Source organism: Mustela erminea, chromosome 8 (assembly GCF_009829155.1).
Source record: "Mustela erminea isolate mMusErm1 chromosome 8, mMusErm1.Pri, whole genome shotgun sequence".
In the NCBI taxonomy this organism is placed as follows: domain Eukaryota; kingdom Metazoa; phylum Chordata; class Mammalia; order Carnivora; family Mustelidae; genus Mustela; species Mustela erminea.
Window position 1 is genome coordinate 91,779,171 of NC_045621.1, and position 72,089 is coordinate 91,851,259.

The following is a 72,089-nucleotide window of genomic DNA, read 5'->3' on the forward strand; positions in this document are numbered from 1 at the left end:
AGAGGACATCCAAGTGGCCAAAAGATAGATGAAAAAAATGCTCCATATCTCTTGGCATTATGGAAATACAAATCACCACAATGAAATACCACTTCATACCAGTCAAAATGGCTAAAATTAACAAGTCAGTAAACAACAAATGTTGGCAAGAATGCAGGGAAAGGGGAACCCTCTTAGACTTTTGTTGGGATTGCCAGCTGGTACAGCCACTCATTAAACAGTCATTAGAGAGAGAACAGTCATTATAGAGAGAGAAAAAAAAAAAAAACACGAGAGACTCTTAGCTATAGGAAACAAACTGAGAGTGGCTCAAGGGGAAATGGGTGAGGGGATGTGGTAATTGGGTGATGGGCATTAAAGAGGGCATTTGATGGGGCATCTGAGTGGCTTAGTCAATTAAGTGTCTGCCTTTAGCTAAGGTCGTGATTCTAGGATCCCGGAATCAAGCCCCATGTCAGGCTCCCTGTTCAGTTGAGAGTCTGCTTTTCCCTCTCCCTACCCCCTCTGCATGTTTGCTCTCTTTCTCTCTCTCTCTCTTTCTCAAATAACTAAATTAACTAAGTAATTAGTTTAAAAAGGAGAGGTCTCATGATGTATTGAGCACTGGATGTTATATGCCCCTGATGAGTTACTGAACTCTACACCTGAAACTAATGATGTACTATACACTGTGTAATTGCATTTAAGTTAAAAAAAAGTAAATGTGTAAAAAATTACCAGAAAGCAGACATTTAAGAAATATCAAAAAATAGATAAGTGATTTTATTTCATGGTTGAATGATACTAAATTTATAATTTGTATACTTGGTAAATTAAAACAATATATCAACATCTGAGTAATCCAAATTAAATGTCATTAAATTTTTAAAGTTCAAGATATTATGTCCCAAATTGCATTTGAAGAACATTTGTTCTATATAGAACAAGATATTCTGCTTTAAGTAGTACAGTTAATTTATTTGGGGGAAATTATAAGCCTAAAAAAGAGGATGGTACTGGGCCTCTAGTAAGTGCAAGCCTATCAACGATGTACTGATGAAAACTGTTGATACATTATTTAGCATGGAATCCACCATATGATTGCATTAATTGAATATAAGTCTAATAAATACAAGGTGGGGATAAGTGCATGAGCAGAAAAGTGGATGATGAGTGAAAGAAAGCAGGATACTTATCCCAAATTAAAATACAAACATGGATTTTTTTTTTTAAAGATTTTATTTATTTATTTGACAGAGAGAAATCACAAGTAGATGGAGAGGCAGGCAGAGAGAGAGAGAGGGAAGCAGGCTCCCTGCCGAGCAGAGAGCCCGATGCGGGACCCGATCCCAGGACCCTGAGATCATGACCTGAGCCGAAGGCAGCGGCTTAAACCATTGAGCCACCCAGGCGCCCCACGAACATGGATTTTTAATGTTTAATTACTGCTTGAGGGAACTAAAATATTTCATCTCCAAGTATGAGTGTCCTGGAAATACCAATCATTTATTTTGATATATGTTGTTACTTTTTTTCAAAGATGTAATATTGATCTAGTGTAGGTAAGCAAGCTTTTCATCTGTTCTCCTTAAATGATGCCAAATGAAGTCACACTGATACATGAAAGAAAGTATTCACCAAGCCATTCTCATTAGAGGCTCCTGGCTTTCTTGGTTGGCGGAGCATGTGGTTCTTGATCTTGGCCTTGTAAGTTTGAGCCCCATGTTGGGTAAAGAGATTATTTAAAAATTAAATCTTAAGGGGCACCTGAGGGCTCAGTGAGTTAAGCCTCTGCCTTTGGCTCAGGTCATGATCTCGGGGTCCTAGGATTGAGACACACATTGGGCTCTCTGCTCTATAGGGAGCCTGCTTCCCTCTCTGCCTGCTGCTCTGCCTGCTTGTGATCTCTCTCTGTCAAATGAACAAATAAAATCTTTAAAAAAAGTATATCTTTAAAAAAGTGCTAAAAATGTAAAAACAATTCATTTCTCATTTCATAGCAGATTGATATTTTATATTGTGCTATTTACAAAACTTGAATATTCTAATTTTAAAGATAGGTAAATAGATAGATAGATGGATGAGTTGTATTGTCTTGTCTGGATGAAATAAGGTGCTGCTGTCCTAAGTACTTTTTCTTAAGGTCCCAGTGCTTTGTTCTCCCAAGATCCCATCTTTGGGTATGGGGCATTATTTGACAATAATTAGTAAAGGAAAAGGTTAATTGTTAAAAGCATCATTGTTTCCCAAACCCTCCCCCTTCTTCCACTACATACCGAGATCTAAAAAATACCAACGCGGGATGATATTTCTAATGCTTTGTTGCCTCTGAATGAAATATTTAAATTAAGGAGGGATTGGAGATGGGACACCTTCTTCTGGTTTATGGTGCCACAGAGAAGGGTTTGCTGACACTGGTATTTTATATCAAAACTTTAGTGCCTCTGTAAATTTTCTACTTTCAGGGTGATGCAGCATACTACTACTCAGGATTGGTGAAAACTTATGTTTTTTTTTTTTTTTTCCTTTCCAAACTGGTTCAAAAGCAATGTGAAAGGGGTGACGGAAAGAGAAACTGCATGGTGTCTTGACAGCAGACACCTTTTCAGATCCATCTACATTGAAACGGATCAGAGGTGCTTTATTTAAAACCGTCCAACACCCACATGACTCGTGGGAAGTTTTCATGTAGCCCAGTACACAAAGATTACTATTCTAGACAGAGAGATTGAGAGCAGAAATATTAAGTGACATATCCAAGTTTCTATAGTTGCTATTTGTAAAGGACAATTAAAGCTAAAATGTTTAAATTAAGAAGATCTTTCAATTTCTAAATTACATGTTCTCTGTTCAATCTCTTTTCCCATATGAAAGACTCAAATTGATGAGAAATCAAGATGACCCCCATGGGTTCATTTAAGAAAAGCTTGAAGCTGGTGATTATTATAAAGTGGTTATGCATTATATCTAATTTTTTATTATAAAGTTAGACAATATTTGTGATTTATTATGTAGTCTGAAGTGAACACATAACCAATTCTTCTGTCATAGAACTCGAAGGTATTGTTTACATTTTGCTATTGCTCAGAAATTTTATGTTGACATTGTCTAGAATAAATGCATTAGGGATATGAGATTTTAAAAATTTTTCCTAGAGAGATTTCTATGATAGAGACTTCAATTTGATCTATAAAGTGTACTATGTCTAATAGGGAAGCAGAAATTCTGCATATATAGACTCAAGCTGACAAAATATGGAACTATGGAATTAATTGGGTTGACAGTGTGAAAAGAATTTGAATTGATACTTACTCCTAAAAATTATATGAAATGTTTCTTCTTAAAGTTAGCAAGCTGTGTCCAGGACAAGCACATGAAAAATTAAGCTGTAACTTGCTTTGATGACAGTTTTGAAAACATGTGAAGAAAAATTGGGATACATAAAATATTATATATCCTTCCATAAATTAACAATGAAATTGTTACAGAGAGAGGGGGAAAAGTAAGTCTACATTGAGGTTAACAGAAATAACTTCTATTTCACTCACATCAATAATAATGAACATTAGAATAAATACATGAAATAAAAGCTAAATGAAAAAAAGAAATCCAATTCAGAGACAATCAGTAGAATTTGGGAAGTATTATGTTTTGAAAAGTCTGGAATCTTGACTTGGTGTATAATGGCAATTCAAAAAATCCAAAACAAGCAGGAAATTATATTAAATAAGAAACTATATTCTGTAGTTCTAGATGAGGGATATTGCTAAACTCACTGTGTAGTTTAACATTTGACAATCTACACTGTCTATGGGTTCCTTGAATAATAAAGTTTTTTTTTTTTAAGATTTTATTTATTTATCAGAGAGAGAGGTGAGGAGAGAGTGAGCACAGGCAGACAGAGTGGCAGGCAGAGGCAGAGGGAGAAGCAGGCTCCCCGCTGAGCAAGGAGCCCGACGCGGGACTCGATCCCAGGACGCTGGGATCATGACCCGAGCCGAAGGCAGCTGCCCAACCAACTGAGCCACCCAGGCGTTTTAAAGATTTTATTTATTCATTTGACACAGAGAGATCACAAGTAGGCAGAGAGGCAGGCAGAGAGAGAGAGAGGAGGAAGCAGGCTCCCTGCTGAGCAGAGAGCCCGATGCGGGACTCGATCCCAAGACCCTGAGATCATGACCTGAGCCGAAGGCAGCGGCTTAACCCACTGAGCCACCCAGGCACCCTAATAAAGTTGTTTTGTATAGATACTTCAATAATCAGATTGCTGGTACAAATTCTGGGAGATGAATATGAAAGATTTTTTTCTTATGAGAAAACAAAAATGATGACTGAAGATCAAATTATTATTATGTGCTTTGAGTATGTGTGTGTATTGGGGGATAGATGAAAAATATGGTGAATTAGAATTCAAGCTGATATCTTAGATTGCACAGTAAGGTTGTCAAGTAAAAGTTATCAATAAAATGAGAGATTAAAGTAGTGATTAGAAAGTATCCACAGAGTTATATACAATTTTACATTTTCATTTCCAACACATAACCAAGTGGAACATAGTTAGTTTGGCATGTGATCATACAGTCAGATAACACCTCCAGGAAGATTGTATCAACCTAAGATTATTCATCACTTCATTACCTCCCAAAGTAACCTGGTGTTTCTGACTCTCTACAGAAGCATCTAGGTGAATATAAAATAGGAAAGCTCTAAATTCCTCCACTAGTCTCCATGTTTTGGAGCAGAGAGAATGCAAATTACTTGACCTCTAAAAGTCTTTGACCAGGTCCAATAGTTGTTCTTAAAAATTAAATCAGGTTTGAAAAAAAAAAATGTCATCATGTATCCCTATGGGCTGAGTTTCTATCGGTGAAACAAAAAATAAGAATACACAGATCTAGATACAGGGAATACAAACTGAGAAATCCTTTAAGGATTGGTCTCAGAGAACATTTTTAGATGTGATCTGGAAGATGGAGTGCACAGTGACATCTCCAAATTTGCTGATGACACTAGCTCTTCCCGATAGTGAAATGCCAGGGTGACATGAATAAATTGCAGGGACATCTTGAGAGACTGTGGGAGTAAGCCAAAAAATAGTAACTGAGCTTCAGTTTCAGAAAGTGTAAGGAAGTGTGTTAAATTCAGGAAAAGTAATCTAAACTTTATTGCATGAGTCATTCATTCTTCATATAAGTATTTGTAATGTTACGGATTGAATGTTTATATACTCCCCAAATTCATATGTTGAAACCCCAACCCCCAATGTGGATGGTATTTGGAAATGGGGCCTGTGAGAAGTAATTAGCTATGGATGAACTCATGAGGGTGACTTCCTCGAGAGAGGCTTAGTGTCCTTCCAAGAAGAGAAGAAGAGACCAGAGCACATTCACTGTCTCTTTATCCCTCCTTTCTGTACCCTGTGGGGATATAGCAAGAAAGCAGCTAGCTGAACTTTTTTTTTTTTTTTTTCATGAAAAATGTTCATTGTCATTAACCGTCAGGGAGATACAAATCCCAAAACCACATTGAGATACCACCTTACACCAGTTAGAATGGCCAAAATCAACAAGGCAGTAAACAATATGTGTTGGAGAGGGTGTGGAGAAAGGTGAACCCTCTTACACTGTTGGTGGAAATGAAAGTTGGTGCTGCCACTTTGGAAAACAGTGTGGAGATTCCTTAAGAAATTAAAAATAGAGGTTCCCTATGACCCTGCAATTGCACTACTGGGTATTTACCCCAAAGATACAGATGCAGTGAAAAGAAGAGCCATCTGTACCCCAATGTTCATAGCAGCAATGGCCACAATTCCCAAACTGTAGAAAGAGCCAATATGCCTTTCAACAGACAAATGGATAAAGAAGATATGGCCCATATATACAATGGAGTATTATGCCTCCATCAGAAAGGATGAATACCCAACTTTTGTATCAATATGGATGGGACTGGAGGAGATTATGCTGAGTGAAATATGTCAAGCAGAGAGAGTCAATTATCATATGGTTTTACTTCATTGTGGAGCCTAAGGAGTTGGAGAGAAGTGAATTGGGGGAAATTGGAGAGGGAGACAAACCATGAGAGACTGTGGACTCTGAGAAACAAACAGGGTTTTGGAGGGGAGGGGATAAGGGTTTGGGTGAGCCTGGTGGTGGGTATTAAGGAAGGAATATATTGCATGGAGCACTCGGTGTGATGCATAAACAATGAATTTTGGAACACTAAAAAAAATAGAATTTTAAAGAAGGAACTAAAAGAAAAAAAGGATGTAAAGTACTTTGAAGAAAAAAAAGAAAGAAAGAAAGCAGTTAGCTGCCTGCAAGATAGGAAAAGGGCCATCTTGGGAAATAGAGAAGGTTCCCTGGACTTTCCAGCCTCCAGATTATGAGAAATAAATGACTGTTGTTTAAGCCACCCAGTCTATGGTATTTGTTATAGCAGCCTGAATATACTAAGACAGGGAATAAGCTGAAAAATATTAACAGTTTCCACTTCAGAAAGTGTAGGCCATGTGTTAGATTTAGGGGAGATAATCTAAACTTCATTTATTGAATGAACCATTCCTTCTTTGTGAAATATTTGTTGAACACCTACTATGCCTTCAGCATAGTGTGAGCCTCTAGGAATACCGAGATAAAGAGGGCATGGTTGTTGGCAGACTGGGGGGGACACAGTGTCATATAACTTATAGTATTGCATGACATACACTATTTCAGGAACAATAATAAAGAGCTCTGGGAATGCAGAACATGGAGCCTGAGGGAATCAGGAAGGCATTTCAATGTAAGTGACATTTGAACTATTTCTTAAAGGTCAGGAAGGGAAAGGAGAAGTTTTCCATGACCGGAGGAAGGCAGGGGAACACAGGGCTTGGTCTAGCCTGCTCCAACTTATTTTTTTGAAACTTTCCTTTATTTATAATTAAAATGTTACCAAAACCCAACTTATAAGAGCCCAAAGCAGCCTTTTAGCCTGGGCTTGCTCCATAATCTTCACCTCTCCCCTGCTCCAATGTTCCCCTCAAGACATGCCACAGATCACAAGGATTCTTGGAACATCCCATAAAAACTTATATGGTCTTGCTTTAATTTTACAGATAGATGAGGAAAAATGGGACCATATTTTTTAATTTACCAGTCCACGCTCTCAAAAACAGGGAGAAAGATAATTTTGTACCTTGATTTATGACTTGGTAAGCAAACATTCAAAAAAATTATTAGAATATTTTCCTTGACAAAATTAGCTGAATCTACTGTGGTAGTAACCCAGTGGCAACAAAAGCTGTGATGAAATTACCAGGGATCATGTTAAAATGAAAAGAATATTTTCTACCTCAGACTGCTTTAGAGCCATGGTTTTCCTGCAGTGGGTAGTGCAAGTGCCGTAAGTTTCCATCATTCAATAAGCATCGTGTCGTTAGAGAATACTGGAAGAAGAACCTGTAAAATAGGCAAGGGCATTTGGATGGCCTTCTAAGGACCAAGGTTAATTCACTTGGGGCACACAGAGTTGGACCCTCCAGTGCTGGGAGCCCGGTACTGGCAGCAATAATCAGCTGGAGCTGGAACATCCCTGTATGCTGAGGAGGGGAAGTGGCTGAGACAGGTGACAGAGCTGGGTCTGGGATCAAAAGGAAAACCATGGAAAAAATTTAACGAAATCAGAGATAAAACTGGAGGGACATATACCTGGAGAAAGAAAAGCAAATGCCAAAGGACAGACTGAATAAAAAGATCATCAAATCAGAAATGAGACTGGAAAGGAAGATTCCAGAACATGAAATTAAATCTCAGAGCCAAATCAACAAAGGACTGAATACGCTAGACTAGGTCTTAGCAGTGAAACCAGAAAAGAATCTATTGTCCAGAAAACAGAAGTGCAAAGCAATTTCTTTTAATGCTTTGGGAGTGAGGAGGGCCTTTGATCTGCTGTCTTAGACTCTTCTGTTGTAGGAACTGTAGGCTTCCTTGATTTCATTTGAAGACACGCTAAGATCTTTAAGCTGCATGCAAGGACACAATGGTATAGTTAGTGGCTTCTAGACTTTGATGTCAGAGGGACTCTTGAGTATAATCTTCTCTTTGCCACTGACTACCTATCAGGTTTTGGGAAAGTTATGTAATCTTTAGCTGAGGTTTTTCATCTAAAAATGTAAATTACACTATACAGTTGCCACAGTGGTTGTACTAAGTATGAAATACAATACAAAACCTTTAGCACATTCCCTCACATATAGTGAGTTATTAATAAGTGGTAGTGGTGAGAATGTTGATGATAATTACAAGTGTGAGCTTGCCGAAGACTGTATTTCCAAAGCCAAAAAAAAAAAAAAAAAAGGAAGGAAGAAGAAAGAGAAAAGTGTACAAAATAAACAACTGTTGGTGAAATCCTAGAATAGAGGTAAAGAATATTTTGCAAAGAGGTAAATTTAGATGAAACAAAAATAGAAATATTTAATAAAATAGTAAACTAATAGAATTCAGTTAAATTTAAATTGCTTCTAAGAAGCGGTATGTATGGCTATTAGGCTACAGTTTAAAAAGATGGACATGTTTGGAAAATAGACTTTATAAATAATAGAGACCTTACAATCAATCAACCAAATTAATCTTTACAAAATAAATGTATCACAATGTCTATGATGTTTTGGAAACAATGCAGATCAGTCAGGTGTCTTTATTACAGATCTTCTCAGTGCCTTTAATACACTACTAGGAATCATGACTCTCCGAGTTGGGGGTTATAGTATATATCATTTCCCAAACACCAATGTCTACAGACCTTTTATTTTCCTTAGGAAACCTCAAGAAGGCTAGTTTCTATGTAATACACTTTAGGAAAAGTGGCAATGGCCAAATAAGACACATCTCACAGATAAGTAGATTGCACTTAGAATCTACGTATCCTGACACTTAGCTCAGTTGCTTTTTCTACCAAAATATTACTATTTCCTCTGATTGTATGGATATATCACTATGGAGAGCAACCATTTTCTCCCATAAAACACTATCTGCTGCTTTTCTAACACAGTCGACTGGGGGTGGTAATTACTGTGTTCATACAGCACTAAATGAATTTGTTCGCTGTTTTTTAACTCTCATCTAGTTTTATTATTTCCATGTGTACCAAGCTCATGTTTCCTTTCCAAAGCCCTCAGAGGCTATGACTCAAGTGCTATGTTAATTTTAAAATGTGAAGGCATGAAACATCTGTTATCATGACAGGCCCTCAGGACTTTCATTTTTGAATGAGAAGGGTGAGAAATAGATTTAGAAGTGAGGGAAGATAAAAAGACCCAGGTGATATTCATTTAACACAATCCCCAGATACTGGGAAAAAACATCTCAGATATGAGTCAAGCTCACAGAAATATCGGGTCCCTCTCTGTGTGTTACAAAGTAACCTCTGGCTGGCTGATCTGTGTCTCGCCTTGACTCTTCAATGCTATGTCACCTGAACTAACTGTAATATTAACTTCTGAGGATGCATCTCTTTGCCAAGTGGAAGATGACACGTTCAGATGGGAAATTAAGTTTTATTGTTTTTTGTTTGTTTGTTTGTTTGTTTGTTTGTTTTTAATGTGAGATATGGGTTACCATTGTCTGGTCACCTCCCCAGACTTAGGAGTACAGGGAAACAGAATTTTGGGTTCAGCAGAGAGCAGAGAAGACAGTCCCTGGGCACCAGTGCAAGAAAATAGAGTTGGTGAGCAGCTTCCTGGTTAGAAACCCACACCAAGACAAGTCAGAAGTCAAAAGAAGGACCCCCAAAAGGTGCTAATGGTGGAATAAACATTTAAGTGCAAGAAAATTGGAAAAAAACCAAGAATGAATGAGATGGTTCAAAATGGAAGATAGCGTATACATTCTGGGAAACATGCATCAAAATCAAACACAGCAATCACATATTTTTTAGAGGAAGTGTTGGCCTCTGACAAGCATAGAGAGGCATCCATTGAGGGCTATTACCTAGCTGGGAAAGTGATCACCCTTTACATTGTCAACACTGTAATCAACAGAAATTTTCACTTAATCTGATTGAGTAGACCATTCTGGGAAGAGAGCAAAAGTCACAATCTAATTTTGAAAAGAGTTGGCCATCATTGTTATCTTTAGTTTCCCTCCATTTATTGAACACCTATTATGTGTTCTATGAAAAACATACTATTCAAAGTATCTAATTCCTTCTTAAGAACAAGCCTGTAGAGTGTTTTATTCTCATTTTATTGATGAGAAAACCATGTCTCACAGAATTAAGTAACTTGCCCTTGGTTGTACTTGTCCTAGTTCTAAATACAGATTAATACCTGTTGTCTCTGATGTCATTATAAAAGGGAAACCACACCTAATCTCTCTCCGTGTGCTTATTTCTGACGTTACTAATCGGTAATGAATCTCCTTCCCACTGAACATGGTTTCAGAATCCTTCCCAGCATATTATAGGTATCCACTACAAATTAAGCAGTGAATACCCCTACTCTACATCATTCTGCATCATTCGGTTATACAGGCAACCAGCTGTAGACAGAGGAGGCTAACAAAATAGAACCAAGATCAGAGCCCAGATAACCAAGGGAGTATCTGATTAAGAAGAAGAAGAAGAAAAAACAATTAGGCGAAAAATTGAGTCCAGGAAAATCAAATAATACAGGGGAGGACTGAAAGGTCTCTTAGTCCTGGCAGAGCTTAGAGGGTCAAAGAGTGGTGCTTGTGAGTGCAGAAAAGGTGAGCTGAGATTTTAGGGATGAAATTGTTTAATCTTAAACTTGATCTATGCTACTTCTTGAGTGTGGGCAACATTGGGACTGGAAGTTTTTTCTGTAAGTCATAGGAAAACAAAATAAAATAAAATAAGATATTCCAGACTGGGCTTGCAAAGATTTAGTTGGCTCGTAGAAATCTGTAAGTACAAATATCTGGCATGGACTGATGAGTCATTCATTGGAAACAACAAATTCATTGGATTTTTCACTTCCTTGAATTAACTAAGTCAACCAATTCAAATTAACATCTCTAGTCAACAAATATTTGATTCAGTGGTGAAAAATCTGTAAAAAAAAAAAAAAAGAAACTCTTTGGAAATAGGAAAAAAACCCAGTTATACTTAAGAGTTCATATTTTAACTAGATGGTGTAGGGTATGTCCATGTCTCCTTTGCTGGAATTATTTTTAAGGTCTACAAAATCACATATATTGATACATATAATGATACATATAATGTATCAATAGCTTTTCACTGAGTGCCAGAGCTTTCAACAACTTTACAAACTGGGGCTGTAATGGTGGATACTGAGTCCTGGAAGCTTCTATCTCATTAGAGGAAAAAGGCATGTAAATGAACAGATAAACTTTTGCTATATGCAGAGATAAACACATAGATTAAGAAGTATTGGGGCGCCTGGGTGGCTCAGTGGGTTAAGCCTCTGCCTTCGGCTCAGATCATGATCTCAGGGTCCTGGGATCAAGCTTCGCATTGGACTCTCTGCTCAGCAGGGAACCTGCTTCCCTTCCTCTCTCTCTGCCTGCCTCTCTGCCTACTTCGTATTTCTGTCTTTCAAATAAATAAATAAAATCTTTAAAAAAAAAGAAGTATTATGGGGGAAAACTCACTTAATTGTCGTTGAGAACAGCATCACACAGGGGCTGATAACAAGTACAGAACTTGGTGAGGCAGATGAGAGGCAGATGAGGGAAATGGGGACACAGAGGCCATTGGGAACAGGGAACTAAACTTGCAAAGGGATAGAACAATAAAAAGCTACAGTGACAGGGAAATTATAAACAGCACAGAATGACTCTACTGCAAGGTGCAAGGCCATGGGAGATGAAGGGTGGGAGCGGAGGCCGACCAGGCAGGCAGAGACAGGGTGCCAAGGGCTATATTTCATAGTAAGAAGTTTCAGCGATGAGAAAATGATGAAGATTTTAGGCAGTTATGCATTTTGGACAGACTGGTATGCAAGTTGAGGAGAGAAGGCACTTGAGAATGGTAAGATGGGATCCAGAGACATTTGTGAACAGAAAAAAAAGGGATTAAGACATGAATTAAGGTGGTGGTGAAGGGGGTGGAGGAAAAAGCTCCTGAGACATTGAGCACCAACATAACCTATCTCCTGTGTACAAGTGGGGAGCAAAGTACAGATTCAAGGAAGACCCTGGGCGCAGGTACACAATGGGTCAAGGGCATAAAAGAAAAAGGATTATAGAAGTGACTAGCTTGGGGCACCTGGGTGGCTCAGTGGATTAAAGCCTCTGCCTTCGGCTCAGGTCATGATCCCAGGGCCTGGTGATATCTGTCTGTCAAATAAAAAAAAAAAAAAAAAAAAAAAAAAAAAAGTGACTAGCTTGAAGCTTTAAAATTAAGAGCAGAGCTATTCAAGTACATGTAGTTGAAAATATTTTAATACTCTTTTTTATTAGAGGAGTAAGAATAGCTTTGGTAGAAAAGGTGGAATGTGGAAAAGGGAACACAAATTTTTAAAAAAGTCATTCATAAGAGGGCAAGGATTGCATGGAGCACTGGGTGTGGTGCAAAAATAATGAATACTGTTATGCTGAAAATAAATAAAAGAAGAAAAAAAAAGAAGAAAAAAAATAAAAACACTGCATTAAACCTACTTTTTAAAAAATTTTTCCCACTCAATTTAGTGAAAGAAGATTTTAGATTTATTTCTCCTCTGGTAGTCCTACTACCCAGAGATGAACTACTGGCAACAGTTTAGTATACATGTAGATGATCTTCAAAATTTAATATTATTTTAGAAATTTTTGTTTTGCTTTCCCTACTTGGTATTAAGAAGATACTTCTCATATTACTAAAAATTCTTCAAAAAAATGTCATGTCTACTGAATATATCACATTCAATCTTATAATAAACGGTTGGACATTTCACCATCCCCATATTTTGGAACAAGTAGTTCAGTATGACTACATCGTTACGTATAAGGAAGTCTTCCAAATCTCTTTCATATAACTTTCTTAATTTCTGATTGTTTCCTTAGGATAGGTAATAGCATTTTTAAGTTTCACATCTGCTTTAGGAATATAGATGGTCTGGTGTAAAAAGGGCATGAACTTAAATACCTTCTCAGCATGACTCAATACTGTTCCACCCTAGTTCCAGCATTTTCTCCATTTTATGTATGTAATGCTCACCAGGTATTAATACCTATTAGCATTTATTTTAAAAATGATAATTTTTGTCTGAATCCAACTGCCGTTTTCCTAAAAGTCTTGCATGTGTAGGGAATCTACATATCTGAAAATAAACACTTGAACATATAATACTGATGGATTTTTACCTTAGTAAGTTTAAAGGGATTCATCATTATCAAACCATGACTTCAATATCCCTCATACATAATACAATCTAAAATCATTCAGAAATTTGCCATAAATTATCATTTGTAAAGTTTACTTTTTCTCTTAAAATGTATTCTACATAACACTGCTGTTTTCACACCTGACAAAAAGAACTTAATGAACTAATTTAAATTTTAGATGACATGGTGAAAGTCCCATCAATTCCTCATGTTGACCTGCGTAATCAAAAAAGCTCAATTAACATTTTTGAGATGTTATGTCATTCTGGGGTTATCCAGTATCTTGAGAAACCATTTTGTTTTTCTTTTGTTTAGCTTAAATGACTTATATGTTTTCACAATGCTAAATTAAGCAAATGAAAAATAAAAATTCATTCCAATCAACTTTTTTTCATCATAGGATAATGATCAAATAAACACTTATCTCAAAGATTATTTTACTGCATTAAACCTACTTTTTTTAAAATTTTTCCCACTAAATTTAGTGAAAGAAGATTTTAGATTTATTTCTCCTTAATCATCTTGTGTCCATTGGAATTTTTTTTTAATAGGCTACATGTCCAGCATGAAGCCAAACAGAGAGCCTGAACTCATGACCCTGACATCAAGGTCTGAGCTGAGATAAAAAATCAGTCACTGAACTGACTGAGCCACCCAGGTGTCCTGGAATTTATCCTCTTTTGAAAATGTTCTAAAGGAGTAGATTTTATGATTAACACTTCTATATGAAGAGCTCATACTTTCAAGGCTCTTCCATTATGTTTGTAGGAATTGGGTCTGCAGATGCATGGACATGTGGAGAGTGGGCCAGAAGGAATTCATTTTTGATTCACCAGAGCTTTAAGAATGTCCTTAGCTGTTACTAGTGATTTGTACCTGGTGGGCAGGCAGATGAGTGGCCAGAGTCTTCAAAAAAATTGTGAGAATCTATTAAAAAGATATAAATAAAGAGTCATATATGTGGCAAAGGGAGCTGCTCTGTTGATCCATGAACTCCTCACTCTAATTTTCATCATTATTGTCAGTAGAGCTTGAAGGCCAAGATAGCTAGCCCCCAGTGCTACCTAGTCTAGTGCTCTGTGTGGCACTCTCTGTGTGTAACTCCATTTAACAAATTAAAGGAATTTATATTTGTTGCCTGTGACATCCATTGTCCTTCTCATCCATTGTGGCATTCCCACACTGTATAATCTAATTTCTAATTCTATTAAGTTTAGAGCATCTTTTCTTCTGTCCTTCACAATGCCATCTTTGTATGAAGTTCCTCAACAAGCTCATAATGTGAGCATCTTATTTAAGTCTGGTGGCATTTAATCTACCTAACTGTGCTAAGAAATCAATATTCTCTTTAACAAATGTTTACTTAATGTTCAATGATCTTCAGTTTTGCTGTCCCATGGCCTATGAGTCAGAAGGACTAAGGATGTGAGGTCTGTGTCATCCACATGCAGGCAGAGCAAAGATTCTGGAAGGAGTTAGGAACAGCTGGGTAGCACTGCCACTTACCAGTATAAAAGTTTGTTCAAACAGGAGAGCAAGAGAGTTGAGAAGCATGTACAGTGGTTATCAATCGCTCTGTACAGTAGAAAAAAAAATCACACAGGGAAAAATTAAGAGAGCAAATTAAAACGTTTCTCCTAGAAAGTCTAAAAGAGAAGAGCTTAGTTTGCCTTTAGTCTTAGTACTTCCTGAGAAGAAGCTGGAGATGTTTTTATTTATTTATTTATTTATTTATCCAATTTTGATGTCTTACGGGTGACTTTAACTTCTATTTTCTCATAATATTTCATAATAAAGAAGCAATTTAGCTCACCTCAAATTCCACTTCTTTTATTTTCTGTCTTTGTCTGTCGCTGTTGCTTTTATTTTTGCACTTCTGAGGAAAGATTGGCCTACATGCTTGTTACTGTAAGGAACCCACAACTCCCAGGGGTCTTTCCACCGAAGAATAGAAAATTGAGAGAAACTAAGCTGTAAATTAATACATGTCCTCAAATTCTTAATCCCCAAGTCAGGACAGCTTCCTAAATTTAATCCTAAAGTAAGCTTTTTATTGATCCTTACCAAATTTACAAACCCATGTTCTAATCATGAATCAAGGATTAGGGACAGAGGGGGGATAGAATTCCCTTGGCATGAGTAGTCTGTTAAGGGAAGCACATCCCCCCATAAATCATCATCATGAAATAAGGTTGACAAAATAAGGCCCGTCCTCCAAAGCCATGAGCTTTGTCCTTGCATAACCACATGTAAATAGGAAATGATTACCTTGCCCCTAGATGTGGACTAGTCCAGCCAGCAGTTATCATCAGGCTATGTTCTCAGCGCAGAGTAAACAGGACAGTGAACACTGAAAACACAAACATAGAGAAGGAATTTGCAAATGATAGTTTTCCCGTTAAGATGTACCATGCCGATTGCACAGAGGAGAATTCTGGTCCTAATTTAGTGCAGGTTTGTATTTGGCACATGTTACCTGTAGAGTATTTGGGTAAATTACTGATGTCAGTTGTATTTCTCTTGGAGATGAGGGAAATAGGTTATTGGCACAATAAAACATCCAGAGGCATTTAAAATGTCAGTCTAATCGCAAGAACCAGTAAGGCTTTTAATTACCTTCTGTGCAATTTTTTTTAATTGCTCCGATGGCTGTAGCGCTTGGTAAGTTCCTGACAGAGCAGCTGCAACAAACTTAATTTAAACATTTTTCCCCCCCTAAAGCTCTCTGAAAAAAAGGGAATCTGAGATGCAGGGTAAAGGTTGGGGATCTCTTTTGTTCCTGGATCTCTGTAGGAATTCTTGTTGTTTGGTCACTAATAAAATCATACCGCCATGACCATCCAACTACCTACAGGGTTTTATATGCGGAGAACATTCTTCAGAAAGGGTATATGTTTGTCAGTACACCCCTCTCAGAATACTCTGAATCAGCCAGCCCATGGTGTTAGACCATCACTAACCCTCAATTTCATATACTCTTCACTGCTTGTTTCATTCCAAGTTTGAAAAAAAGAGGATGCACAGTTCATTTCCTGAGATTGAGGTGAGGGAGACTTTTGTTTCCAAAACGACTTCATCCCCTTAGCTCTACGTGCCACCTTGCTAGAGAGCTATTCTTTATTAATTCACAAACACCCTCTATCCTTAAGGCCTTAATTCTCTTCTTCTCTAAAAACTAGTCTTTTATTAGGGAGACGTGTGGTGTGGACTCATGTCTGGTACTGAATCCCAATTTGCTATGTCTGACTTCTATTTAATCTTAGTTTCACATCCAAAAAAAGCGGGAATAATAATTCCTATAGAGTTTTGTTTTGTTTTTGTTTTTTAAAGATTTTGTTTATTTATTTGAGATAGAGAGTGAGAGAGAACAGGAGCACAAGGCTGGGGTAGGAGGGAAGGCAGAGGGAGAGAGAGAAGCAGGGTCCCCTTTGTGGGGCTCCATCCCAGGACCCTGGGACCCGAACCTAAGGAAGCAGCTTAACTGACTGACCCACCCAGGTGCCCTTCTCTAGTCAAATTTTGAGGGTTCAGTGAAGGAGCATTGGATGTGATGCATAAACAATGAATCTTAGAACACTGAAAATAATAAAATTACCAAAAAAAGGTATAAAATACCTGTATTCTCAGGAAACCAATGTGCAGCTATATTAAAATGATATTTTTTCTTGGTGTTCAGACTCATCTTAAAATTAAAGAAAAATGTAACAATAATATATATCGAGGACTTAAAAAAAAAAAAGTAACATATAGAGTGACTGACAGAGATTAGGTTTTCAGTGAGAGTTAGTTCCAGGGCTAGTTCCAAAATGCTAGTTCCCTCATACATGTATGTAATCACATCCACGTTACTAACTTTGTCCTGATACCTGGCTGGTTATGCCTCAATTAGACTATGGTTAGCAGGGACTAGATCTGAGATTTGTTTTCTTCGTTAAAGGTATCAAGTACAATGCCCTTTCCAATCCATTTTTTTTTTAATTGATGTGTCAACATAGTGAACAATATTCAGGGAACTTTTAAACATGTGAAGAGATGGGTTGCTAATTAGATAGGATTTGAGGCTAAATTTTCCCAAGGTGTTTTATGCCCTATGAAGGATAAGAATTAATTAAGTAGAATCATAGAATATTGAAGCTGGGAGGAAACTGGTATCATGTCATTCAACTATCTATTTAATACAGAAGGGAAGGGAGACCAATAAAGCAAAACTAGTTAATGTCTGATTAAGCCGAGGATTGTTTTGGTCTCCTATTCTCTATTTCTGAGTTGCTTCCACCATGCATTCCTCCATCCCATTGGTGTTGCTGCTGAACTCCAGACATTTGCAAACTCTATTCTGTACACTGGTTAACTACAGGGTACTGGGATTTCTTCTCAGCTGAGCTGGTGATGTAGCCATTAATACTAAGAGCATCCTACCATGTTTTTTAGAATCTCAGGAAAAGATTAAGGTGGGCATAGAGAAAAAGCAGGGGGAAAATGACAGCAATAGTTAGGTTAATAGAATGAAAATATCTTTCAAAGAAGAGGAAGAAATGAAGAAACAAATGAGATATTTATTTAAAGCTTAGAATATGCCATGTGCTTAGTGTATGCAAAGCACTTTATGCGCATTATCTAGTAAGCCAAAATAGCCCTGGAAGGTGAATATCCTTTCTCTCATCTTTCTAACTAATTATATCACATCTTCCGCCCAATCAGCTGAACATAAATCCCCATGTCTACATCCGTGGATTCAAAATCTACCCCGTTCTAAAGCTGAGCTTTTATTCATTAAACTCCAGTGCTTCTGCAAGCAGAACCTGATAAAAATATTGGGCTAAGAGGATTTTCAAGACGTTGATGAATTATGAAAATAAAGCAAATTGTAGGCAAGCTAGAGAATTTGGTTGATGCAGAGAAAGAAATAAGATCCTAGACCACATTATGAAAAGGTAGAAATAGGGGTGCTTGGATAGTTCAGTTGTCTGAGCATCCAAATCTTGATTTTAGCTCTGGTCATCATCTCAGAGTCCTGAGACCTAGCCCAGCATCAGTGCCAGGCTCAGAGGGGAGTCTGCTGATATTTTTTGGTCTCTCTCAGGAAACCTGGGTGGCTCAGTCAAGCATCTGCCTTTGGCTCAGGTCATGACCCCAGGGTCCTGGAATTGAGCCCCACATTGGAGTTCTTGCTGAGTGGGGAACCTGCTTCTCCCTCTGCTTGTCATTCCCCCTGCTTGTGCTCTCTCTCGTTCTGACAAGTAAATAAATAAGATCTTTAAAAGATATATTTATTCTCTCTCTCCGCCCATCCCTCCACTCTCTCTAAAATAAATAAGTAAATAAATCTGGAAAAAAAAAGTAGAAATAGATGGTTAAAAGTGGAGAGCTTGAAACTCTGACATAGTTTTATTGGCCTTGGTGATTAGGATTTGTTACCATGTTACTATTGCTATTAGACTGTATAATAAATGTTGTCCCTTATCCTATCTTACCTACCTTTTCACTGAAAAGTGAAACCTACCTTTTCACTCACTACAGTCTCTTTATTTTGATGCTGCTTATATATGGGGGTGGAGGGTCCAGGCAGCTTTATCTTCAGGAGCACCAAGGTTAATCCTGTTTCTCTAGTAAGAGTCAAATGTGGTGCCACATATGGAGAGAAATATGACATCGAGTGCAGAGTTAGAGGAGGAATAAAGTGAAGCCAAAGGGTCCAAGACAGAGCAGGGACATTGGAATCTCAGAAGCAGGGACAATGTATGGGAAAGGGTGAGCTTTCTTTAGATTCACAGTGAGGCTAGATACCTATACACTGGACTGGAAAGTAGTCCAGGAAATGTCCTCTGGGTCAGATTAACCTAATTCACACCTTCTTCTGAGGCAGCCACTTCATACTATCTTTGATAGTGTATAACATGGTTCTCCTCTATTTTATATGATTATATACTTGCCACAGGCATAAAACAGTCCTTTTTGAGGCACTGGAGCCACATGTTATAATTAATAATGGCATATGGGAAGTTTTTGAGTCCAACTTCCTGGCAGAAGTCATTTTAGCAGGTTTTATTTTCTTTTTAGACTTAGTTCTGGATTATAGAACCGCCTAGGTGATTGACACTTTTTGGCATCCAGGTCTTCCCTTGCTTTCCCCGATGGCTCTCAGTAACAGGTCATAGGGTTAATACAGGAAAGACAGCATAACCCTGACAAGTTGAGGAAGAGAATACTAGGGACTGAAAGGAGCTATCTAAAGGGATCATTGGCCTGAAGAAGACAGAACATGATACTGGATCAAAAGTTCCTAATAGCAGATTTTCAATGTCCAGAAGGATGATGCTGGAATTTTCCTTTGTTTTCATTTTCCAATGCTCTCTCCAGACTTCCCCATATTCCAGACTTCTTAGAATCTTCTTCTTTTTTTTTTTAATATTTTAATTTTTTATTTTTTATAAACATGTATTTTTATCCCCAGGGGTACAGGTCAGCACTCACCAAAGCACATACCCTCCCCAATGTCCATAACCCCACTCCCCCTTCTCCCAACCCCCCTCCCCCCAGCAACCCTCAGTTTGTTTTGTAAGGTTAAGAGTCACTTATGGTTTGTCTCCCTCCCAATCCCATCTTGTTTCATTGATTCTTCTCCTACCCACTTAAGCCCCCATGTTGCATCACCACTTCCTCATATCAGGGAGATCATATGATAGTTGTCTTTCTCGGCTTGACTTATTTTGCTAAGCATGATACGCTCTAGTTCCATCCACGTTGTCGCAAATGGCAAGATTTCATTTCTTTTGATGGCTGCATAGTATTCCATTGTGTATATATACCACATCTTCTTGATCCATTCATCTGTTGATGGACATCTAGGTTCTTTCCATAGTTTGGCTATTGTGGACATTGCTGCTATAAACATTCGGGTGCACGTGCCCCTTTGGATCGCTACGTTTGTATCTTTAGGGTAAATACCCAGTAGTGCAATTGCTGGGTCATAGGGCAGTTCTATTTTCAACATTTTGAGGAACCTCCATGCTGTTTTCCAGAGTGGCTGCACCAGCTTGCATTCCCACCAACAGTGTAGGAGGGTTCCCCTTTCTCCGCATCCTCGCCAGCATCTGTCATTTCCTGACTTGTTGATTTTAGCCATTCTGACTGGTGTGAGGTGATATCTCACTGTGGTTTTGATTTGTATTTCCCTGATGCCGAGTGATATGGAGCACTTTTTCATGTGTCTGTTGGCCGTCTGGATGTCTTCTTTGCAGAAATGTCTGTTCATGTCCTCTGCCCATTTCTTGATTGGATTATTTGTTCTTTGGGTGTTGAGTTTGCTAAGTTCTTTATAGATTTTGGACACTAGTCCTTTATCTGATATGTCATTTGCAAATATCTTCTCCCATTCTGTCAGTTGTCTTTTGATTTTGTTAACTGTTTCCTTTGCTGTGCAAAAGCTTTTGGTCTTGATGAAATCCCAATAGTTCATTTTTGCCCTTGCTTGGAAAAATGTTCCATGCTCCTGGATTGGAAGAATAAATATTGTGAAAATGTCTATGCTACCTAAAGCAATCTACACATTTAATGCAATTCCTATCAAAGTACCATCCATCTTTTTCAAAGAAATGGAAAAAAATAATTCTAAAATTTATATGGAACCAGAAAAGGCCTTGAATAGCCAAAGGGATATTGAAAAAGAAAGCCAAAGTTGATGGCATCACAATTCCGGACTTCAAACTCTATTACAAAGCTGTCATCATCAAGACAGCATGGTACTGGCACAAAAACAGACACATAGATCAATGGAACAGAATAGAGAACCCAGAAATAGACCCTCAACTCTATGGTCAACTAATCTTCAACAAAGCAGGAAAGAATGTCCAATGGAAAAAAGACAGCCTCTTTAATAAATGGTGTTGGGAAAATTGGACAGCCACATGCAGAAAAATGAAATTGGACCATTTCCTTACACCACACACAAAAATAGACTCAAAATGGATGAAGGACCTCAATGTGAGAAAGGAATCCATCAAAATCCTTGAGGAGAACACAGGCAGCAACCTCTTCGACCTCAACCGCAGCAACATCTTCCTAGGAACTTCTTAGAATCTTCTTAGAGTCTTCAACTCACCTAGCCCTGCTTCTGCACATATACTGCTTCTCCTGACCCGCCAATATTAATTGCTACCTTTCATTGGTATATTGAGCATTTAAAACATCTCATTTCAAATGTGTTATATTAATACATTTATGTAAATAAATATATAAATATGCATTATGTTGCATAACAGTACATTTATGAAAATATATAAATAATATTCTTACATATATGTAAAATAAATAATATATATAACACATCTCCTTATTCTTACAAAAATGCTTTAATATTCCAATTTCACAAATGAAAAGCATTCCAAATGGTGTTAAGAAGTGGCTAATCTGAGATTCAAATTCAGATGTATGAGACCCAATAGCCCCGAACATTTCTACTATACTTAATTTTCTTTTCTTTTGTTCAGAACGAAAGGGTGCCTGGTGAAAACTTCCACTGTTTGGAAGTTTAGTTAGGAGGAAGAGCACCTCTTGAGCACTTCTTGAGTATATAACATAAAGGCCATGTCAGAATCTCCTGGAAAATTTTGAAAATCTCTCTTTAAGATCCATTAATTCTAATATACTTCTAGCTCACTAAGAATCATAGGCATAGTGAGAGAAAACTATGCATGGGAAGAGCAACTATCCCTTAGCAGCAGAAATCTTGAGACTTCCTGATCTTGGTGTCTCCTTATACAATGCTTTTTCCATCCACAGCACATGATTTGTGTGTGTGTGTGTCTATGTACATGTACATATACCTAACACAGTAAATGCTGTACCCTGAAAAATACTTGAATTTACTTATTATATTACTTATAAATTAATTGATGGAATTAATTATATTGATGTATATTCACATGCATATACATGCTCCTGCCCCCCATTTCCTCCTGATGCACATTCCTGTCACACCTGTAGGGCCTATAGGAGGAAATCTGCCCCTTTGTTAATACCTCAGTGAGGATCCTGGTGGGAAACAGGTGGCACACTCAAAACTGGGAATAACTGAGGAGGGACTATTTACAAGCTGTGGTTAGGAAAGCAATAAAGTGCAGTGCCATAGGGCATAGTAACCACAGTAAGCCTTTATCACTCACAGTCTGAAGAAACAAGGGGACCAGGAATTTATTGGAATCCAGAGTGAGGCTGTACAAAGAGATTCATCTGTCGCTATTATGACCTTTAATAGAGGGGATACAGCCTATCTGTGATGATCCAGAAAGGAGGTTATGGTGGTAATAGACTAAAGCAGGAGATGTGGGACAGCTTCCAGGAGCACAGAGAAAGGTGCAAAAAAGGTAGCATGTGAATCTATTACAGTGAACAGAAGACATCTAGCAAGGTAAATATGTCGGCATACCATAAATTGTCAGAAGGGCCTCACCAAAGCTTGGGACAACAGTAAGGGTCACAGCAATACAAATTCTAAATTACCCCTGAATCCTCTTGGGTTACTATGTAATGAATATTTACTCTTTGACAGGCACTGTGCCCAACTCTTTTAAATATATCGTGTTCTCACTCATCAGAATAACTGTTAGGAGATATGTACTATCATTTCTGTTTTACAGGCAAGAAAACTGAATTGTGTAGCTCTCAGAAACTTGTCAAAGCCCATAGATAACAAACAGGAGACCTTACATTCAAAGTTCAGGCTGACTCTCAAAGCTACTCTTCCTTAACATTACAGTTTACTATCGACTAAATGAAGCAACAATCTAAGCAATCGCTTGTGGAAAATCTAGGTATTATGCATAATGTTAACAATACTCAGAGAAAGCAATAGAATCTGAGGCAGAATTAAGTTACACCATTTAGTTTACAAGAAAGATAACATTTAAAACATCTCATTTCATCTTTTATTTTTTTTAAGATTATTTATTTATTTGAGAATGATTGATTGATTAAGAGAACTAGTGGGAGGAGGTACAGAGGGAGAAGCAAACTCCCTGTGGAGCAGGGAGCCCGACATGGGACTCAATCCCAGAACCCTGGGATCATGACCTAAGCTGAAGGCAGATGCTTAACTGATTGAGCCACCTAGGCTACCTAACATTTCATCTTTTAAAGTATGAAGGTAGCCTGGGTGGCTCAGTGGGTTAAGCCACTGCCTTCGGCTCAGGTCATGATCTCAGAGTCCTGGGATTGAGTCCCTCTCTGCTCATCAGGGAGCCTGCTTCCCTCTCTCTCTCTGCCTGCCTCTCCATCTACTTGTGATCTCTCTCTGTCAAATAAATAAATAAAATCTTTAAAAAAAAAAAAAGTATGAAGGTAACAGATGTTGTCAGTGCCCCATCCATATCCCTTAGATGGTATCATTTCAAGGTGCTGTAACTGATTTTCAAGTCCCGTAGTCTACATCTTGAAGTGAAGAAGGCCATGCTGACCATGTATGTGGTAAGCCATAAGGACCTGGAAAGAAACATCTCTGAATAACGCCCTCCATCAATGGCTCTTAGAAACCGGTATAAAAATGTGCCAGTTCCCTTGTCACTTGTGTAGGGTAACTCTTTTCCCCAGAGTTTTCCCACATGATTAAGACCCAGTTTCCCATTTCTTGTTAATAATGGGAAAGCTTAATAATGTACCACTTTCTGGCTTTCTTTTCTTCCCTATACCACTTTCCCACTTCTCTAGTGGTAGTCCCCTACAGTCAAATCTTTCTGGGACCTACTAAACTAGAAGAACTTCTGCCAGAATTTTTATACTATTTTTTCTAAGAATCTACTCAAGAAAGGATTCTGAAATGGGAGTCCCTTGGTGATTAATCTTGGGCATGCTACAGCACTGTTCTTACCAAGATTCTCATCTGTAGTGATTTGGGATGGAATAGAGGTTCCAGGGGTTGCAATGGCTTATGCAATACCTCAAGTAATGAGAAAATGGCTGCAATCATAATTAAAAGAAGCATGGATTGGTATTGGACCCAGTTGGACACAGTGATGGCTCAACATGACTGGTTCAAGTAAATGAACTACCAGTTCGGAAGCATACTGTGAAAACCAGAAGGTATCTGTGGTTAAAGAGCCCCTTATCTCCTGCAGTCACAGGGTAGAAACTTCTCGGCTTTGAGATAATTACAAGCAAACACAAAATATCATGATCTTGGAGGAAAGATGAAGATGCTAAGCGGACTGGAAGACAGAATGATGAAGTCCCAGTTTTCCCCAAATATTTGATTGACTTAGACTTGAGCAAACATTCTTCCTGTGTGCGTATTGACTAGAAAAAGATGAAATCTTCAAAGCTGTGAAGAACATGTATCTTGGTTGAGAGTTTTTGGAGCTAAGTTTCAGTGCATTTTCTTTAATGAGACATTGAATTATTCCAAGCAGCCAGCACTCTCTTCCTGAGAAGAGCATAGAAACAGAGCATGCTGTTATGCCACGTGGGATAAACAATTACTCTGAAAACTGAGACAGTCAATCAATTAAATAAGTAAGATACTCTAGGCAAATAGCCATCTGCAAATGAAGTGTACAGTTGGTGGCAAAGATGCTGAATAAATGAAATTTAATCTATAGCTACGACCTAAAACAAACCTTTTAACCGCAGGGTCAGAGTTTCCAGGCATTTCATGGAGGTGGAAGGTTGGCGCAAAGGATATGAAGGGGAAATTTTTTCCCTGAGAAAAGAAGCAGGGGTGAGTAGGGAGCTGAAGGCAATTCTTCCTCGAGCCAAGGATAAGGGTTAATTAAGTCTGTGGGGACTGTAGATGGGATTGATACTGTATACCTGTCCATGAAGGATGTTGCAGGATTATGGGCTGATGTGAGGAAAATTCCAGTGAAGAAAGCATCATTGCCCTGATGGGATTAACAGTCCCTCCTTTCCCTTTCATAAATGCCCCAGGTTTTTGGTAATATATGTTGTTACCTCAGAACTATGCCATTCATGATACTGCTCATTATCTCAGGAACTGGATATTTTTAATCCCTACCACAGTCAGTATGAGTGGTGGGAAGCAGGTGGATACAGAGTCAAATGACCTGAATTTGAGCTCTCTGTCCATCTCTCATTATGTCAAGTTTTCTTCAGCTAGAAAATTAACATGGCGATATTTCTTTCTTTTTTTTTACGGTTTTTTTAATTTGACACACAAAGAAAGAGGGAAAGAATAAGCACAGGTGGTGGGGGGTGAGGGCGGCTTCAGGAAAGGGAGAGGCAGGCTCCCCACTGAGCAAGGAGCCTGATGTGGGGCTGGATACCAGGACACTGGAATCATGACCTGAGCCAAAGGCAGCCGCTTAACTGACTGAGCCACCCAGGTACATGGGCATGACAATATTTTCTTTGCAGTGGTGTCGTGAGTATACAAAGCAGCTTCCCTGTATTAGGCATTATTATTATTATTAATCCTTTGTGTCAAAATTATTAGAATTTGGGATGAAACTAAATCTAGAATAGGGACCAAGAACTTTGGTCTAAAATAAAGGTAAAGTCTTGAGTCTCATAATATTCTCTGGGACCATCTGTCCAAACCCAACCTGAATTTTTCCCTACTAAACCACAAGCCCTTGAAGAGCAGGGACCCTACCTAATAAATGTTTAAGAAACTTAATGATTGGGCCTATGACTGGAAGCATAAAAGGGGCCAGAAGTCCATGAGAAGGTTTGCACTGCTGGATGTTTGTGGATCTCTATCCCCTAAGACTGGCTGCCAACAAAATATATAATAGACATAGGTATCTTCCAGGGCTGCCTTCCCTGTCTCTCTTCCCCCAGGATGTAATAGTGACCAGTCTGCCAAATGCTGTTCCACCGAGGACAGCCATTTGGAGGGTGGTGGGCTGGTCTTGCTTGTTTCCTCTCTCTCTCCACTTTGCCAATGAGATAGCACATGTTAATCAGTGGGAGTCACTAGTCAGGCACCCAATTTATATTTATATTTAACCAAGGACTTCCAGAGCCCAGTGGAATCATGCAGCTCACTCAAGGTCACAGCAGCAGTTAGTACTTCATATGTGGAAGCTATGCTTTCTGACATGTGGCTTGTTGCTTTTTCTATTAAGGGATGCTATTTTGTATCTGCTGTGTGTTGTAAAGGTACTCTAACATCCCCATATATTTGCACTTAGAAGACAGGAATTTTCTGTAAGTTTTATCTGCTTCACTTTTCTACAGTTCCATCCTTATTTTATTTACATGACCCAATCGACTAAGGAAAGCCACAGGGGGACAGGGTTCTTTCCCTGAGCAAAATGCATTCCTCCTTCCTTTTTCTTTAGTTAGAGTGCACCTGGCATTGCAGTCAAATGCAGGTGTTTTTGCCCCCAACAGCAACAGCATCTTTGGATCTTGAGGCAAAGGCCATGAAGTTGGAAGTAGTTTAAGCTGAGATGCATAATTCAAGGTGCCTTTCCACCCAAGCATAGCCTGAGTATTCCAGGAGCATTTGAGTCTGGTGGCAAAAAAAAAAAAAATCCAGAAGTGAATTTTCAGGCAAAGTAGCATAATTTGTGATTAAGGTTATCGGTAATATCTAACCTTTAGTAAATGCCAGCTGCATAATGATGGCTAGCGTGCTTTCTACAGAAACTGCACTGCAGTCAGTTCAGCCAGGCCGTAAGAATCTATTTAATAGAACCCTAATGGGAAATGACCAGGATCTGACTACAGAAGATTAAAAGTGACAATGCTAATTGACTGCAGAGGTATCTACATGAAGAGGGGCCAGAAAAATCATTTAAGTCTAAATGAAATTGGACTGATTTGATATTTGAGAAAAGTATTACCTTCCTGCCGTGTTTAGCAGGGGGAATTAACTGCTTCATGTTTCTTAGTGAAGAGTCTTTGTGGGACAATGGGATACAGTTGTTGGGAAAAGAACTTTGGCTCCTGCAATCTCAGTGCTGAATACTGGTGAACAGTACTGGTTGAAAGGGTCCCAGAACAGTGAAGGTGGCCCATTCCTCACCCCCACTGAGGACAGAATAACAAAGAAGCGCCCCTGCTGATGGAGAATATAATTTAACTTTTTTTTTTTTTTTTAATTTAGGAAGGACACAAACTAATGGCACTCTAAAGTCAATATCACCTCTCTCTTCTGACTTGTTTAATCATACGTAGGCTCTTACCTGATTTTTGTAGAATTAATGTATAACTTTCTCGTCCATCATGCTCCCAGTCACATCAGGGAGTTTGCACAGACTCTTCTCCCAGGTAATTCTATCCATCTCTCCGATCTCAGCTTAAATGTTCTTTTATTTTTGTTTTTGTTTTTCCCAGGGACATCTTCCTGAACATCCAGATCACGTGGGTATGCTCTGTATGCTCTGTATCACTGTGGTTAAGAACACAGACTTTAGAGACAGAAGGCCTGGAGGAAAATTCTGGCTTGGCCCCTGGCCAGCTCTGTGATCTCTGGCAAGTTACTAATCCTCTCATTGTCTCAGCTTCTCCAGCTATGAAATGGAAATGAGAATGACTGCGTTTACTTTGTAGGATTGTTGTAAAAAATAAACATACGTAGTTGCTGTTATTGTTTTAAGCTCTCTTAGCCCTATGTACTTTTCCTCCATTACTCTTTTCAATGCTAGTACTTTCATAGTAGTACATGTATTGGTGTGATTATTTGATAAACACCTGCTTTTCCCACTACAATATAGATCCCATGATGTTAGAGAGTTTACCATAAAATCTCCTGGGCCTAGGACAGTGCGTTTTTTTATTAGACAATGATTAAATATTCTAAACATTTGATTGAATGAATAAATGAAGAGTAGCTTCTGTTGGTGGAAGCTTGTAACTTCTTATACTATAGGAAAATGATAGCCGCTTCTACCTATAACTTTCCACAATTGTTATTCAGTGCTTCTCATCTCCTGTTTCTCTGCTAAGGTAACTGAGCTATTATGAGTCTCCAAACTACTTGTGAATGACTTGCTTGGCTTCTGGTTATACAAATGCTTGAGAGTAGCACTTCTCAAACCTGGTATGCAGTAAGGTGTTCCTTAAAGTTCTGTGTTGCGCTTTTCAGATTTGAAGAAGTCACTTCCTCTAGTCTTTAGTAGCTGCCTTCCACTCTACATGTCCAAAGTTAATTTTTTTGCTCCAACGGTATGCTGTAACTTCTCTGGAATGCTGAACTTCTACAAAGGCTCTCTCAACCATGGATGATTGTCTAAGATAGTGTTTTCTAGGGGTTCCTGGCCTCTGGCCAAGAGAGAAGGACTACAGCTGGTACATAGGCCACTGCAGGGTCCACAGCCTAGACCAAGGTCGGTCTGCTTATTGCCCTGAACACAGATGGGCAAGATTCCTCCAGGTCCCTCAGCATAGGCTGGATTCCACAGCTCCTTCAAAAGCACTTCTGTAGATGGTTGCTGAATATTTGTGGATGAGGGGGAACAAAAATTATCTATGAAGATGATATCACTTGTGTTCTGATTTCTATCACCATAGATTAGTTTGCTTGTTCTTTAACTTTCTAAAAGTAGAGTGATCTTTTGTATCTTTTGTTCTCAATATAACAATTTTGAGATTCCTCCATGTTGTGTGTTCCAGCAGTTTATTGTTTTTATTGCTGAGTGATATTCTATTAAATGAATGTAACACATTTCATTTACTAATTCTCCTGTAGAGGAACATTTGGGATGTTTTCAATTTGGGCCTACTTGAAATTAGGCTTCAGTGAATATTCTTTGTCAGGTCCCCCTGTGGACATAGATTCTAATTTCTCTTGAGGAAACACCAAGGAGTGAAATTTCTGTGTAATAGGACTGGTGTGTGTTTAGCTTCTTTAGCAAAACTACCAAATATTTTGGCACAGTAGTCGTACCATTTTTTATTCTCATCAACAATGTAGGAAAATCTTAGTTGCTGTACATTCTTGCCAAGAACTTTTGTCAGTCATTACTATTAGCCTTCTAGTGAGTGTCAAGTGGTATCTCATCATGTTTTGTTTTGTTGTTGTTGTTTTCCAGATGACTAAGAAGGTAAAGAACTATTTCATGCTCTTATTGGCCGTGCCTGTATTTTTTTATGAGGTGTCTCTTCAAACATTTTGCCCACTTTTTTTAACTGTGTGTTTGACTTTTAATTGTAGATTTGTATCTGGATACAAGATCTTTGTCAGGCATATGTAAAATGAGTATTTTTTTCAGTTCATATCTTGCATTTACATTTTCTTAATGTGACATTTTGGTTACAGAAGTTTTACATTTTGACAAAGTCCAATTAATTATCTTTGTTGTTGATTTATAGTTAGTGTTTTTTGTGTAATAAGTAATCTTTTCCTAATACGCTTTAGGCTACTCTTCCATGTTGTCTGTTATGTTCTTGAAAGTTTCATGTTTTAATCCTCCAACGTTACACATATATATTAGATATTATCATATATTACAGGGAAAGAGAGAGCCCGAGCAGGGGCGGAGGGAGAGGGAGAGCCCTAAGCACAGGGCTCGATCTTACAACCCTGAGATTATGACCTGAGACAAAATCAAGGGTCCCATACTCACTTCAGTGACTGAGCTACCCAGGAGCCCCAACCAACTCTGTATTTTTTAAAAGATTGTTTTGGCTATTGTAGGTCTTTGTAGTTCCATCTAAACTTTAGAATCATGTAGTTAATTTATACAAAGATGTTTGATGGGCTTTTGATTGAGATTGCATTAAACTTATAGATTAGTTTGAGGAAAACAAGATATTCTAACAATATTGAATTTTTTATAATGCATAAGCAAGGTTTATCTCTCCATTTCATTAATTTTCATTATTCATTATTAACATTAATTTCTCTCCACAATAATTTGCAGTTTTTAGTTTAGAGGTCTTACATATCTTTCATTAAATTTAAGATTTCATTAACATTTTTTCCCATTAGTTCTGTCAGTTTTTGTTTAATGACTTTTCTAAGGACATCTATCAAAATTTCAATGAATGGTGCAGTGAATCCATCATACTTTATTAGTTCATTATGAGTATTTATTGTTATGCTGTTTTATATTAGAGTACACAACAAGACCAGATGTCCATCAAGCATGCTCAGTTGTTAATGTTTCTGCTGATTTTCTAATACCTCCTTCTTTTCCAACTACAGATATATCAGTTTATAGAAGTTCCTCCCCATATTCCACCTGTAAGTAATCTGTCTGAATCTGCTTGGCAATAATATTAACTTGCTGAGGAAAAAGATAATTAAGATTATTGAGTAAGTAATTTTGATTTTATAAACACGTAAAGAAAATAGAATAGTAAGGATGTGTGAGCTTTGTGACTTTTTTGTTCATTGTAGAATACAACATTTAAAACAATTATTTCTTGGTAGAAGTGTTTGTGTTTTGATCATTTGCTATAATCCTCACCTTCACAGATCATATATATATATATATATATATATATATATATATATACATATATACACACATACACACACACAATATTACACATAGAGAGGTTTAATTATATAACCATTGTTGTTTATATCTAAGTGAAAAATAAAATCAAAATTACATTTTTCAAAAAAGCTATTTATTGTAAACTGTAACAATAATGTCAAAAAAAGTAGAACAGATGTTAATATATTCATGCCAAGATGGGCATCCTTAATATGTCATTTAAAAATAGCTATTGTGATCTATTTATCAGATTCTACAGAATAGTCACAATTTCAATAACATAAAAATAATACATTTTCTCATTTTCTGCTCACTATGAAACTGGAGATGTATTACAGTAACTGGTAGGAAACCAAACCTCAGTGCACATTATAGTTGACAACGGGTCACTTAATTTTCACATCTTAGCACGGGAACTTATTTTGGGGAACATTAAACAATGTCCCTAGCTCAACTTAAGTGTAGAGAAATTAACTTGATATTCTTCCCTAGAATCACAATAAACCTATGCAAGCAGAACCCAAATCTAGCAACTCCAGAAAGGGGATGGGGCTATTAGATAGAACCCCAAAGAACACTGTGTGTTCAGGTACCCCCCTTACTAATCAGGCCAGAAGGTGGAAAATGAGAGTTTTATTCAGTACAGTTTTTGGCATTAGGAGATACCTTAATTAATGATCTGTCTAGTTCCCCTGGATCCCTGTCATGGGTCTACACCATAGCCTCTTCATGTTACCTATTCACACTTGAAACTGCAACATTCTTCGGAGGATTGTCCTTGGACGCATAGGCTGAGTTTTTCTGGAAATGCTTTAGAATTTAATAGTCCCTGGGAATGTCTATAGCCAATGACTGAGGGAAGACTGGGTAAAAAGTCTTGAAACCTTGCCTGCAGGGGGTATATACACTTTAGTCTTCAATCTTCAGAGCTCTCTGTGGGATCAGGCTGAGGCTAGGATGACACCGAATTGCACTCTTGTTTAGTTTCTTACTTCTCTCTACTCAATGTCTCCTATTCCCTTGCTTGTTTCTCCTGGGAGCATCTCCTAAGAACTCATTTGTATACAAATGTTTGTCTAAGCATCTGCTTTTGGGAAACCTGACCCAAGATAATTGGGTCTACTTTTCTAATGCTTTCCATTCAAGGATCCAAAAATAATAATTGTTAATACTATGCAGTGTGCTAATTGTAAGCAGCTGAAAAATTCATGGTGTTGGGAAGGAGCAAGAATCTTTAGTTTTGACTGTTTTCATTGACCATAGAGGGGTGTGAGGACCATTTAAGAACTAAGAGTTAGGAAGAAAAAAGAAGGGGAGGACAAGTTAATACAATACAGAAAGAATTCGGGCCATGATTCAATAAACAACTTCTGAGCATCATCAATATGTCAGGCTTTCTTCTAGCCACAAAGACTGTGATCCTGACCATGGAGTTTATATTTAGTTGGAAAAGAGAGAACTATAGATATGTTTTTGAGGGAAGAAAGAGGCACTTGTTCCTGGTGGGAGCCTGTTTATTACAATGATGCTTGTTGCTTAGACTTCCAAGAACATATTTTATGATCTGACTCTCAATTAAATGCAGTATGAAAGCTGACTATCCTCGACTTCATGAAGGTTTGGATTCAACTCAACCACAACATAAACAATCAACCCCCATTTTTACTTCTGAATTTCTGAATGAATTTTTACTTCTTCACTCCCATTGAGATATCACTTCTATAGATACAATAGATACCAGTCTGCTTTCTCTTTTCCTCATTCATAAAGCTGACCTCAATCACTTGCCACTTTATATATTCTCTTTCCTAGTGATGTTTACAGCTTAAGTTTTCTCTAAAAATATGTGTGCTGTGTAGAAGCGATTGCAGAAATCAGTAAGGGTGGACTCTTTTTAATTAAATCTTCAGCCTTTTCTTCACTCCCAACTTCATGGCATGTGTGCTGACTTCATATGATGTTAGTTTGCCAGCCAAAAGATTTCCTCCACTGACATTTCACAGAAGCCGGTTTCTCGGAGGTGATTAAATCAGTACCTGGTCTTTAATAATATTAAAAGATTAAATTTGGCTTACAAAAATGTTACAAATATACCTTAAACAATTTCAAACACTTACCATATAAATGAAAAATCATTTGGTAATTTTTTGATGTAGCACTGATGACTTTTCTTTGACTAGGGTCCATGATTTGAGCTCAATTTCTTGCATAAACTATATGCATAATATACTTTCCATAATTTCCAATTTCACATTTTTTAAATGAAAAAAGCTAAAGAACTTTGTGAATCAGAGTTCAAAATTTTTTTTTAATTTTTATAAATTATTTTTGTCCTATCTATTCCAATTTAATTTTTTTATGACTAGCAGTTATTGAGTCTGTGGAAAACTTTCAATTTATTGTTTATAGGCACAACAAAACTTTTTTCTTTAATATCTGCATACCACTTTATTTATTTTTTAAGTTTGCATACTATTTAATTAAATTACTAGTATAGTAACAAGTCCACTGGCACACAGTGTTTGAGAACTAATGATTAAATTGATGGTGAAATAGTTTTTTAGTCATCCTAGGGATTATCCGGGGAATTAAGTGATCCTTCCTTTACAGAAGGAATTGAGAAGTTCAGTTATTTTAGACAATCACTTATATGGAGGTAAGAAAGAGTCTATGCAATATGCCTCCTGCATATTGCATAGAATCTTTGGAAAATAATGAGGTCAGTAGCACTAAAAATGGGTGGATAGAAGGAAGTGGAACAGAATTTCTAGGTATAACATCCTCTTGGAAAAAGTGAGTAACTATTGGGAGCACTCCAGCCTAACCATCCAAAAAACCAATGTTGTTCCAGTTATCCAGATCACACTCCTGTTCAAACATGGAAAATCAATGTGACACAATTGTTTCTTTGTAGGTTTATAGACATCATCTCAGAAGAAGACTTGTCTTTGGATCTTGAGATTCAAGCTCTAGAAAGTTTCTCCTCCAGTTATTTCCTAAATCCTGCAAATAGTGAGTTATGGATTATCTTCATTGTCTTTCTTGGGCTCTTTTGTTAATTTATAATTATTCTTATTATTGCACATTGAATCCCTAAGCATCTACCTGGAAAGAATATCAGATATCCTCTGTGAAAAGGGCTACAGTAGTATGAGAACATTAAGTGACTCTGTATTGGGGTGTGGTTAATAGGAAAGGAAATATAGAAAAGAGCTTAGAAAAGATGTAAAAACTGAACCATAATTTTATCTCTTTCCCCAATTTTCTTGAGCACTAAAAAGTCCCCAGCCATTTGTCCTATATGCCAGTCAATGGACTACTAAATGGAGACTGATGACTTTGAGATAGTTCTGATGTCAATCTTATATCATGGAGAATATCCAATCAAATAAAAGTGAAACAAGTCACAATGATCTTTTTAAAAAAATTATCTGTGATTTTTAATGTATTTCTCCAACAATAATCCAATTAAAAATGGGCAGAAGACATGAAGAGACATTTCTCCAAAGATGACATACAGATGGCCAACAGACACAGGAAAAGATGCTCCATATCACTCATTATCAAGAAAATGAAAATCAAAACTACAATGAGATATCACCTCACATCTGTCAGAATGGCTAAAATCAAAAACAAAAGAAACAACAAGCATTGGCAAGGATGTGGAGAAAAAGGAACAACTTGTACACTATGGGTGGGAATATAAACTGGAAAACATTATGGAGGCCCCTCAGAAAGTTAAAAATAGACCTACCCAAGGATCCACCTATTACACTAATATTTATTTACCCAAATAATACAAAAACAGTAATCTGAAGGGATACATGCAAACCCTATGTTTGTACCAGCATTAACTACAATAGCCAAGATACCGAAGCAGCCCAGGTATTCACTGATTGGTGAATGGATAAAGACGTTCCATACGTATACATGTACATATACGTAATGTGTGTGTGTGTGTGTGCACATGCACACACACTATTCAGCCATAAAGAATAATGGAATCTTGCCTTTTGCAACAACATGGATGGACAGAGTGAAGAGAGTGTAATGGAGAGAGTGTAATACCAAGCAAAGTCAGTCAGTCAAAAAAAAAAAAACAAATACCATATGATTTCACTCCTACGAGGAAATGAAGAAACAGAACAAAGGAACATGGGGGAAGAAAAGAAGAGGTAAACCAAGAAACAAACTCTTAACTGTAGCGAATAAACTGGTGGTTACCAGAGAGGAGTTTGGTGCAGGAGTGGGTAAAATAGGTGATGGGTATTAAGGAATGCATTTGCTGTGATGGGTATTGTATGAAATTGCTGAATCCCTGTATTGCACACCTGAAACTAATACTATACTGTATGTTAACTAACTGGAATTAAAGTAAAAACTTAAAGTTAAAAAATACATTTCTCCATTCAAACTTTATTCAGTTTTTTAAGTTGTCAATATGATATGTACACCATTTATAACCCAACACACCTGGATTATCTATCATTGCTAACAGATATAAAAATTGCTGTAGGTTTTTTCTTTTCATCAATGTAGTATTTTGACATGTAAAGAAGAGTCATTTTGTAAAATTCTAAACTTTTACAAAGGTAAGAAATGGTGAAATAATAACAACATTTGTCTTCTGTCAGGAAATATTGACACAGTATTACTATAGCAAAATTGGTTTGTGTTCTGAAGTGTGTCTCATAGATAAATCAGATTTTAGATTTTTTAAAATAACCTAAATTGTTCTTTTTATATTAATGCCTATAAAAATATCAGGGCATATAAGTGTGGAAAAAAGATTCTATGAAGTAGGCATAAAATTTGGATAGAAACCATGAAATTCCCTGAACACTCCTTCTCCATATTTGACATTGACACAAGGTCATTTTCAAAGTATAATGTGACATATTTCATATTTCATTAGTGTCTAAATTATGGACTTCTTGGGCAAACAAAGCCCTTTGTAAATGGCAAGGAAATGTCTGTTTACTCTCTTTGCAAGATTCTATCCAGAGAATTGAGGAAAGAAAGGATGCAGTATATGAATGAAAGCGTAAGAATTTATATAGCAAATTCATGTAATAGAGAAGAGCCCAGAATAATTAAAACATTGGCAGCAAAATCTCTTTGCAGTGAAAGTGGACTATAGTCTACTAGTCAACAATTTCTGACCTTGGAAATCTATTTCACTTCTTTTTTATCCATGTCCATCAACCCTTGCCAGAATCAAACGCCTAGTGCTATATGTCTAATCAAACAAGCAAAACAACAGAGCATGAAAATGCAGACAAGGATGCCTTTTTTATTTTTAACAGCTTTATTTTTATATTAAGAAGAAAAAAGTGTCATAGCTAAATGTGACTAAATCGGTTTTTAAATTGTTTAACTGAGAAATAGTAATATCCCAGCTCATTTTGCTCCAAACTGATAACAGAAAATTCAAATTCAACTCATATTAAAATACCTACAATAGTCATGGCATGTTCCAGGCAAAGTGAAGGAACACAGAGGAGTAGTAGGAAGTAAGTAGGATGTACTGTATGCTCACTGGTTGCTGTGGCCTGGTGGGTCTGGGATACGGGAAGAGCTACTGTCCTAAGAGATGAGGCTGGCAGAGCAAGTAAGGGGTCAGTTGACTTTGAATGGGAGGCTTAGCAATATTGTCCTCTGTGTTATAGTCTTATAGGTAAGGAGATGCCATCTAAGGTTTTTAAAGAGGGAAATGAGCCACTTACAGAGATTCAGTTTGGTTCAACCTTTATAAGAGTATTTATGAAACTCTCGACTCCATTCACATCTTGGCACAGTAAAGAAGAGAGAAAGAAGAAAGAAGGGACAAAGGCATAAGGAGCAAACACTAGAGAAGTAGGAAAAAGAAAAACATTGTAAAGAAGGGGAAAAAGTGAGAAAAAGATTAAATAGAAAATGTAAGTAAATTTTGAATTGAGTATTAGGTGCAAGATCTAATCTGCTGTTTTTTGAGGATGTCAGCTTCTGAGAACTCACCCATCATTTCCTAAGCTAGAGGCTAAACTGGTTACCTGCAGCCTCTATATAAGCACCTCGAGACATCAGTTTGTTTTACTTTATTTTTTAATTTATCTATTTTTAGCCTACCTATCCATTTTAAAATTTGTTTTCAGATATTTTAAACATATTTTATGTTTGAGTGTCTTTATGAGGCTATGCCATTCTGTGATTCACCATTCCTTATTAAATCTGTGTTTATATCCCAGCTTCACGTCTGTAGATGACTAAGTTTGTGGTTCCAACTAGAAGACCCATACTAAAGACTTTATCACTGAAAACTGGTAAAACTATTTGCATATAAATATCCCCTAAAATTAAAAAAATATAAGACACACATGTTCAGAAATTTTGTAAGATATGCTGCATGCCCCCATCTACTATTTCCGAAGAGAACAGTGGGCTCCTTGGAGAAATGTATCAGATGCTCTCAAAGTGCCTGTCATGCTTCATCAGCAGCCATTAAAAGAGCATCTGCTACAAATATTCATCCTCTAAGATGTTTGTATATACCTTTTGTACCACTTTAGGCAGGAATCATATGGTAAATCCTAATTTTGCTCATTTCTTTTTGTCTTGCTTCAAAACTAGTATATTTCTTTTCTGCTTCTTTTTTTTTATTTTTTGAAAGAAAATGATTGGAACCAATTAAGCATTATTGACTAGTACAATATAGGATATTCTTTTGTTTTCATCGTGATTGCTTATCCATAAATAACAGCTCTGTCGTTATAGTTAAATATATTGCCAACTATATTGGTCTCCCACTTATTTCCATTCAGATCTATGCCAAACAGCTACAGATATTTTCTTCTAAATGCTAAGGGATTATAATTCCTCTACTCTTACCAAGAAGAATGCATGTATTTATCTATGTGAATTTAAGGGAGAAAAAGACACATGTAATTATGATGGTTCTGGATGTTACAATTGAGTAGGGCACTCAAACATCTGAGGTCTAAGAACATAATAAAATTTTACACTTATAAAAAAAAAGGATTTTAGGGGCGCCTGGGTGGCTCAGTGGGTTAAGCCGCTGCCTTCGGCTCAGATCATGATCTCAGGGTCCTGGGATCGAGTCCCACATCGGGCTCTCTGCTCAGCAGGGAGCCTGCTTCCTCCTCTCTCTCTCTCTCTGCCTGCCTCTCTGCCTACTTGTGATCTCTCTCTGTCAAATAAATAAATAAAATCTTTAAAAAAAAAAAAGGATTTTATTGTACATGTTAATGGTTTAATAAGAATAACTTTTTTTTAAAGATTTTATTTATTTATTTGACAGGCAGAGACCACAAGTAGGCAGAGAGGCAGGCAGATAGAGAGAGAGGTGGAAGCAGGCTCCTTGCTGAGCAGAGAGCCCGATGCGGGGCTCGATCCCAGGACCCCAAGATTATGACCTGAGCCGAAGGCAGAGGCTTTAATGCACTGAGCCACCCAGGTGCCCCAAGAAAATATTTTTTAAAGTATGATATAAGTTAACTGAATAAGCATAGCAGAGAACAGATACATTTATATTTGCTTCCACTTCAAATCCTACTAAAATAAAGGTAAAGAAACAAACAAAAAGTTATAAATCCGTAGGGACAAAGTGACTAGGAGGATAAAACCAGTTAATTAAAGATAAATTCCAACACAGTTTAGAATAACAGAAATGAAAAGGAAGAACCTCAATCCTAAATGCCTACAGAGATAAATACAAACAAGTAGTCAATCACACGCCCTCAGATAATCACAGAAATTCTATGAAATTAGTCTTGGGTATTTCAAGACGAGGATGAAAAGGGTACAAAGCTGAACATGGGGTGATTAAGTCATGCCAAAAAGAGGCCAGCCTGACTTTAAAGATTGGTGAGAATGACAACGCAAGACTTGGTTCAAGATTGCTTTCCCATTGGTACTAATAGATCACTAAGCAAGCTTTACCAGTATAAGCTCAAAACAAAGATAGGCATTTCCTGACTGTCAATGACTTTGTATTTCCCTCACAAGGTACAATTGAGATGTGGTAAAATGGCTTCATGTGCAAGAAATCCACAGGTTTCTAGTCATGGCCCAATTCACAGTGAAAGTCTCATCTCCAGGGGGCAGTTGGACCTCGAGACACCTCAGAATAAACTGATAACTCAATGACTCCTCACCTCAAAGATGTGCTTAACATCTTGTGGTGGTGTTTGTTTGTTTGTTTATTTGTTATTAAGTAAGCTCTAGGCCCAAATTAGGGCCTGAAATCATGACCCTGAGATCAAGAGTTGCATACTCTACCAACATGGCCAGCCAGGCACCCCTGTGGTGTTAATTTTATGTGTCTGGGAATGACTGGGGATATAGCAGTGAGCAAATTTAAAAAAAAAAAAAAATTCTGGGGGTTCCTGGGTGGCTCAATTGCTTCAGTGTCCAACTCTTGATTTTTGGCTCAGGTCATGATCCAGGGTAATGAGACTGAGTTCCAGGCTGGGTGTGAAGCCTGCTTAAGATTCTTTCTCTCTCTCTCCCCCTCTCCCTCCCCTACCCCATTCCAAGGCTTCCTTCGTCTCTCAAAGGAAAAAAAAAAAAGTCAATAAATGCTAAAAATAAACTCAGAAAATTGCAGAGAACAGAAGTATGTGTGTGTACACAAAAATATATTTATAGATAAATGTATTAGATGGAACCATATGAAACTGCTATTTTTATAGATAAAATGATCAAACAGCAATTTGATGCAGCTCAACAAGATTGTAAATATAGATTTTGATATGTGTTTTATATTCTCTAAAAGATCAATGAAGATATCCATCTATAAAATAATAATATCCCATAAACACAGGAGAAATAAAAAAAGAATAAAGTGTCTTTGGAAATTAAAAAATTACACTGGAAAATTTGTAAAAGGTAGAAAGGTTGAAAGATAAAGTTGGAGAATCTTCCTCAAATTAAGGGAAAAAAATAACTGAAAACCATAAGACATAAATATAAGAAAAATAGAGGGCCAGTATTTACCCAATATGCTATTAATAGAAATTTCAAAAAAGAGAAGTAAGAAAAAGAGCATAGTGTTTTATGGGGTGTGTGTGAGTGACAGGTGAGGTTATCAAAGAAATAATGCCAGACAATTTTATAGAAACAAAGAATGTAATTCTGTTGATTAAAAGGATACTCAGGGAAATTAATTCAACAAGGTATATCACTGCAAAATTTCTGAACATAAACAAAAAGGAAAAGATGCTAAAAATATTCTAGGTGGAAAAAATCACAATTATATATGGTCATTCTATTATATGAGGTTATTCGGTGTCTTAGTGACAACATTGGAAGTTAGAAAACAATGGACAATGCTTTTATAATGCAGAGTAAAAAATTTTTCAAGCAGTAATTCTTTTGTGGGTGAACAGGGTAAAAAAAATTTTTTTTATACTTGCAGAGAATAAAATACTTAACCTCCTCCTTATGCACTTATATCAGAAATACACCAGAGGATGAGTCACACTAAAATAAAGGTGAAAGAGGACAACATGAGAAATCATGTCCTGACCCAGAAAGGAAGTGAAAAGAAAGAATTCTCAGAACAAAAGCAATGGGAATGCCTCTGTGTACTGACCAGGAGAGCAAGTTTCCAGCAGCAGGAGGAGGCAAAACTCCATCAGGAGTTTCCAGTATGAAATAGAAATTATAGCTCATCTATTTTACCATTTTACCATTTGCTAAATGATATTAAGAGGCTGTTGGATAGACTCCACTCCAAATCTGCTAGAAGTTGTACAGGAATTCAGTAAAGTGTTAGGATATAAAATCAATACTCAGAAATCAGTTGCATTTCTTTACACCAACAAGACAGAAGAAAGAGAAATTAAGGAGTCAATCCCATTTACAATTGCACTCAAAACCATAAGATACCTAGGAATAAACCTAACCAAAGAAGGAAAGAATCTATACTCAGAAAACCAGAAAGTACTCATGAAAGAAATTGAGGAAGACACAAAGAAATGGAAAAATGTTCCATGCTCATGGATTGGAAGAATAAATATTGTGAAAATGTCTATGCTACCTAAAGCACTCTACACATTTAATGCAATCCCTTTCAAAATCCCATCCATTTTTTTCAAAGAAATGGAACAAATAATCCTAAAATTTATATGGAACCAGAAAAGACCTCAAATAGCCAGAAGAATATTGAAAAAGAAAGCCAAAGCTGGTGGCATCACAATTGGAGACATCAAGCTCTATTACAAAGCTGTCATCATCAAGACAGTATGGTACTGGCACAAATGTACCAGTTCCTAGGAACATCACCAACAGACACATAGATCAATGGAACAGAATAGAGAGTCCAGAAATAGGCCCTCAACTCTATGGTCAACTAATCTTTGACAAAGCAAGAAAGAATGTCCAATGGAAAAAAGACAGTCTCTTCAACAAATGGTGTTGGGAAAATTGGACAGCCACATGCAGAAAAATGAAACTGGACTATTTCCTTACACCACAAATGAAAATAGACTCAAAATGGATGAAGGACCTCAATGTGAGAAAGGAATCCATCAAAATCCTTGAGGAGAACACAGGCAGCAACCTCTTCGACCTCAGCTGCAGCAACATCTTCCTAGGAACATCGCCAAAGGCAAGGGAAGCAAGGGCAAAAATGAACTATTGGGACTTCATCAAGATCAAAAGCTTTTGTATAGGGGCGCCTGAGTGGCTCAGTGGGTTAAAGCCTCTGCCTTTAGCTCAGGTCATGATCCCAGGGTCCTGGGATCGAGCCCCGCATCGGGCTCTCTGCTTGACAGGGAGCCTGCTTCTTCCTCTCTCTCTCTGACTGCCTCTCTGCCTACTTGTGATCTGTCAAATAAATAAATACAAAAAATCTTAAAAAAAAAAAAAAGCTTTTGTATAGTAAAGGAAACAGTTAACAAAACCAAAAGACAACTGACAGAATGGGAGAAGATATTTGCAAAGGACATATCAGATAAAGGGCTAGTATCCAAAATCTATAAAGAACTTATCAAACTCAACACCCAAAGAACAAATAATCCAATCAAGTGATGGGCAGAGGACATGAATAGATATTTCTGCAAAGAAGACATCCAGACAGCCAACAGACACATGAAAAAGTGCTCCGTATCACTCGGCATCAGGAAAATACAAATCAAAATCACAATGAGATACCACCTCACACCAGTCAGAATGGTCAAAATTAACAAGTCAGAAAATGACAGATGCTGGCGAGGATGTGGAGAAAGGGGAACCCTCCTACACTGTTGGTGGGAATGCAAGCTGGTGCAACCACACTGGAAAACAGCATGGAGGTTCCTCAAAAAGTTGAAAATAGAGCTACCCTACCTACCCAGCTACCTATCCAGAAATTGCACTACTGGGTATTTACACTAAAGATACAAATGTAGTGATCCAAAGGGACACGTGCACCTGAATGTTTATAGCAGCAATGTCTATAATAGCCAAACTATGGAAAGAACCTAGATGTCCATCAACAGATGAATGGATCAAGAAGATGTGGTATATATATGTACAATGGAATACTATGCAGCCATCAAAATAAATGAAATCTTACCATTTGCAATGAGGTGGATGGAACTAGAAGGTATTATGCTTGGTGAAATAAGTCAATTAGAGAAAGACAATTATCATATGATCTCCCTGATATGAGGAAGTTGAGATGCAACATGGGGGATTTGGGGGTAGAAAAAGAATAAATGAAACAAGATGGGATCCGGGGGCAGGGGGAGACAAACCCTAAGAGACTCTTAATCTCACAAAACAAACTGAGGGTTGCTGGGAGGAGGAGGGTAGGGAGAGGGTGGTGGGGTTATGGACATTGGGGGAGGTATATGCTATGGTGAGTGCTATGAAGTGTGTAAACCTGGTGATTCACAGACCTGTACCCCTGGGGCTAATAATACATTATATGTTAATTTAAAAAAAGAGACTGTTGGATGATGAGAGATGATTATTTGTAGGTCTTTGAGAATAAACAAATGAAAAAGTGAGGCAATAAAAAGCTGTATGAAAAAATAAAATAAAATATACCCATTATTAGATTCAGTAATGACCAATGTTTGCATTTAAAAATAATGTAAATAGGGATGCCTGGGTGGCTCAGTTGGTTAAGTGTCTACCTTTGGCTCAGATCATGATCCAAGGGGCCTGGGATTGAGTCCCACATCAAGTTCCCTGCTCCTTGGGGACCGTGCTTCTCTCTTGCCTGCTGCTAACCCTGCTTGTGCTCTCTCTCTCTTTCTCTGACAAATAAATAAATAAAATCTTTGAAAAAATAACTTAAATAGTGAATATTGATTACTTCCAAAGTTAACACATAATTGAACTTTGTTTGGGAAAGAAAACAGTAAATGGGGGATATTTTAAGATAGCTAAATCTTAGTTACCAAGTAATAGGTCAAAAGATAATTTCTAATGAATATTCATAGTGGCTTTATTTTTTTTTTAAGATTTTATTTATTTATTTAAGAGAGACAGAGCAAGCAGACTGAGGAACAGAGGGAGAAAAGCAGAATCCCCACTGAGTAGGGAGCCTCATGTAGGGTTGGATCCCAGGACCCTGAGATCATGACCGAGGTTATATCAAGAGTCAGATTCTTTTTTTTTTTTTTTTAAGATTTTATTTATTTATTTGACAGAGAGAGATCACAAGTAGGCAGAGAGGCAGGCAGAGAAAGAGAGAGAGGAGGAAGCAGGCTCTCTGAGAGCCTGATGCGGGGATCAATCCCAGGACCCTGATATCATGACCTGAGCCGAAGGCAGAGGCTTAACCCACTGAGCCACCCAGGCGCCCCAAGAGTCAGATTCTTAACCAACTGAGCCACTCAGGTGCCCCCATAGTAGCTTAATATTTAATAGCCAGATGTCCATCAATAGTTAAATGGAGAAGGAAATTGTGATAGATAGATAGATAGATATCTCCTATCAATGGAATATTACTCAGCCACGAACAAGAATGGACTGTTGGTATGTACTCAATATGAGTAAATACAAAAATAATTCTGCTGTATAATTATCTAATTATACAAAAATAATTCACCCACCTGTATGGCTCAGTGGGTTAAGACTCTGCCTTCAGCTCAGGTCATGATCGCAGGGTCCTGGGATCGAGCCCCACATCGAGTTCTCTGCTCAGCAGGGAATCTGTTTCTCCCTTTCTCTCTGACTGCCTCTCTGCCTACTTGTGATCTCTCTCTCTCTCTCTGCCAAATAAATCAATAAATCTTTAAAAAAAATTCTGCTGATTGAAAAAAGCCAGGTTATAAAAGTTTATAACATATGATTCAATTTGTATAAAACAACAGAAAAACTACTCTGTAAACTACTCTGTAGTGTCAGAAAACAGACAAATGGTTGCCTGGGGGTGAAGAAGCTGGAGGTATGGAGGGAAGGATGATTCCAAAGAGGCATAAAGAGACCTTTGGGAGTGATGAGAATGTTTGTTACCTTAATTATGGTGATCTTTTTCACGTGTGTGTGTGTGTGTGTGTGTGTGTGTATGTCAAAAGTCATCAAATCATAAACTTTAAAAATATCATTTATCATGCATCAATTCCATCCTAAAAATGCAACAATTTTTTAATTTGAAAGATTGATGAAATAAATATTAAAAAAATATATTTTAGAAATAGCAGAAAAACATACCTAAAGAGTGAAAAATAGCCCATGAGAAGCCGGGTTGGAAAAGAGTAGGTATTGCTAATTCTTCATGTGAACCTAATAGTACAATTTGATTTTTTAAACTATGTACATGCATCATTTTCACAAAATATAAGGAAATCTTAGCTCCATTTTGAAGGACACACATACTCTACATAAAAGTTCACACAAACTCATGATGCTTTCTCCAAAGTAGACAAGAATGTGTGTTTGAGAGGTTGACTTTTGTGGTCAGTGTTTGTTGCTGAATAAATATTTAGGAAATGGATGACACGTGCTCACTTTCCTCACCTGAAAATGGAGGTCCAGAAAGAAAATCCTTCACTCACCTCTCGAGACTATCTGAATACATTCCTTCCTGGACTGCTGCTGAACTGCAAAGATAAGAAGGCTATAATTGGTAAGCTTGGGAGAATTAGGCAGATAAATCTGATTCACCTTTCACTAGTCTCAAACCAGTTCTCCAAAGCTGGGAAGAATTTTTGTCTGGGTTTTCCAATGGCCAGTTACTGCAGGCGTGGAACCCTCCTCTAGTGCAAGTTTCCCATCAATATATGTGATGAATTGGCTACTATGTCTTCAGTATGTCCACATAATCAGATCACATGAATTAAAGGTAGAGATTTCAGGGGGAAAAAAAAAGTTTTCATAATGAATATTTATTAAATAAATAAGACTAAATAAATGAGCAAATGTACTACCACCAATTTAACTCTGGTCTCACCTGTAGTTAGAACATAGTGTGTGAGGGAGGGAAGGAAGGCACAGAGAAGGCTACGGCAGGTGATGTTACTGTCACACTGCCCATCCAGCTCTGTGCCACAAGTCTTCTTGGACTGCTTTGACTACGAATTGAAATATGAATAAGAAAGTTCTTTATAAACAATCAAACCGGTATAGTGCTAATTTGTGACTATTTATACTTTGGCTTTATAATGTGTGTGCCATGGAGTCTTGTAGTGAATATTCAGAATAGGACACTTATATATAGTAACTTTAAAGAACTTCTAAAACTTGGTCATTATTTTGAGCATTGTAGCAGCACCTCTGCATCTGATTTGGATAATAGAATATATCAGCCACCTATTAAGAATATAAATGCCTTGTTAAGTAACTATCAGATGAGCCTTCCTCCTGTGGAAAGACTCTTAAAGCTATTAGAAATAACAAAGAAGATCAGCCACCTGGACTTGATGACTTTATTGCTTTCTAGGAACAGACTGTTCTCCTTTCAATGTCATTAGAACAGGGGTGGAAAACCCTGCCTGTCTTACAAATTCTTTTTAATGAGTTCACAAGTTTTGTGTGTTTTTTTTTTTCCTTTTTCTCCCAATTAGTACAAAACTGTACAACTCAATATTTTATTAACCAAACCTTTTTTCAAGACACTTTGGTACTTCACTTAAAACTGAAGGGACCTATATTTTTAGTCTGTTTGCCCTATTACAAAACCCAATAAACTGGTGGCTTATAAGCAAAAGAAATTTATTTCTCACAGCTTTCGAGGCTGGGATATCTAAGATGAAGTCACTGCACAGACGTGGTATCTGGTGAAAGGCCACTTTCTAGTTCACAGAGGTGCTTTTTTGTTCTTTGCTGTCCATACCTGGTGCAAGAAGCCCAGAGAGCTTTCTGAGATCCTTTTTCTAAGAGCACTCATTCCATTCATGAGGGCTCCACCCTCATTACCTAATCACCTCCTAAAGGCCCCAACTCCTAACATCTTTACTTCAGGGGTTAGGTTTCAATATATGAATTTTGGGGGACTCAAATTTTCAAACCATCACATTGCCTGAAAAAGCAACAACAACAAAAACCTAGGACAAAACAGAATTAGAACAATGTGTGTGGAGATAACTGTCAGAAAGTTGACTGAATGTATATGTGGACTCAAATCTGGTCAAATGAGTCAATTTCACTCTTCTTTGTCAACATCTCTTTAAAATACTTCACCTCCCTTGTCACACCCCACCACAGACAGAGACAAACACAGGTGGAAATGAAGGCTTATTAGAAGGTTCATTATTAACTTAATTCTTATTCATTCTCAACAGAAATTTGTTGCACAGGGAGAGAGAAACAATTTCCAGAAGAGAAAGATGTTTTATTATGACTGATATAAAAATTAATGATAAAAGACAGGAGGGGGGAAACACAAAACCTCATATACCTGACTCTTCACTGGCTTTTTTTTTTTTTTTTTTTTTCCAGTGGCATGGTAGGAGGGAACACACGTTCTGGCAAAGGACGTGACTAACTTAAAAATATCATTACAAATGAAAATATCATAACCTTTTCAGGTGACTGGCCATGAGCATGAATTATAATATGTCCATCTATATTAGCAGTGAAAGAAAGCAGAAGGTCCAAGTCCTTACTAGCTAAACAGAAAATAAATAGCCATGTATTGCATTTTAACATTTATAAACAAAACCCAGAACAATTAAAGAGATCTTATTACTCATTAATTTCAAGTTACAGTCATTTTCTAATTGGATTTGCATGTAGACAACAAGCTTCAACAAGACTGAATCATTACCTGTCTTCTGCATTTTATGTGCTTGAAAAACATGGAAAAATCCCTTTATTTCACTGGTTTGGAAGAATAGGGCTAATGATACTATAGCTGGTGTGGCATCAAGCATTTTATAATTCAAGTCAGTGAAGTTAGGGAGAGAGAACACAAGTGGCCTAATAATACATTCAAAACCATGTACTATTTAAGAACCTAATTTCTCCCAAAAATCTTCTAAGCAAGCAAACTCTCAGATGCCATGGCAGGAACATGGTATGTAGAGACAATGATCATGCTAGGAGATGATGAGCATAGAATTTGGGGTCAGAAGTGCTTGCTTTAAGAGGAATCCCTGTCTCTTGCTGTAACTGTGCAACCTGGAACAAGCCTCTTGGCAGGCTTCTGTAGCTGAGGCCTGGGCATCAATATGCCTGTCATGCCTTCCCAGAATAATTATAGATCAAATAAGTTAACATGTAAAACTGTCATACTTTAAAAAGTGTGATACAAATATAATGCATTATTTTTCTTTCTTGGGTGAAACTGAAAAAAGAATCCATTATAGGATCATCTGAAAGCTTTCTGACCTAAGCAGCTGTAATAAGATCCTGCTGTATTAGTTACTGTGGAAAAGCACACTTTATTTACTGCCATTAAATATTTTCTTTACGGTGGTGCTCTGAATAAAAAAAAAAAAAAAATCTTACTAGATTTTGTCAACTGTTTTAAAGAGATACTTAGTTGGTTTTTTTAAAATTTATTTATATATATTTATTTATTTATACATGCTTGGAACCCTTTTCCTACTCCTATATCACTTATTTGGGCTATTGTTGAGCATCTTCAGTTATTTTCCATTTATATAATTCTTTTTTGCTTGTTTGTTTTATTTCTTTTCAGTGTAACAGAATTCATTGTTTATGCACCACACCCAGTGCTCCATGCAATACGTGCCCTCCATAATACCCACCACCAGGCCCTCCCAACCTCCCACCCCCAACCCCTTCAAAACCCTCAGATTGTTTTTCAGAGTCCATAGTCTCTCATGGTTCATCTCCCCTTCCAATTTCCCTCAACTCCCTTTTCCTCTCCATCTCCCCATGTCCTCCATGTTGTTATGTTCCACAAATAAGTGAAACCATATGATAATTGACTCTCTGCTTGACTTACTTCACTCAGCATAATCTCTTCTAGTCCTGTCCATGTTGATACAAAAGTTGGGTATTCATCCTTTCTGATGGAGGCATAATACTGCGTAGTGTATATGGACCACATCTTCCTTATCCATTCGTCCGTTGAAGGGCATCTTGGTTCTTTCCACAGTTTGGCAAGATAACTAGTTTTTAATGAAGTGATTTTAAAATTTCATCTTCACCCTTCTGGTTTGGGGGTGGCTAGTTTTAGTGATGGTGGGACCAACTTTTAAAGAGCAGAGGAAGATTGAGGTCAAATAGGAGGCATTATGTTACACACACATAATAGGTATTTTGTTTTATATAAGATACAATCAGTATTTCCACATGGCTTTCAAGAATCATGTTATAAATATTCATCATCATTAATCTATCTACAGAAAATTACAGCTCTGAGAAATGTTAAATACCTAACAATCCTAATTTGGGATTTGCATTATCATCTTTTTCTTGATGGCCTGAGCATATATGTCTTAAAATATATAATTACTTACAAATATCCATCTAGAAATTTAAAATTAATAATTTTGGGGTACCTGGGTGGTTCAGTTGGTAACCATCTGCCTTTGTCTCAAATCATGATCTCAAGGTCCTGGGATTCAGGCCTACATGGGAAAAAAAAAAAAAAATCCATGTTCAGCAGGGGGTCTGCTTGTCCCTCTGCTCTGTGCTCAGCAGGGGGTCTGCTTGTCCCTCTGCTCCTCCCTCACTACTTGTGCTCTCTCTCTTTCAAATAAATAAAATCTTAAAAAAGAAACCTTAAATAACTTTACAAAATAATAATTTCGATTCCACACAACCTAAGTTTTACAGCAATGATGACTGCACTTGTCTTTTGCACAGATTCTAAGGGAAAAGCCAACAATGATGCACAGAGTCTTTGGCAAGAAGTCTTGGATCTATAGTCATCACGCCAGGCTGCTTAGCCATGGACTGACACCTAAACAGCAGGTGCATGTAAGGCCCAAAGGGGGCTCAAATGTGAAGAACAACATTGCAACAACCTTAACTCCCATATCCAAGCACTGACTGATGGACCACTTGGACACTTTGCTCCAGATGGTTTCATAATCCCTTTTAAAGGTACAGTGTTATGCCTTACTTTACATTGCCCTATGTTGTAAATGCCTCCAGTTTAAAGACAATGTATTTTCTTAAAGAATACACAAGGCTATACACATAGTAAGAAATTAGTTTTCATGAACTATATGACCTTAAGTCAATAAGTTTGGACTTCAGATTCCTCACTGGAAGAATGGTTTATTGAGCCCTTTCTGTCTTATCAATGTGTATGTGAAGGTAGGATATACAAGTATTAGATGATCTTAGTAAATTCACTTAGTAAATTCCAGCCTCTTGACTCTAACCTGGCCTTCCCCATCAAGAGATGCTATCTGACATGGTACCACTTCAGAGCACTGAGAGCACTCCACTGTTTCATAAGATGCGCTACTAGGCCCAGCCAAAAGATTTTCTGTCCAATAGTCATGAAGCTGGTACTTCATTCCCAAGCAGGGCTGTTGCAAGTCAGTTTGTATTCAAAAACATATCATCCCAAATGGTAGAAGAACTTCACCTCTCCTAGCTCCTCATTGTAGGCTAGTACAATAGCTTCTCTAAGTAAAGAACTTTTTTCTCTCTTTATATCAGCAAGAAAACAAGCAAAAGAGTTTATTCCCTCTTCTAGGTTTTCCAGAGAACCAATGATGCCAACATACCCCAACATACAGACATAATTCGGAGAGTCATTATTATATATGGACATAATATGTCCTGAGGATATGAATATCTTTAGTTGGTTTTCTCTTGAAAGGAAGTACACTGAGGCATGGCTGCCTCTGATATTCTACATCTCCAAATTCCTTTTAGCTCTGACATTCAGGAAGGATTCTTAGCCAGTCCTGGAAATAACAGCAGGGGGAGCTGGCAAACCCACAGAACCACTGGAATAGTAAACCAAATTAGAAGACAGGAGTAGGTTTTACTTAGCTTTCAAGTTATTGCATTCAGCCTAAGTTGTTTAGATATATTTGCCCACATAGTCTATAGTCCTTTATAAAACAGAGAAACAACAACAACAAAAAAATGATTGCATGTTTTTCCTGGTTATCTTTATTTTTATTTGAAGAAAGAATATGTTTGTAGTATTCACATTCAAAATCTTTTAAAATCTAAATTGAGGCCTGAATTAGCTCTCCAAGTATTAACAATGTAGTTAGATACTTTATGGAATTTTACTTTATTATTACTACTGTAAAATACCAACATGAGGTTAGGCCACATATATAAAGGAGAAACTTGGAGACATCACAAGAGTATTATCCAATGAAAACAGTAGGTAATGTATTCTTTGATTAGAGAGTCTAAAAATCACACCTTTGGTAGGTACAAAGTTCCAATGCAGTATTCCATATCAATTAAGATATATTCGGTAATTGTCAAATCTCAATTACTGCCTGTGCTTTATTCTTGTTGTATGTATGTGCACACATGCATGTGTACCTGCAGCTGCAGCAGAATTCGACCTGGATCTGTGGAGCACTGAAACCTCTGACGGGAGCCCATGAAGCACTCTGCAAGGACAGATTCAGCCATTCCCATGAAGCCTTAGCCCAGTAGTTTTAATAGTTAGTCACAAGCATTATTTCATAAGTGTCCTCACTGTTTGTGCTATTAACAATTGGATATTTATCAGATGTACTTGCTCTTGACATCTTGGGAGACGCATATATAACACTGAAAGAAACTCATTCCATGCCATCTCTGAAATAAAGAATATTTTTAGGGAATAGATGCAAAGGCTTTGAGAAGCTTCAGGGGAAAAAAATGTTTTCATGCATTCCAAGAGATATGTATTTTCTTCTATTACCTTTTGTTGATACCATTTTCATCAATAAAGGTCTTCATCTAGTTGCAAAAGATACAAAGAAAACCCTTTTTGTATCATAGTGAGAACAACCTTGATGTAGTTCCCCTGGCTTTGAATTATAATGTATGTCATCAGTAATGTAAGTTGTTATAATTTACTTCTGACATTAAGATGTTGCTTTAGGGCATATTGTTGCAAATGTATCCTATTCACTTTCTTGCCTTCTAAATGCCCTTCATGTTTCAGTAAAACAATCCAATCAAAGCTAAAGACCAAAAACACTGTAAAACAAATCAAGCATATAAACAGTTCCTAAGAATTCCTGTTACATTTTTAGCCCTTTAGCCAGAGGCTCTTAAATGTCTTAAGCTGTGTATAGTAGTTTAACTTGGCAAACTGACTACAGAAAATGCCATCAGTGCACACTCTTTTTAGTTAGGTTCCTAAGGACTGTGCCTTCAAAAGACCTGGAGGATACTGGAATTATTTGGAGGACCAGAAGCTGCTTCAGGTAGAACTGTTCTAGAGCAAATCCAAGTTTATTTAACCATGTCCCTTCCCCTTGTGCTGGCTTGGAGCAGAAGCCTTGAGTCTGGGACCTCATTCTGGAGTCAGCAAGCAAGAGCCCTGCGCTTTTGCACTGAGATGCTCCCAGTAGGATAGGGATTAGTTTGGAATTTGGGATTTAGATGTTGGAGGTTGGTGGCAGCTGCATTAATTCAAAGTTGTTAAGGAGTCTTCCACTTGTGCAGTATCTGGGATAAGGATTTTTATTATTGTTGTTAACAGTGATAAATCAAATTTCTGGAGCAGGATATGAGTTCACTGTAGGAAAATATTGCCAGATGTTTATTGCAAAAATATCAGGCCACTGACAGCAGAAGTAGTGAAAAAGTAGTTTCTGTAATGATACTTTCCTTCCAGGGTCCAAAGAGGGCTTTTAATATTAACAAATGGAATGAATTGAATACTAATTGTTGAATCCTGGTCTCAGACAATTTAGAGAATTTGTAGGTATGTATGTATGGCTTTTCTCATTACAAAATGACATCAGAGCCTGAGTCCTCTTAGGTAACATCTTCACAAATTTCTGATTATTCCATGTATTTCATTATATATATCAAGCACCTGCTTAGTATAAAGCATAGTACTCTACTGGGTAGTGGGGATATACCAGTGATTGACATAGACATGGTCCCTAGCCTCATGGAGCTAGCATTCTACTTTGGGGCAGGCAGACAATATACAAGTAAAGAGATAAACAATACACTTTTGGATGGTGATAAACACTATGAAGAAAACAAATAGACTGATGTAACTCAGAGTGACTGAACTTAAATGTTGTTTCAGAGCATCAGAAGAACTTCTTAAAGAGGTATTATGTGAACTGAGATGCAAACAGCCAAAGAAATTTGTTCAAAGTGCAAAGGCAGGGAGGGAACAACTTTGGCTTAAATGAGGAAAGTGGGGGAGTGGAAGGGAGACCATAATGTCCAGGGAACAAAAGGATGATGATGCAATAGGTAGGCAGGGGCAGGACCACAGGGCTTATAGGCTGTGGGAAGAAGTGTGGATTTTGCTCTGAATGCAGTAGAACACTGTTGAAGATTTAAGTGAAATTGATAGCATCAAGCATCATTTCCCAACTATTCCAACCTTTTTAAAGGTTACTCTGGATGGTCTTGGATGATGGTAAAGGGTGCAAAAGTGGAAAAAAGAAGAAGACTATCAGAATAAAGGAAGGATGGTAGTGGCATGGGCTAGGATGGTGGCTATGGACAGAAAGAAGGGTCCAGATTTGGTTAGGTATTAGAATTCTTTTTTTTTTCACCAGTAATTATTTTTTATTGACATATAATGTATTATTTGCTTCAGGGGTACAGGTCTGTGATTCATCAGTCTTACATGATTCATAGCACATATTCTCCCCAATATCCATAAGTTGCCTATGGTTTATAAGAGACAGAATTCTAAAACAGCCCCTAAGTTTCTACCCCTGGTATAAATGCCCTGTATAATCCTCTTGCCTTGAAGGTGAACATGACTTGTAAAGATGATGGGATAATCAACTCCCATAATTACACTATGTTGATTGAGATTTCCTTACAGCAAACTGGAATGAAATTTTTCTGCTGGCTTCGAAGAACCAAGCTGCTATGTCATAAGAGGGCCATGTGATCTGGACCTGAGAGTGGCCTCTAGGAGCTGAGAATGACCACCATCTAATGGAGAACCTTAGCCCTAAACCACAAGTCTGTGAATTCTACCAACAACCTGATGAGCTTGGACGAGAACCCCATGCTTTGGATGAGACCACAGCCCAGCTGACACTTTGGTCATTGCCGGTAAGATCCTGAGTGGCTAAACAGTGTTTGGACCCCTGACGCATGGAAAATCAAAGGAAATAAATTGCGTTGTTTAAAACTGTTAAGTTGGTAGTAAGCTGTTACATAGCAATAGAAATAATACATGATTTATAATGGGCAGGTCAAAAGAAAGGCATAAAAAAAGAGGAAGTTCAAGATTTTTGGCTTGGTGACTGCCATCTTCTCCAAAAAGAAAAACAGCCAATTTTGGGGCTAAGTCAGAGAAAGAACAAAGAAACACAAATACCTTTTTATACCAGAAAGGAAAGAAGTACTCAAAAAATGAAGGGGATATGTCAAAAGGAACATGTGGCCAATCTAAAGGGGACTTCCACTGGCCAACTCTAAGACCACTTGAACATCAAAATTAATTTAAAGTAATGATTTACAACCCATTAAAAGAAATAGCAATTCATAGGTCCATAACATCCAAATAAGTACAAAGAAATTTTGTAGTAGAAATTTTGTAGGTAGAAGGGAAAATATATATATATATATATATATATATATATATATATATATTTTTTTTTTTTTTTTTTTAACCTGGGTTATTACTAAACATTTTCATCCTATGTGGGATAAAGCACATAGGTAAATATTTCCCCTATTTTTTAAGGCCCGTTCATGCTGTCCCACATTGAAGGATTTCCTTTTTTTTTATTTTTATTTTTTGGTTGAATAATATTCTACCCTACGTATGTACCACAACTTCTTTATTCATTTAATTATCAACGGGCACATGTTGTTTCCGTATCTTGATTATTGTAAATAATGCTTAAATTAAGCACTCTTTAACACCAGAAATTTTAAAAAGGGAAAAGAGTTCAATCTATTGTCAGTATATTAAAACCAGCCTACTTACCCTTCTTTCGTCCTACCTTTCTCCTATCCTTCAGGGTTAGATCCTTTCTCAGTCCAGAATTTTCCACCATATGGTTATGACTAGGCACAGATACAGTGACACAGGCTTCTTTAGGATTATGATTTGAATTTTTGCACATGAGAACTGATCTGAGTCTCAGGATATCATCACCTATCTATGACATTCGTTTTATTCTGAGATCAGAACTTAGGCCTTTCTGATGCTCCATTTTGTCCATCAGGAGGAGACCTTTGACTCATTTATTCATTACCCTCAGGAGTTTGACATCTGCCTTATTTTCTTATTTTCTTCTAAAATCCTCTTCAGAAAAAGTAGGGGAAATATTCACCTGTGCGCTTTATCCCACTTAGGATGAAAATGTTTACTAATAGCCCAGGAAGCTTAGAGCAGAATACTAAAAAATTTAGAAGGAATTCTGGATATAGAAAACTCAGCATTTGGTAAACATCATAGTCATGACTGAGTCAAGTGGAAGGTATGAAAGGATGGTAGGGCTCCTGGGGAGGGGCTTGATGGGGAACAGCAGATCGGTCATGGGTCAAGCAGAGAAGAAGAGCCATCAGGAAATTATATATATATATATATATGGAATACATATGACTTATGGACATGATATATATTTTACATGTCATTTAAAATATATTCTTTATAATTATCATATTGCATATTTACATATTATTTATATTATATGTAATTTATAATTAAACTAATTATGATACATATTTGTACTATACCTATCTATCGCTATCTCATATACTTGCAGATAAATTTGGCCTTCTAGAGTTGTGGAAACCAGTTAAACAGGTTATGCAGGCTGCTCAGTGTGATGCTGGAGTTTTATGTCCAGTAAGGGAAAAATGGATAAAGAAGCTGGGGTATGAGGGAAGCAAGAATGAGCTGGAACATGAACACAAGCTGTAGACCATGGAGATGGACTGGAACCTGAGTTAGCTGATGGTGTGTGAGTCCTGCAGTAGTCAGAACCCTTCAACCCTGCCCAAACATCAGAGAAACTGAAAAGGGAACCAGGGAGAAGACGCAGACCTGGCTACGGCACAGCAGTGAGAAGGCCAATAGGTAAGTGACAAGGTTGGAGAGCACAGAATGACTCTTACTTCTGCTCTCCAATTGACCCACAGGAACCTATATGGCCCAGCATACTACAAAACAGTCTGCAAAGTGTAAGTTCATGTTGTAGTTCAAAGTGTAGCCTAGCCACGTTCATGCAGTACAAGGCCCTTATATGGGTATAGATTTAGATGTATCTTTCTGCAAAATACTTGTCATTTATGTGAGAAAAGTGACTTTAAGGTAGAAAAACTTGGCAGACATCAACTTATGAAGGCTTACACTTTATCATCCTTTGTGGGAATGATCGTCCTGATGCCCTGAGAACGATATAACTTCATTTCTCTGGTATTCCTTGTCTGCACCTGGGGAGGAGTGCATAACCCTACTCTGCACCCCAGGAAACACAGGCTGAGTGACATTCTACAGAGTGAAAGATCCTTACTTTTTAAACATCAAGGACATAAAAGGCAGGGGAAGGTTAAAGAACTGTTCTAGACTTAAAGTGACATCAGAACTAAATGAAGAGCATGACCTTGGATGTCATCTTGGATCAAAGGGGAAAGAGACTTGACGGAGATAGTTGGAAAAATAAATGGATTTCACACTTGGCCGTAGTAATCAATCACTGTAGATTTCCTATTTTCGATGGTGTGTGGGCAGTTTTGTTGGAGAATGTCCTGATTTTGGAAAACACACACTGCAGTATTTAAGGAGGAAGGGGCACCATAGCAAGTTGCCCATGAGTTGGCCAGAAAAAAAAATGACAATGCAATATATATTGAACGTATGCAGAGGGAGAGAGAGATGGAACAAATGTGGTAAAATGTAAACAATTGGGGAAGCTAGCTAAGGAAGATCTGGGAGTTCTTTGTATTGTTTTTGTAAATTTTTTCATTAATTTAAAATTGCTATCTATCTATCTATAAACACTCCTAATTATATATATAATGAAAATATTACATATATATAAAATGAAAAACACAGTAAATACTGACTGTGAATTTTCCAACTGTTGCTGCAAACTGGGGGCTGAGAAATGGAGAATAGGGATATTTGGTCTCGAGGAACGTTTTTTTTTTTTAAGTTGGTTGATAGAACTTGTTTGTGCCTGGAACAGCCAGCCATCCCTGAACCGAGGGATGAAAGATTATGCCAAACTTTCCGGTGAAAGAGCGAAGGAGGCAAGGCTGTAAACCTCAGAGGTGAGGACCCTTGGCTCTTTGCTCTAGCTTTTATTAGTGCTTCAGGATAATGCAAATCCTTATCAGTTTCTCAAGCATGTGGCATTGACCTGGGGTCTTACTGAAACTGGGAGGAACGGTTTATGGGAAAGATAAGATATGCTAATCTGTGTGTTCTACTAAACATAGCTGAAGGGACAACGCACACATCTTAGATCAACAGGGCTGCAGTTTGGGCTAAAAAGCTTCCAGGAAGGCAACTCTCAGTGGCATTCCAAGGACAGAGTGGTCAAGGCCTCGGCATTCCAAAGGCCCACACCCTTCTCTGAAACCTACCTGCCCCCCAGCCACTTCTGTGTTACGTTTTAGCAAGTCGGGTATGATGGTTGATTTCATGCTCTACATTAACCCCAACATCTCCCCCTTTTTGCTTTTTTAAAGGGGCAGCAAGTAGTTCTTCAGAATTGTGCTGTGTAGATATGCCTCATACCTCTGGCGGTGGAGAGGGAATTTATTCCAATTTTGCAGATTATGATGAGAAGAAAAACAGTAATAATTATTACAATAGCAACTCAGAAGAATCCCCATCTTGTGGAAGAGAACCATGTGGCTGGGTTAAGTCACTGCAGATTATTGGAAAGAGACTGCCAAGCTTTTGTATAAAGCTTATGATTCTCCACACCGTCAATGAGGCGAGGATCTGATCCTTTAGCTACTGAACGTCAGAAGTGAAATTATCACGGAGTGGTCCATGTATTTGTTTCTTTTCCCAATCATGTATGGTCTGGTTCCAGGGCATGGGAGTAACACAGGTGGATCTGTGAGCCCAGTTCCCTAAGAGGCCTTGCCCGTAGGCTAAGGCTTCTTGTTTTTCCTCAAGGTATTCAATAGCAGCTTCCATTAGTTTAAGACATCTTAATATTTTTTGATCAATACTTTGTTGCAGTTGAAATTCCCTTGTAGTATTAATAGCCAGCTGATCCACAGGGCAGCAGCCTGAACCAAGGGAGAGGCAACTGCTACTCTGTGGCGATAATAACGGAGATAGCCATGATAATGTCGGCAGTGAGTAGACAGACCCAAGATGCACTTGGTCATCTGATGTCAGACTGATCAGGGGAAAACTGCTTTCAGACGGCCAATGAAACCAGCAGGGGAGTTCCAGTCTCTGTCTCAAAGCCCTTTTGGGTTCTTCTTCCCTACCCTGTTTCCCCACATGTGCCAGAAGTACCAAGTACGTGGAAGTAAAAAGGCAGAAATTGCCCTTCCAGCTCGCACTCCGGGATCAGCCATTGGGAGAACACTCTCCTCTGAGCCTACCAGAGTTAAGTAAACCTCCAAAGTCTCTGAGTGCCGCTTGGTTCTTCCCTCAGGGTCCAGTCCAGGTTCCACAACAAGATAATGCCTGATTCAGAATGCTAATGGATTTGGATTCTTCCCAACCTCTGGTAAGATTAGCAGGGATAATGGCATGGTTGAAAATAGGAAAAAGGATATCTGCCCCAAATAACAGGTTTCCAGAGGGGTTATTTACAGGTCCAATAAAAGGACACAAAGCACCTAGGCAGCAGCAGAAAGTCAAGAATACATATGAAGGTAAAACTCTTGTTAAGCACGGATACCATAGCTAAGAACATGTTTTCAGGGTAGAGGGTTTACCCGTCTGTTAGAATCTCCTTGGCTTTCTGGGTCATCTGCTCGAGGTTCCCCAGGTCATGAATTTGGCCTTGTGGGTACTAGGGAGGCACATCATGGGCGTCTGTTTTTCTTCCAGATTCAAGTGACTCATCTGAAGGATTGGATTCTGGCTCTGCCAGGTTGTGGTGATGTTTAATGTTTCTAGCTGGGGTCCACACTGGTTAGTCCTTAGTGAAAACCCAAGCATAACCTCACCGCCATGTTATGAGTTCTACTGGTCCCTGCCAAATGCCCATGTTTGGGTCCTTCCAGAGTACTCAGGCTCATGTTTCTGGCAGAGAGTGTGGTTTAAAATCCTTTTTGGCTGGAATTTCAGAATCAGAATTTAAAAAGATTTAGAGTAAGTAATGCTTTCTGTAATTGTGCTGTAAGACCCCTTTCTCCCCACTTTTGTTTTTGTATCATGGGTCAAGGATAGAATGTGCTCTCTCAATAAAAGCCTGATTATGACTTCTTTGTCTCTGAATAGCTTGCTGTAATTTATTGATGAATTCGATAAAGGGTTCTTGGGGGCCCTGCTTAACAGAGACAAAGAGCCCTGAGGAGTGCCCTGATCAGGGATCCGTCAGCAGGCTCCTTTTGCACACAGAGAGCATTGTTAAAAGACTAACGGGTCCATTAGAAGTTGTCCTACATCTACATATGCACCTCTCCCCTGAAGAATATTAGTGACTATAGGAACTCCTGCTAAGTGATTGAGCAGTTGTTGTTCATGTAAACCATCATATTCAGTACCAGACCAAATACTAAAGGGCCCCAGGTACTGTTTTACATAAATGCTTTTGTTTACAAATGAGTATTTTATCACATTCTTTAAATCATTGATATCTTTTAAGAGACAGTTTCCTTAATCTGGAAAAGCAAATGTTAGAGAATCAGCAATGGTTTAAGTGACAGTCACGGAACTGTAATAATCTTTTAGTTCAATTAGTTCTATGTTAACTAATTCTTGTATAATCTAAACGTAGCTTTAGTTAGTTCTGGGAGCTTTTACCCATTTCAGTTTAGGTTTTTAAAGTATTAAAATCCTGTATTTGTACTAAGTCCTTTATAAGAAGTTCCTCAAAGATGAAGCTCATTTTGTTAAGAGATTCTTAGATTAATTATAAGTGATTAAAAATTCAAAAAATGGACATTGTTAACGATCTGAGAATTCCTTATGCTATTGACAAGAAAACTCTGTTATTTCTGGGATACATGAAACACTTCAATAGCCAGAATAACAACAGTTGATGACTTTGTACCAGAAAGTAATATACCAAATAAGGCTAATTTAGTCTATGAGACTTTGTTCATGATTTAAATCTTGAAGTTTGTTCAAACCTTAGAAAGATTTTAAGGCACATGCTAAATAGGTTTAGGGATCACCAAAGACCTGATAAAGTCAAAACATAAAAAAATCTTTTCTGTAGATTGCAGACTTACAATCTTACAATATACCAATGTACTTATAAAATCTCTGTTTTAATCGTAGTCTGTCCTGACCACACCTTAAATTCCTTTCCAAAGATTTTCCTTCACAAACTTCCTATAACTTTCTTTTGCATTCAGATTATGTACCAAGCCATCTCTCTCCAAACGACCAATCTCATTTAGGACAAAATTATTATTTTTTTTACCTTCAACAAAAATGTATATCCCTTCCTTATCTTTCTTATATATCTCCTGTTTTTCTACATGCAGAGTTGCCAAATTTTTCACTCTTAGAAATCTTAGTCTCCAAGGAAAACTGAGTAGTAACCAATCATGAACTGTTACATCAAAACTTTAGACCACAAATTTGTGAATCAGTTAAGCACAAAGCGTGTTTACCAACAGCCTTAAATATCCTTAATTTTTCTGCAATAAATTATCAAAAGCACAAGCTTAATATCCACTAATCAATTATTTAGCACCTTATCTTATTTGGAAAAGACCTAGCTGTCCAATGAATTTAATCCCATTTGTCATCCTAACAAAACTTTGAAGTTTTAGATTACTGAAGATTTTGAAAGCTATCTTGACAACTACCCATGAAATCTGAGACAATTAACCATTATTTTAAGTCATCTTTTTGTTAACAAATTGTAGCAGAGACAACACAAACTTATTTTGCCCTTAATTTTGGTGGAATAGACCTTTCATTGTCAATGCTGGTAACTTTAACAGACATGTCTATTTAATAAAACGGACAAGCTTACTTTAGTTTAAATACTGAATTACTTTCCACCCGGACCCTTCACATTGTCAGTTTTTACCTGAGACACTGGTAGGGAAATCTGAACTAGGAGGTGGTAGGTCCAGGGGGTGCTCTTCTTGTTCCTTGATAGTGAAGGGAGGAGCCATGATGCCTAAGGCACCAAGGAAGGTCTAGCAGCCAGTTAGGCAGGCCACACCCAGGGTGGTATAGAAAGAAAGGGGAGGGGGAAACAAAAGAGGCAAACTGCTGCCAGAAGGCAGAGAAAGGGTACCCAGTTCTAGAGCTCATCGGTTCCAACAGAGGAGCAAATGCCATGTTTTCCTGCCAACAAGGGGGGGATAAGCAGTTCATGTCAGGCCAGAGAAGACAGGGAATTTGAATTTCCCCAAAACAAAGGGAGTTTCAGCAGCTACTTGGGAATATTCCATGAAGTCCCCATCCTGAGGTAGACTAACTACAGTTGGCTCCAATTACAGCCATTAACCCAGGAAATGAATGAGGGAGAAGCCCCCACATCTACTGAGAGCAGTGAGAGAGGAGAGTCAAGAGTCCCCTTTGTCTGGGATGGCCTGTGTTTCCTCCAGTTACCTGGATTTACTGGGAGGGGGCCTGTTTAGATCATTATCATCCAATATGTCGGGAGGAAGTTTAGTAGCTGAACATGTTCAGGCAAACCCATTCTTCAAGGCCTTTAGATTAGGGTCCTGGTAGAGCAGTGAAGGCCTAGGTATGAGTAAAAGAACCCTAAGTCCATCTACCTTTTCCTACTGCAGCGATCTGATAGAACACACTGAGGCCATATAGTGTTATGTATCTTGTTCTTTCCTAAATTTTGCTGTCTGAATCATTCCAAGGGATTAAAGGCACTCCAAAGAGTCCTTGGGAACTGAAGAAAAGGGAAGGTCCATTACCTAGAAATTCCCCGACTCCCAGGTGGCATCCCACATGAGATATGTCAGAGGTTCCTGGTGTCAAAGCGACCCGAAGCATCCCTCAAACAAAATCACTATGACCACCGCCACTGGTATAGACCCTTGTAGGAAGGATGCCTGCCCTCCTGTGTCCCTGTCACATTCTAGACTCTGATGGGTGCAGGTGTATGGACCAAAATGCCATGCTTTAAGGTCATGCTTTATTTTACTTTGCCTGGAAGAACCTACCGTTTTGTTTTTTTTTTTTTTTTTTTTTTTTTTTTTTTTAACACAAACAAAAAAACACTTGAATGTTTTAATGATGCTTGGCAGGAAGGTACCGGTCTGGCTTGGAAGTAGCAGTGGTAGCCCCGAGGTGGGGGAGGGAAGGCTCAGGCTCAGAGAACGTCCGTGGGTCTGAATGGCCGGGGTGCCCCCGGCTGCTCCTTCCCACCTTCCAGACTAGCAACAGGGGCGGGAAGGGGAGACGATGATGAAGAACCACTACCCTGCCGCAACCTACCGTTTTTAACCCATGGAAAACACTGGAAGTTTTACAAGGGGTAATTATCCAACTTTGTAGATTAAGTACTTAGTAGAGGACATTGACAGAAAACAGTAAAGATAGAAATCTAGCATGGTCTAAGCAACATTTTAACACATGTAGTCATTACAGCCAACTTCCCTAGGAAACAATCCCCTGTAAGTATCGCTTTCTAGATGTAGCCCCTAGTAAGGAACAATTAAGTAGGGGGAGAGGGGAAGGGAGGAGATGGTGGAATTTCCTAGTCAGGGGGAGGGAGCTCTTTCTCTTCGTTGGGTCTAACCTGGGAAGTTAAAGTGATGATTAGGGGAGCCAAAGGAGGTCATATGTTGCCCTTTATACACATTTGAAGTGCCCTCAGTATGTAAGGGGGCCAGGGCAGACCTGACCAGACCCCACATAGTCTTAGTAGGAGAAGTAGGGGATACCTTTTTACTTTGTTTATGGCAACATTTCAAGTTCTTTTCCAATTCTTTCCCATACTTCTAAAGTTCCTTGGTCGGGGAACCAAGGGTTCTGTTCAGTTAATAACCTCTAACAAACTCTGAATCTGTATGGAGGCCCCTCTCACCTTAAGGAACTATTTCTCATTTATAGTAGTCCCTTTAGCCTTTAAAAATTGCTTTAAAACTGTAATATTGTATCTGTTTGAGAGAGAGGCTTTGCTCCATATCTGGAATTTTCAAATACCTTTTAATTCTGTAAAAATACCCAAGCTTGAAATTTCTCCGAACTCGGCTGTGAGTCCATGCCAACTTACTGTGTGCAGACTTTACGTTTTCAGGGGGTTCGGGGGGTGTCCACACAGTGTCCACTGCAAGGTGATCAAGTCGAGGTCACCACTTGCCGGGAATGGCCAGCAATCCCTGTACCGATGAATGAAAAATTATTCCAAACTTCTGCTGTGAAAGAGAGGAGAAGATAGGCAAGTCCATGCTCAGAGGCAAAGACTTTGTTCTTCTTTGCTCCTGCTTTTATTGGTCCTTCAGGATAATCACAAATTCTTATCCCTGTTTCTAAGGCACCGTGGTGTGTGGCAAGGGGTCTTACTGAAACTGGGAGGATCTATTTACAGGAAAGATACAATGCTTGGGGCACCTCGGTGGATTAGTCCTTAAGCATCTGTCTTCAGCCCAGGTCATGATCCCAGGGTTCTGGGATTGAGCCCTGCATCATGTTCCCTACTGGGCGGAAAGCCGGCTTCTCCTTCTCGCACTCCCCCTGCTATGTTCCCTATCAAGTTGTGTTTCTCTCTGTCAAATGAAGAAATAAAATCTTTTTAAAAAAAGATACGGTATGCTAATATGCACATTCTACTAAACATAGTCTAAGGGACAATGCATACTTCTCTTAAATCACAGGGCAGCTGGCAGTTTGGGCTAAGAAGGGATAAGGCAAGGTAACTCCCTGTGGTATTCCAGTCACTGAATGGTCACGCAGGCCTCAGCATTCTAAAGGCCCACGCCCTTCTCTGAGACCCTCCCTCTCCCCCAGCAGCCCCTGTGTTAACATTTTAACAAGCCAAGTATTATGGCTGATTTCATGCTCTACATTAACCCCAACAGTATGTTTATGATGACATTAAAACCAATTAAGAACACAGAGAAACTAATGTCAGGAGTAAAATCCTTGAAAAGTACCAAAGGAATGATGTCCGCGTCACAAGTAGATGGAAGGTTCTTGTGAGAAGCAGAGGTGTTTGCTCTTTGAAACAGAGGAAGCAGTTAATTTAAATCCAGATTTTGGTAGGATTTACTAGATATATAATACTTAAAAGCAGAAATGTCCCCAGCCATGATGATTAGTAATTAATCAGAAAAAAGGATAAAACAAAAATAAATTATGTTACAGGATTTCTTTAGTACCATCATTCTTAATCACATCGTTTTGAAGAATAAAGAGGTAGACCAGACAAAGGAAGAGTGGTGGGCAGCAAAGCAAAGATTATTGAGTGATGCTAAAGCAAAGTTTATTGAGAGTACAAAGTTCCCAAAGAGAGAGGAGACCCAAGAGGTGAAGTTTCTAAGTGTACAGATTTTTACAAGTTTGTTGGTGGGCTGTTTTATTCTGAGTAACCTTCCATGTGCTTGTCACCTAATCAAGTTATTGTCATCCACTTACCCTGTGGGAAAGGGTAGAGGGCTCCCTCCAGGATGGTGTAAAATCCTTTTAAGGGTGGTTTCCTCTTAGGGCAGGGGCCGCTTGTCCCTGCCTGCCGTTCTTCCCACTATCTTTCATTAAATTACTATTTTTAAAGATTTTATTTATGTATTTGGCAGAGAGAGAAAGCACAAGCAGGGGGAGCAGGAGAGGGAGAAGCAGGCTCCCCACTTAGCAGAGAGCTGGATATGGGGCTCCATCCCAGGATCTGAGCCGAAGGCAGATGATTAACTGACTAAGCCACCATGGTATCTCTAAATTATATTATTATTATTATTATTATTTTTTAATGAAAAGAAGCCTATGTCAGTTCTGGGGAAGTTTGTGTGATCCCACCTACTCAAGTTACCCAAAGAGTTGTTGATTTAGGCTTTGGCTCCATTCTGGACCTCTCAGCAAAGGGGAAAACTAATTTCCATTTGAAGCAGAAAAATGCTTTGGTTAGACAGAATGTGTGTGACTGTCTAGTGGAAAAGATAATTGAGGAGTTACATTTCAGTATCTTTTGTACAAACTTCTTCAGGCTTTATTGAGATCTGTCATTGAATCATAATCTTTTTCACAAATACCATAAAATTTTAGCATTTTAAAACTCTGTACATTGGAATTAGTTGCTATTTTCACTTACTCAATCAAAGCATAGTTGTTGTTTTTATATAAATCTACAAAATTATCCTGGAGTATTGATGAATTTGCCAATGTTCTTTCCCTGCTGTGTACATTTTTCTCTGTTGGTGTTTCAGCTTAAATACATATAATTATTCTCTGTTTTATAAATAGTCTGTTTCTAGACTCTTTGCTAACAAAGGAAATTGTATCTTTTTGGAATGTGTACACAATGCTAACTCCACTGGCCCTGTGAATTGCATACTGGTGCTATCAGGGGGGCTCCGGTTTAAATCTCAGCTCTACCCCTTACTACTTTCTTGACCTTGGAGAATATATTTATCTTCTCTAGCTTGAATTTCCTAAAATGTAAAATACAGGAGGAGTTATCCTGTACTCTATTTGAGTGTACTCCTTTTTATAATGCATCCTTTCCCTGGGGTTACGTTAAGTATTTTCATTCTTCTCCTGGGATTTTTCTATGTAATTAGTTTAAATCACGTGTATTAAGGTCATTGAGACTTAATAGTAAGACAGAAACAAACAAATTCTTTAGGAAAGCGGGGACTCTTTAGAATTATCCATCCAACCCACATTTACCTCTGGGGGTTTTCTAGTTGTTTTTATATTATTTAGTAAATAGTTAAGCACTAATTTTAGGACCTAATCCTGCATAAAGTGGTCCTGCCCTGCAGAGCGTGTATCACTGTGATGTTGTGCAGAGTAAATGAGGGCAGGGAACACATAGCACCCTCATGAGGCTTCTGACACATAGGGTGCTCTTGGTAAATGTTACAGTTATTATTGGTGGTGGTGGTGGTTATTCCTGATCCTCCCTTTTACTGAAAATCATGCTGCTCTCCAGAATCCATACAAATAATACACTTCCCTTGGACAACCTAGTTTGGAAACCGATTCTATACCAAAAGGTATAAAATACCTTGAATAACCTTCACAAAGACACAAGGACTCCCAAGCTTGGAAATGTCACTTGGAACAGCAAAACCCAAGTCTTCTGATTTCTTTTCTAGTCCTCCCTAATAGTCGTTTTAGTGGAGATGCTCTGTGGTGTTCCCACACTGCTTCTAATCTATTCTTTAAAAAGCTGCTGGTTACACTAGCTCAATTGGGGGGGTAATCCTATCAAATTGCTTAAATCACCACACAGACTATTACTCAAGTGAGAATTCATTTGTTTCTTCCTCTTCCATCTAATTCCATTCTCTCACTAACAAAGATAGATGTGTAATTCCTGTCCTTACCATTTCTTTCTCCAAAGAATGTAGAAATCTTAATTTTTATTGTCCCTGTCCAGTGTTAAACACAGTTTCATTTTTACTTCGCTAAGTTTTTCTTACTTGTTACATATGTTTGCTTTTAGCCCATTGATTTGATTAGCTTGAGCTTCTGTTCATCCCTAGAGGAGTCCTAGGAACTTTGTATTTTATGAAGTCTGTTTCCACCAGGTTAGAGAAATCTCTCACTATATCCAATATGGACAAAGGTTTTTGTCTATATTAGAGATCAGCATGTAGAATTACGTTGACTTCTGTATTAGTCATGAGAGGCCCTCTAAGGGCTTTTAGCAACACAGAAATGACTGCCTTCTTAGAAAAGCAGTTTAAACGCAAATGACTGTCAAAGTCCAGGAGTTTAAACCCTATTAGGGACCATGCAAATGATGGGGGGCAGTTTAAGTGCAGTGAGACCTGACACTGTTTTCCATGAGAAGCCATTTACCCAGATTCTTAAAACTTAAAATAGAGAATACTTAAAATGACCCAGGAGGTAACAGGATTACAACACAAACATATAGAAAGCAGATTTGTAAAATTACTAAGATGAATGGAGTGGGAGTGCTTCAAAAATATTTCATTACCCACTCATTACCCTTCTTTTACTTTTGCTGGCTCTTCCTCACCTCCTGCCATGTGACACTAATTATATACCAATTATATACCAATTTGGAATTACCGTCTCTTCATGCTTTCCGCAAGCACCTGAGCTACAATTGGTCATTCTGAAGTTGGAGATTTGAAAAGTTCTAGTGGAAACTTTGTGACTGGGAGCGATGCCTTTAATCTTTGGGGATTGAGAGAAGGAGGGACAAGGTACATCTTGTGTCAAGAGTGACCACTGGACCATGGATGATTTATGATTTTAAGGAGAAAGGTGTCAAGAACTGGTTGTTTTCCCCCTAGCCTGTCTTGGGATCTTCGTGTTTGAATTAAACACACACAAGAGATGGAATATTGTGTGAACCCAAATTACAGGATGGTTTATGTGAAACCAGAAGATGTCAGATCTGTATTCAGCTGTCTTTTCAGACCATTAGAAAAAAAATTTTTTTTTTTCCCTTCTAGGTTCCTGGGCTGGTGCAATAAATAGTTAAATTGCTGTAGAATAGACTAATAGGAGAGAATTTAATTTTGTATTTATAGAAGCCTCATAAGAATAGACTTAAAGAAGTAACCAAAGCAGCAAGCTTTTATACCATTTAGACAAACGATAAATTTATAAAGAATTGGCAAGACCAAGAGGTTTAGGTTTAGGGTAATAAACTGGTGAAGGAGTAACAGTGTTTGTTATACCGCCTTCTGGGCAGTAAATTCCTTATGTCTGATGATAAGGATTGCCTTCTACCCTCTTGGGACAGGGCGGGTATCCTCACATGGGAGATTTAGCTCCTGCTTTTGGGGGGACAAGGCACGTCAGTGTCCTTTTTGCATTGGTTATTTCTCACATAACTTTAATTCAAAATATTCTGCCAAAGTGGCATATTTGGGGGTGACATATTCTCTCCCCTTCACTAGCACAGCTTTTTTGTTTGAAATTTCTATAAGTGACCAGCGACCTTTAAGGCCTAATGAATCCCCAATTTACATAATGCTGAATGAAACTAAGTAGTTTCTTTCTAGATGTTTCTGGTTGTAAGAGCTTGGAAGAATATGCTGAAAGTGTATGCCTTTCTCACATTTTTTTGGTGCTTCTACTTCACTGAATGCCTGTACCATATTTAATCTGCCTCCTTTTAACCTAGTGGTTTATTTATTTATTAATTTTTAATTAAAAAAATTTTTTTAAAGATTTTATTTACCTGTCAGAAAGAGTGAGCACAAATAAGGGGAGCGTCAGGCAGAGAGAGAAGCAGGCTCTCCATCAAGTAAGGAGCCTGATGTGGGACTGGATCCCAGGCCCCTGTGATCATGACCTGAGCCAAAGACAGATGCTTAATGGACTGAGCCACCCAGGCATCCCAACCTGTTGGGCAGTTTTAAAACTTGGTATTTCTTCATCAATTTATATGTATTTATTTATCATATTATGTGAATTTATTGTGCTCATGCTATATGCTAGGGGTTATGGAAACACTGAAGGTACAAGGAAAAATAACCTATCCCTGCAGTCAACAAACTGAGTTTAGTAAAGACCACAGACAAGTAAACTGACAATTATATTGTATGAGCCATGGCAAACAAAGTGTTGGGAGGCAGGATAGCACAAAAGAAGGAACAGTAATTCAACTCGGGCGTGGAAAGTCAAGAAGGTTTCTCAGAGATGCGGTCTAAACCAAGATCTAAAAATCTTAGTAGGTGTTTTAAGGAGAATTGAGGTAAGAGCCCAGGTGTCTGCAAAATCGACAAGATTATTTCAGACTCGTCTCTTCCTCCCATTCATGTTTATTTGTTAAATTGAATTACCATTTAATTAATTTATTTGGGGAGATTGGTAAACAGAGCTGACCTGCTTACCATTTAATAAGAAATTTTTGAAACTGAAAATGAGTCAAGAGAAGAAAAATGGCTATCAGGTTAGAGGCCGGATATCAGAACTTACTCCTGGGCCATTAGCTTCAGATCTGTGATTTTTAGGTTCCATTTCTTACAGTAGCTTGGGCTCAAGAGTGGCTTGAAATTATCAAACTGGCTTCAAGAAGACACTCAGGAGTTTCATCAGCATGAAACATCTTGCCCTGATTACCTATACCTGTCTCTTCCATTTTGTCCCTTAATGACAAGGTGGAAAGCCCTGATTCCTTCTGCTGAGCTATTTCCCTGGGCAAATTTCTTAAACGTGAGAGGCATCATTTCTTCTATTAATAATATGGAAACATTCACCTACTTACTGGATTGTTGTAAGGAACACTTACATTAAATCTCAAAAACATAGCAATGCACATAATAAGTGCTGAATTTATATAATTACTTTTACATGATTACAATTTATTTATTATTGTTATGAGTACTAGTAGTACTATATAGAAAGTGATCTCAACTCATACTTGAGCAGTCTACAGAAAAGTTCTCTCAAAATTTTTTTATTGTCTACACCAGTTACTAAATAAAAGTAAATTTGGGGGTGCCTAGGTGACTCGGTCAGTTAAATAGCTAACTCTTGGTTTTGGCTCAGGTCATGATCTCATGGATCCTGTGATTGGGCTCTGCCTAGAACTCCGTACTCAGCAGAGAGTCTGCTCAAAGATTTTTTTCTCCCTCTGCTCCTCTACCAACTCACATCAGCTCTCCCACTCTCTCTAAGATAAATAAATCTTTAAAAAAAGTAAAATTTGGGGCGCCTGGGTGGCTCAGTGGGTTAAGCCGCTGCCTTCGGCTCAGGTCATGATCTCAGGGTCCTGGGATTGAGTCCTGCATCGGGCTCTCTGCTCGGCAGTGAGCCTGCTTCCTCCTCTCTCTCTCTCTGCCTGCCTCTCTGCCTACTTGTGATCTCTCTGTGTCAAATAAATAAATAAAATCTTTAAAAAAAAAAAGTAAAATTTAACATATATCTTAAGCTTACATACCCATTTCATCTATTTTTATACTAATATATTTTTAATTTTAAAAATATACATTAAAATTAGGGCACCTGGGTGCTTAGTTGGTTAAGCATCCAACTCTTGATTTTGGCTCAGGTCATGATCTTAGAGTCCTGGGATTGAGCTTCACTTTACTCTACCTGCTTGGCGGAGTGTCTGCTTGAATTCTCTGTCCCCCTCACCCTCTGCCCATCCCCCCCAATAAAAAAATAAATCTCTCTCTCTCTCTCTCTCTCTCTCACACACACACACACACACACACACACACACATTATATTGAAATTACACTGAAATGTATCAGATTTAAAAATAAAAAATGAAAATTCTAATTTCTTTTCCTACACATTTTTCTTCCTTGATGAAACCCATTACGGGGGCCTTAATTCAGGTGTAGTCTCTTGCTTCAGAGCATCCATGCTGAACAAACCATTGCTAGTTATTTAAGAATTCTATATTGCACAATTAATAGGCTATAAATATTTTGAAATGTGTGGGATATAGTGAAAAATGATCTCTTTCAGAGGGCTGTTGGTATTTAAGTCTCATTGGTGGTTAAACCAAAGTATAGGGTAGCTTTTCCTTGGACTAGATTGTACTTTTATTCTTTCAAAAGAACAAGTGGGAATTTTAGGAAACCAGTTGGCAGAGGACACCAGAGACTGGCCATGGGCTCTCTCTTTGCTATGTGAATGTCCAAATGATATCTGTATGTTGGTAATACTGCTGTAGTTTCTCTGTGTGGTAAGGGTAAATCTTAATCTATCTGAATCACGCTGGGCTCCAGAACTGGTAGAAGTCTTTGGTATTTGGATTCCTAATGATAACATGACATAGTGGTCATCTCTGCTCTAAGTTTCTCCAGGTTCCTATGGGCTACTGTTTTTGTAAGTCTTTTTATTTCAACTCCCTGGCAAGACTGTAGCCGAGGTATAATTGGTAGTAAAAACTCAGGAGACTTTTCAAACAAAACAAAAAACAAACAAGCAAGCAAACAAACAAACAAAAAAACTGAGGAGACTTTTGCCCACGTAAAAAAGTAATATAATCTTCCTTTATGTTATTTGGAAATGAAGTGTGGATGATGTTCATGTGTAATTTATTCTTCTTGGAACAACTGTGAACATACATTAAAGGAAAAGCACAGTGGCCTTTATTGTCATACTTTGCTTACCAAAATACTACAATATATTTCCATTCTCTATTCTCCTAAGGAGGAAGAAAAGATTGCTAGAGGGAAAGTAGCAAGATGCTATAGTTCCTTCTGATTTTTCTCAGGATCCCTGATACACGCTACAGATAGAGAAACTTTACTACCTTCTATTGTAGGTGATGTGTACTTCATCAGAGCCAGATGTGACTTTGATTTCAGAGATATCAGGGTTTAAAAAAAAAAAAAGGATCAGCACAAGAGAGAATAAGAATTACACAGTAGTCACTAATTCATAGCAAACATCAACTCCTTCTGAATGGGAAATTCAACTCCTTCTGAATAGCAAAGATGTCCTGCTCTGCCTGTAGAGTCAATTGTTTGGTGATCAACATGGCAGCTCTCCAGCGAAATTTCCCTTACCATTATTCTCCATACTTCTGAGTTTGCTCTCTCAGAGGTTCATCTCAAATGTTCAAATTCAGGCTGAATCCCATTCTAGGGGACACAGCATATATACCCTATGTGTCTCCTTGTGAGTCTGAAGGTGCGAGATGAGGGATATGTTTCTGATAAATGAGTATAATCAGACAGTAGCTACTTTATCATCTCACCTCCAAATCTATTCATTTATATGCATCTGTACCCATATTTTCTGCCTGTCCTCCAAGATTATGGATAAACACTCTTATCTGTGCCTGAGGCATTCCTTCTAGGTTTGTCTGCATCTCATCCCCTCTTGTCATATGAGGTGTAGGAGCCACTTTTTTTTTTTGGTCCTCTCTACCTCATCATGTTCTCTCCCTATCCATGAATTATTCCCTGAAGGACACAAATACACTCTGATATCACCTCTTTAGTGAGTATATTATTTCTTCACTCTCCCTCCCAACTAAACTTCCTGAAATTGTTCTGGGTAGTTGCTGTCTCTATTTCCTTCCCTCCTTTCTTTAGCCCACTCCAAGATGACTTCTTTTCCAGACTCCTCCAAGAGCATAATTGTCGTGAGTGTCATCAGGGACCTGCAGATGGCCAGGCCAATAGTCCCTTTTCTCACTTGACTTATCATCTCTCACTTGCTTCCACATCAGCATTGGACACCTTTCACCATATACTCTTTTGAAAATCTTTGCTCTTTGGTTTCTTTGCACTCCTTGGTTTTCTAAATGGAAGAGTGTTCGAAGGCTCCTTCTTCAGTCATTTCTCATGTCCACCTACCCACTTTCTCCTTAAATGACCTATTGAGTTTCATTGCTTTACATACAAACTATTTGGAAATAATTCACAAATATATATGTCATGTCTGATCCCTCCTGGAATTCCAAATAGGCGTATTCCACTGTCTGCTTACTATCATCACTTAGATCTCTTTTAAGCATCTCAGATTTAGTATAAACATCATGCTACTATTGATTATCTCAGCATTTTCATATAAACTGGCTTCTCTTGAGCTTTCCCATCTCAGTAAAGAGCACCGCACATAGCCAGCTTATACAACCTATCTATATTCTGTTGCTCACACATGACATCAAATACATTGTCAGGTTCTGTAAATTCTACCTTTACAACATACCCCAAACAGGTC